This window comes from Coptis chinensis, chromosome 6, assembly GCF_015680905.1.
Source record: "Coptis chinensis isolate HL-2020 chromosome 6, ASM1568090v1, whole genome shotgun sequence".
NCBI classification, from domain to species: domain Eukaryota; kingdom Viridiplantae; phylum Streptophyta; class Magnoliopsida; order Ranunculales; family Ranunculaceae; genus Coptis; species Coptis chinensis.
Window position 1 is genome coordinate 93,811,650 of NC_141461.1, and position 60,948 is coordinate 93,872,597.

General features: G+C 36.4%; 3 protein-coding genes, 1 long non-coding RNA gene and 2 pseudogenes across 5 annotated transcripts; all 6 read right to left on the reverse strand.

Moving 5' to 3' along the window:
* Positions 1-5,184: 5,184 nt before the first annotated feature.
* LOC147495560 (uncharacterized) lies at positions 5,185-6,451 on the reverse strand. Its single transcript, XR_015200425.1, has 3 exons — positions 6,236-6,451; positions 5,541-5,613; positions 5,185-5,455 (listed from the first exon to the last, which is right to left on the reverse strand). It is a non-coding gene; the product is annotated as an uncharacterized LOC147495560 (long non-coding RNA).
* Positions 6,452-7,570: 1,119 nt separating this feature from the next.
* On the reverse strand, positions 7,571-8,784 carry LOC147495561 (expansin-A12-like; the record flags this gene model as incomplete). Its single annotated transcript, XM_086568413.1, is given in 4 exon segments — positions 7,571-7,884; positions 7,886-7,990; positions 8,231-8,540; positions 8,640-8,784. Coding segments are annotated over 4 exon segments (741 nt in total), but the record flags the coding sequence as incomplete, so codon positions are not given.
* A 1,042-nt stretch (positions 8,785-9,826) lies between these two features.
* On the reverse strand, positions 9,827-12,749 carry LOC147495562 (glycerol kinase-like; annotated as a pseudogene). The gene is made up of 4 exons (XR_015197576.1): positions 12,111-12,749; positions 11,812-12,033; positions 10,493-11,460; positions 9,827-10,168 (listed from the first exon to the last, which is right to left on the reverse strand). The product of XR_015197576.1 is annotated as a glycerol kinase-like (transcript).
* Positions 12,750-12,948: 199 nt separating this feature from the next.
* LOC147495563 (uncharacterized) lies at positions 12,949-13,566 on the reverse strand. The gene has a single exon (XM_086568414.1). The coding sequence runs from the start codon at positions 13,564-13,566 to the stop codon at positions 12,949-12,951; it is 618 nt and encodes a 205-aa protein (XP_086424540.1).
* A 25,625-nt stretch (positions 13,567-39,191) lies between these two features.
* Positions 39,192-40,273, reverse strand: LOC147495564 (S-formylglutathione hydrolase pseudogene; annotated as a pseudogene).
* A 4,221-nt stretch (positions 40,274-44,494) lies between these two features.
* Positions 44,495-56,373, reverse strand: LOC147495565 (long chain acyl-CoA synthetase 4-like). The gene is made up of 19 exons (XM_086564191.1): positions 56,017-56,373; positions 53,783-53,846; positions 53,571-53,660; positions 52,792-52,848; positions 52,491-52,539; positions 52,169-52,245; positions 52,034-52,073; positions 51,858-51,952; positions 51,001-51,168; positions 50,655-50,765; positions 50,487-50,574; positions 49,591-49,657; positions 48,763-48,838; positions 48,538-48,655; positions 46,411-46,656; positions 46,197-46,336; positions 45,724-45,906; positions 45,503-45,622; positions 44,495-44,777 (listed from the first exon to the last, which is right to left on the reverse strand). The coding sequence occupies exons 1-19, from the start codon at positions 56,178-56,180 to the stop codon at positions 44,742-44,744; spliced, it is 1,989 nt and encodes a 662-aa protein (XP_086420317.1). The 5' UTR covers positions 56,181-56,373; the 3' UTR covers positions 44,495-44,741.
* Positions 56,374-60,948: the final 4,575 nt, after the last annotated feature.

Sequence of the window (60,948 nt, forward strand, 5' to 3'; positions counted from 1 at the left end):
GACATAAACAAAATACATGCCAATGCACCACAAATATTAAAGGAATAAAGACGGAAATTTCATTGACCATTTATCGACCGAGTCTAACATGAAAATAACAGCATCAACAACTTAATACAATAGACCAACTCAAAGAACAATAGTGCCATATATAAAGTACACTAAAAGTGACTCTAACCCGACTGTATCCTTAGAGAAAGGTCAGCACAATCCCACCATGAGTAGCATACACCAGTGAATTCCATGCACCTGCTTGAGTAGCAGCTTGGTTCTGTTCAAAAACTGCAGTTGACACCAATAGTAATAGCTTGGCTTTTAGTTTAGACATTTAGTCAAAGAGGACAGACCATATGAAACCAAAGATACCCAGTATAGAAAAATATAAGACAACACATGAAATCAATGGTCACCGGTATATATTCCAGGGTCCACAAGCATGTGCAACAGTAGAACAAAAAGATCACAAAGAATCCCATGGTTGATATGCACAAATTGTTGCATTTGATTTGAAAAAATAATAATTAAATAAATTCATGCCTTATAAGAAATAGAGTTGGTAAAGCATACCACATTTGAAAAAACAGAACAAGGGAAATAATTTGGTCTAAACCCTCCCAACAACTAACCGATAAAAGTAACATGGTTTGGTCAGAACCTTCCTAAACAAACATTCTTTAATTGCAAAAACTAGACATTTCTGGACCGTTAGATATTTTTCAAAAATGGACAACAATTTTTATCTAAGTTAGAAGATATCAAACGAGTTGAATTTTTGTTGAGATGTTCTTTATGGTTAGTAGATCATATGTACAAAAAATTAGGTTTTAAATTATTTTGTAGGTGAAGTTGTGGTTGTTTTATATTTGGTCCTTATTTAGTTGGGGGTCATATTCAACACAATACGTAACTATAACATTTTTGACAACCAAAATACCCGACCCTTCTCATTCAATATGAGACAGACCCAAAATACCCAATTTAAAAATCCTAAAAATTTGATAATTCAAACAACCAAACTAAAACTAAAAAACCATAGTACAATAGTAAAACAGATAAATTGTTACTTAATCCTATATTTTAAGGGAGACAATAAGAGAGACAAACCTGTTTTTGTTGTTATTTCCTACCGACCAAAATTCACCGAAAAAGATTGTGCTATTTCAACGAAATACAATACACCAAGAAAGCAAAGGGAAATTAGTATGTAACGTGAGATATAATTGGGAGAGAGAATAAGGAGTTGAGAGAGTGGAGCATACAAATAAAAAACGATGAGATACAGAAATACTAAATTAAAGACCAACGTCTGTGGGTCTTGCTGCAGTGGAAACTGGGAAAAAAGGGGGCAGGATAAATGAGAGGGAAAATTAAGCAGGAATGGGTTGGCCTTGACTTGACATGATCATCGGGAATCGGAATTTCACTATAGTCATTTCATAACATAGAGTAGAGAGATCTTTTGTGGATTCCGTAGATACAATCTGAGAGAAAGGGCAGTTTTGTACTTGCATTGGAATAGTAAAAGTCAGCGAAACCCACTTTGACACTGTGCACGTCCTAAAAGAGATTAAAATCTTCTGACCCGAGTGAACTGGTGGTTTTGGCAATAATAAATAGTCAACATCCAATTATTTAATTTTTTGTACATATAATCATCAATATTGTTATTGCTGTTGTACTATTATTCTTGCTACGGTTAGCATTCCAAATCTGAATTTGTTGAGCGAGGAAATTAATGACGTCAATGTCCTTTCAAACCAAATATGGGAAGAAAATGATTTTATTCTATTTGTCTATTGGTTAGAATTACTGCTATATTCACTTGTTCTATTTCTCTACTCATCTAATTTAAGAGTGTGATTGGCCCCTCTTCTCATTCTAATTTTACATACAATAGTCAATAGGACTATAGGAGTGTCTTATTTGCCTAGAGGCAAAAATTGATGAATCTCTTTTCTTTTCTGTTTTTTGAAAAGATGCTGGGAATAGGCAGATCCTCACCAGTATTACTTTCTAAAATAAGTTAAAGTTACATCCTCCATTAGAATACTCAGATGTTGTTTATACTTGAAGTGTAATCCAAAACTCTTAGGTCAATAGAATCTTCCAGCTCATCTACTAGGATTTCAACATAATGTTTCATATCTCTAATGATCAATTTACTGATGACACTAGTTGAATTAGAGACATTTTTAAATCTTCTTCCATTACGCTCTTTCCAGATATGGCCAATAGTAGCACAAATGAAGACTTTGAAGATCTCAAATTTACTAGAGTTTTCCCAAACCAGATTCATGATGAAACACCATCAAATAAATCTTTTTCTTGTGTTGTGCTCCCTATTGTTTTGGGTTTATGACTGTAATGCTAACCCATAGAACAATAGAACAATCTGTAGACCTATAACGTTGGCTATCCGTTGTATGGCAATTTGCTCCTAATAGTTAACCCTTTTGTCACTATACAGTGGGATCGTGTTATCTTAATGCATGTATGTTTGGAGGTGACCATTATACATCAGGTAACCAGCCACGATGACAAGCTGACTTTCTTTTCTATTTTACCTAACAGGGGGAAAAGAAAAATACATACTCATTGGATATTTGGATTATATATATACAGTCCTTCTCTTAAAAGTAGCTACTTAAGTTAACTTTAAAATAAATACGTAAGTAAAACTCCACCTACAAAATAAATTTAAAACTATTTTTTTGTGGATATGATATACTCAATATTAAGATCATCTCTACAAAATTTCAGCTCATTTGGAAACCTCTAACATTGGCAAAAAACAATTACAAAAATTCAATATTTTTAGACTGTTAGATTTCTTTTTAAAGATGACAACATTTTTTATCTATGTTAAAGGTTTCCAAATTAGCTGAAATTTTGGAAAGATAATCATTATGATGATTACTTCATACCCACAAAAAATTAGGTTTGAATTCATTTTGTAGATGAAGTTTTACGTACATACTTATTTTAAGTTAACTTAAGTAGCTAGTTTTTAGAGAAGGAATGTACACTAGCTACTTAAGTTAACTTAAAATAAGTATGTACGTAAAACTTCATCTACAAAATGAATTCAAACCTAATTTTTTGTGGTTGTGAAACACTTATCATAAAGATCATCCCCACAAAATTTTAGTTCATTTGGAAACCTCTAACATAGATAAAAATTGTTGTCATCTTTAAAAAGAAATCTAACGGTCTAAAAATGTTGAGTTTTTGCAATAATTTTTTGCTAATGTTAGAGGTTTCCAAATTAGCTGAAATTTTATGGATATGATCTTTACAGTGAGTATATCATATCCACAAAACATTGGGGTTGAATTCATTTTATAGGTAAAGTTTACCTACGTACTTATTTTAAGTTAACTTAAGTAGCTAGTTTTTAGAGAATGATTATATATATATATATAGCCCGGCTCCTAAAAGGACCTTAAATAAGTACCAAATCTAAAACACCCACAACTTCACCTACAAAATTATTTAAACTCTAATCTTTTGTGCATATGATCTGCTAACTATAAAGAACATCTCTACAAAAATTCAACTCGTTTGACAATTTTTAACCCATATATATATATATATATACAACCCCGCTCACAGACGGACATCAGTAAAATAGACTTGACGTAAATATTGAAATATCGCGACATATACTCTCAATAAACTTTAGTGCGCGGTCCCTCAAAACCCAAAATCTCTCTCTCTCTCTCTCTCTCTCTCTCTCTCTCTCTCTTCCATATCTTTCGTGAGAATACTCCTCTCTCTCCCCTCTCTTCTCTTTTGAGCTCTTTTTTCTAATTAAAATTCATGCCACTCAATATTTTGTAGATAGAATTTGGAATATGATTCTTCTTTCACTTGTATGACTACCAATATTTATGAAACAAGGCTGCAAATTCGTGTGAAGAAAGAAGAGTCAATCAATTGGGGTACTGCTTATGGTGCTGCTCGTGGGATCTGTATAGCTCGAAATGGGTTTAGCGTAGCAACGGTTTTTGCAATCGGTGCTGGGGTTCTTGTTGATTGAAACATGATCAAAGTGTATACTTTTTCTTAAAGGAAGTAATTCACTTTTCCATTGATATGATACCCAGACAGGGACACTGTATACAATGGGCCATACATATAAGAAAACAATTGGAGTAGATTATCTGAGAAAGGGAACACCTAAACTTCGACACCGTACCACTTGCGTGCATTTGCTGTTTTGTCATTCTTGTTTTGTTTTTGCATTTTTTTCCTTGAAGTTCCTGCATAAGAGAACCTTGCACCCATTGGGTTCAGAACAAAGGCGGGAATCTAGTTCCAAGAGTTGCCACATTCTCTTGCAATGGATGCATCCCAGGGACTCTCAACTTGCAACCAACAAAGTGATTACATGCTGCAAAGTTGGTATGGCCAGACTCTCAACTGGCATCACTAGGAGTTGTTTCTATGGAGACAGTTGGTAGCCCGTTTGCCCCAATGATGTATGAAGCAATTGGCCTGTATGAAAGACGTGTGGTTCGCCCTCTTCTTAGTCATCGATTGGGATCGATAGTTGGTGTAGCGAATGCGTGAGGATTTATCAGAGTTCTGTAAAGGCTTCAAACTTGGTGACAGACTCTTGCAGCCATGAATGGTGAATGTGTCTGCGAAACCAAGTCCAAGACGGGCAAAGTGTATTTGTGATTGGGAGGTGGGAGAGCGTATTTGTTTTTCTACCATATGGTTATTAATTTTATTTGTTTTGTTGAATCTGGATATTGGCACCTCTGTATTAACAAATTAACTTGGTACATTGTTGCAAGGTACATATATTAGTGCATATTTGCTTTTGCAGGTTGATGGTATTAAGACTCTAAGAGAGCCTTCATGTGTACGCTACAAGCAACAATTTTCAGTAATGATGGCTAGAAGTTTCTGTTAAGGTTTGGAAGAAGTATAAGTTTGAAGTTCATATATAACAATAACCCATAAACAAGTTCATAACTTGTGTTTGAAGTTCAAAAACAATAACCTGCTAAGGTTTGGAAGAACATGTTAGAAGTTCAAAATACATCCAGCAATAACCCATTAATCCTGAAAGACCTAGCGCCATATGATAAATGGCATGCACATGCACAACCAATGAATCTGGAACAAGTTTGGAAATTCATAAACAAAATCTCGCACTTCTATAGAAATGTCATTGTTCACCATAAATGTAAGCACCAGATACCAAGTCTGACATAGGAAAAAACTCTCGTCAACTATATATGCTTACAATACCTCTATTTGATCTAACTAGAGCTAACTAATTGTAGGAATTCATAAAAACTTAAGCACTAGATAGTCTAGTACAATTGTAGGAATTCATAAAAACTTAAGCACTAGCTAGCTTGTTTCTTCAAATTGCAGTAACCTTTGAAATGCAACCTTTAGAATCCAATTATGTGGAACTCTCTTTAATCAAGCGACATTCCTACAACAAAAACATATGAATATTCAAAGCTTTGAAAATACAATAAACATACATACAAATAAATAATTAAAAATGCATATTTTACCAGAAGATGGACAAGAATCATCATCTGTTAGGGGACCAAGTGCTCGACCAATCAGATAATATGGTCCACCACCCTAGAAGATACAAAAGGAAAAATCTGGTAAGAAAGGAATCAACGTCTATGCAAGACCCAAAAGAATGACCAGAACACTCAGAGGTGCAAGGAGGAAATTCTATTCATTGTTGTTTCTCCAAGATTCTTTTCCTTATACATTACATAAAAAGGCCTGAAGAGAACATCCACCATCCACCTGTCTCTCCAATGTTTTACTCCTTATACATACAACTCAACAAATCCACGAAAATTTTCTATCAGAGAAGAAAAAAATTAAACATTCTCCTTCAAAACTTTTCTTATTGTGTGTCCAAGTCTTTCGTCCTCAACATACAGACATAAGTCATAGATATCCTCCTTATATTGTTTCTACAGGTGTCTAATTTGTACACAGAAAGTCTTAATCCGTTACAAGTTACAACACAGGGAAGTATACTTTGGTGATTTCTAATTGTGCCTCATTACAACAGAATTTTACATAATTCAGTTACAATACTCCTTTCATACTAACACGAACTTGAGCAATAATAACTTATTCAAAAAAAAAGTGGGCAAACAATAATCAATAAAATGATAAAAGACATACAAAGTGCTAAAGATAATATGGATATTGATGTTAGGAAAAAAAACATTCAACTTACGTGTAATCTAGATTCGCAAAGCTTGTGTAAAGCCAGCAGCGTTTTTTGTTTAGACTTATAAGATGAGAAAGAGAGAAAAGAGAAACCCTTTGATAGAGAAAGAGAGTACCATGAGGGAGAGAGTCGCGGTAATATTGAGAGAGAATAGGCCGGAAAGAGAGTTACGAATGAAGATATGGGAGAGAGAATAGGAGAGAGGGAATATGATTTAGGTTGGGTTTTCTAAAACCCTTCGTGAATATATTTCGTGAAATTTCACTTTTTAGTTAAGTCCGTTTTATGGATGTCCGTTTGTGAGTGGGGCTATAGCCCCGCTCTTAAGCGGACTCAACTTAAAATATCCCAAATACGAAATATACTCACGGAGGGTTTTCTCATGACTCGATCCTTCTCTCTCCAAAGTCCAAACTTACCGTGACTGTCTCCCTCCCTCCTGGTACTCTCTTTCTCTCAAGTGAATGCTCAAGTGATGGTTCTGACCATATGAACCGCTGACCACCAGTATGAAACCTGAAGTGAAGAAGTGTTAATTATTTCCATGTGTTAGGCCACTGTGTATGGTTTCAGTTTTTGAGATTTTCATTGTCGTCAGTGAAAGAGAAAATGTAGTTCAAATTGGAAAAACTCAGGAAAGCTCTTACTTTCTGCAATGATTTACCATGGTTTTTTCACTGTGGCTCTACTCTACTATATATGATGATGATGTTATTGTCGTAGGTTGATATTGTCCATATCTCAAATGCAATCTGTTTCTTTTCGCCGAGTATATCTCAAATAATGCCATCAGTGCCTTGCTTTCTATCACTAAGTTGGTCTTGTACTCAAGTCTCTGAGATGTGGAATCATATATACCAAAATAGATGGAAGTCATGGAACAACAAAACATGATTAATTCTTGAAATTACTACGACGATTTTGGAAGAATAGAGATGAACATGGATCCTTTTTTGGATCAGAAGAACATTTTCTTTTGTAGTTCGTTCTACTTAAACTTTGAAGCCATTTCTTTCTAGTAACACCTTATGCGGTTATGCCTTTTGTTGGGAAAATAGTTCCCGCCCTTCCTATCTAATTTTATCTCTAGTTTTGCACATCTTGGTGCTTCATTTCTCAATGATATCTCAAGTAACTGGATGCACAGAAAATTATTTCTTTTGCTTAAAAAAATTAACAATCTTTCCAAGCATTAACTAAGGCAAAATTGTTTGGCGTATGGTAGTGTAAAAACACAAAAGAGATCCTCCTGACTTTATTTGATCACTAATTAAAATTACATAAAAATTTCTCTGTTTTCTTAAGCTACTGGAACAATTGAATAAATTAAAATAATGAACAAAGAATTGATGCTGAGACTACATGTATGCGTGAGATCACAATCTGTAAATGAACTCTTTACAGTCAAGTAAGTAAAAGACTAAAAGAATGAAATAATGATTCTTCATTTTAATCATCCTATTGTTCTTCCTTCCTAGTAAGTGAACTGATGTTGGGAAGCAAATGTTTGTCCAAACATCCATGTCGAAGGGACGACATTGGGAAAAACTAGCGTTTTTCCATTAACTAAGGTAAGTCTGAAAGACAACTTCTGGTTTCTAGCATCAATGCTACTTTGCCAGTTTGCTCCCCAGTTTCTATGCATGGGTACCCATTGCCTTCACGTCACCACTACCGCCTATATTTGTTATCATTACCATGTTGAAATTTGATTGCCCCTTCAATGTGAATCTTACTCCACCCCTTCTTTTGCATGGCACCCTGCAAATACCAATAATTGCAATCGAAACTGATATGTCAAATGCCCAGTAGGTAGATTAAACTGATTATATCATGTGATATAGATAGGTAGCATCCCGTTGAATTAGTTGAGGAGCTAGGGATGTATAGATTAAAGGAATCGCCTAATACTAGGCCTTGTGATGAATATGCTGTAATTTTTTATCAAGAACATAGAACTACAAATTTGTAATATTGCTGCATGTTATGATAGTCTAATACCTTCTATAGAGAACAGGAATAATGCCTTCATTGCCTTGGCGAGCAATGTGAAAGAAAGTAGGTATGGACATATCAAAATGTTGACGAGGGGAATTACACCATCCACCATTGTTGTTTGGTGGACAAAAGTTGGTGGCTGTGATAGTCACAACCCCACGTCGGAGACACCATTTGGGGTCAAGCCTTGCACTACACCTGAGCTCACAGCATGCACCACAGGCCTCACCACCTCTGAAGAGTGCATTACTTAATGTTGTTGTATTTGTGCCAAATCCAGCTTGAAATGTGTTTTCATAGCCACAAGCACCCCCTGTAGTTGAAGAAAAATAGTTCCAAGCTAGTTATCCTTTCGAAACATGTACGCTACCAAATTAAAATGTAACTCACTGAAAGAAAGAAATGTACGTACCAAGGGTCGTGGGATTTTGAGAGGCACCGTAAAAAGTTGTGTGGCCATCAAACCAACCATGAAGACAAGAAAAAGCACCAAATTGAACTTTTTCCTTGCTTGTAACCAGGGCCGGCTCAACCCAAAGTGTGGCATAAGGCGGATTTCATATATGGAGGCCTTTTTTCTCAAAAATTTAATAAAAAAAATTAGTATATAAGTTGTAAGAAACTAAGAATTGAGGCCTATTTTCGGAAGTTTGCTTTCCCACGTATTCTGTGTGGAGGCCTATTTTTAAGGAAGGGATTTACATGTTTAGAGTCTTAGTTTTAGAAATTTATTTTGGGTTTTATGATATAATCGAAATTAAAATCTATTTTTAAGGTAAACTTTGGGATTTCCCAACAAATCAGGCAATTTACGAGGCCTTTTTCAAAGTGAGGCCTTAGGCGGTTGATTTTTTTCCATAAAAGACAAGCCGGCACTGGACTGAAGCTTCTGCTGACATTCTTTCCATCTTGCCTGTAGCTCCCAAATGATGTCTGAAAAATGCCACTGCTGCCAAAGAATCAGATTCCACCCAAATCTTTAACCAACCTCTCACCATAGCCGCTTCCACTCCTAAAACAATTGCGCACAGGGGTTTTGCTAAGATATGCCACAGGGGATTCAATTCTACGAACTGTAAATTTGGAGGTAGGCTTCGGGGCATTGCAGAAAGTGAAAGCTTGTCAAGTAAAGGACAAAAATTAGATTTCATGGCGCTTATTATACGTAGAGCTCGCAAGCATATATAAATGGAGCTTTCTTAACGAGTCCCGTCCGAGAATTGAACTTGTTGCATGCCTGTGGTATTACTAACATGTTACTTACTACGTTTATGTGAAGGTAACCTGATCGACGAGTTTGAAGGCACATGGAAGGATCAAAATAAATGACGCGTCGATGAATGATCAGAAGAGTTGCACTTACAGAGGATTTTTTTTGAGTAGGCTCTTTGTTAACCCCTATCCAATTCATTTCTCTCTCAATTACCACAAAACAGTCTACACCTTGAATGCTACTGTATCATCCAAGAAATGATTTACAGATTTGAGGAATTATGAAAGAAACATTCTTCATATGCAATCAGCAGTTCATTCTTTTAACAAAACTGAATAACACAAAAAGTATAGTTGACATCTAATAAGAGAGACGAGAGCATAAAATCTACAGAAGCACCAACCTTTTTATTATATGGCGTTGCACGGTTTAGAATGGGAAAATATGTAAAAGACAGCACACAGAAAGTGGGTGGACAACAGTCAAAGGGAAAGATCGGCCAAACCAAATGTCCTTGGAACAACCTTGCACCAAGACTCCACTCTATTCTTCCTCTTTACATCATCTAATTTGGGTAGGAAAGTGGTGTCTCCCTTCAGCTTCCCTTCGCTGGAGAAAATATCCTTTTCTGTCCAGACTCCAACAGCCAGTCCAGCAGCATAAGCTGCACCAAGGGCTGTTGTTTCAATGTCGGCTGGTCTCACGACAGGACTTCCCAACAAATCTGCCTGTAAGAGGAATGTAAAATGGAATCAATTTATGATCAACATTAAGCTACTGATCTGCACATGAGCAACAGCATTGAGAAACTTAACAAACGAAATAGGCACTTGAGTTCAATAATCCCGCAGATGTAATTCATAAAACACTGAACAAGACTAGTATAGGATGTATAAAAATACTATAATCTAAAACAGTAAGAGATTTGTTTGTGCTCGTTCTAGCAAATTGCTTATAAGTTGTAAGATGGTGTGCTAGTAAACACTAACAAGTTCAAAACTATGAAAAGCTGCTACTAAATTGAAAAAATCACTTGTATAAAGAACTCAAACCTGAATCTGCATCAAAAGGTTGTTAACAGTTGCTCCACCATCCACTCTAAGCAAGAACTCTCCCTTCTCATTTTTGACTTCTCCTTTCTCCCCTGCATCCTTGTGCATTGACTTCAACACATCATTCACCTGAAAACATATACTCTCAAGCACAGACCTTGGCTATGTGTGAATTGTTGGTGAACCTAGAAATTCCCATTAACGACCCACGCGCGTCATCACGCCACCACGGTGACAACAGTCCACTGAAAGCTGGAACAAAATACAATCCACCTGTATTGTCTACTTTCTTAGCTAACCCTTCAACATCAGCAGCAGTCTTAATTATGCCAAGGCTGTCCCTAAGCCACTGAACTGCAGCTCCAGCAATAGCTATAGAACCTTCCAAAGCATAATTAGTTGGAGCATTTGGTCCAAGCTTGTAAGCAAGTGTGCTCAGTAGACCATGCGACGAGTTGATCACCTCTTCACCAGTGTTTAGCAATATAAATGCGCCAGTGCCGTATGTGCTCTTTGCTTCTCCTTTTTTACATGCCTGCCCCACCATTGCAGCATGTTGATCACCAAGACATCCTGCAATTGGGATATCAACAAGTGGCCAGTTACTCGTGACTTTACCGATGATTTCTGAATTACTAACGATCTTAGGCAGAATCTCAATAGGAATTCCTAGAGTCTGTAAAGTCGGTAAATCCCAATCCAAGGTCTTGAGATTCATGAGCATTGTCCGAGAGGCATTGGAAACATCAGTTACATGTAACCCACCATCACAACCTCCAGTAAGATTCCAAATCAACCAAGTGTCAATGGTTCCAAACAAAGCATCCCCTGTTTCTACTGCTGACTTGACTTCTGCCACTTTTTCTAACAACCAGAGAAGCTTGAGTGCACTGAAGTAGGTACTAATTGGTAGACCGCAAGTCTCCACAAAATGGGTTCTCCCACCTGGTAATTCACTCTCTAATCTCCTACAACACATTAAGAAAACCAAGTCAAGGATTATAACTTCTCAACTAATCAAAATATAACAAAAACCCACATCTTAAATGAGCTTATTAGATATGCAATGGGGTTTTCCTTCTCCAAATTACCAAATAACAAAACCCAACTCCTAATATGAAACTCCAAGTAATGGGTTGTGTTAATTATAAACAATCATTTAAGCATAAGCAATTCAAGGCATCAAAGCATCAATTCATACAATGAAACCAATTTGTCTATGGTCATCTTAAATCTGTAATTTCTGTAAATAAGAAAAGTTCAAATTCTGATCTAATCTTAAATTCATAAACAAAAAAAGTACAGAAAGAAAATGAGACCTGCAGACAGAAGTAGTTCTACCATCCATCCAAACAATGGCATTGTAGAGAGGAGAACCAGTAGATTTACTCCAAACAACAGTGGTCTCTCTTTGGTTAGTTAGACCAATAGCTTTAATCCCTTTAGCCACCTTATACCCATCTCCAGTTGCCTTCTCAACTGCTCTCTCCATGCACACTCTTACACTCTCCAATATCTCCATTGGATCATGTTCTACCCATCTGATCAAACAAGAAACAACAAATAAAAAAAAAAAAAGAAATAAATAAGTTCTGATGTTATGTTAAACTAAGCTTACCCTGCCTCTGGATAAATTTGAGTGAACTCAACTTGGTAAGTCGCAATAGCCTTAGCCAGTCGATCATAGATTATAAATCGTGTACTAGTTGTACCTTGATCAAGAGACCCAATAAAAACTTCTTCAGTAGACATGTTTACACTTCTCTCTTTCATCTAAAAAATGTCAAACAGAGTATATGGTGTGTTTGTAATGAGAGACTGAGAACAGTGTTTGCTATTTATATGGAAGACAAGAGAACTGGAACGTTGGAGTTGTCAACATGGACTTATCCTCAAAAGTTGACAAATAAATGCACTCATAATCAGGTGGCATCCGTTGAATTTGAGGCTATGCATTTAGCTGTCTTTGTCTGCAACTAGAATCAAATAACGGGCGCATATGGACACCACAATCTTATTCGTGATTTCATATTTTCTAGTCAACCAAAACAGACTACCATTGGTGTAGTGGTGACTTCGGATCGGATCGGATCGACCTTGATATTTTTCCAAATATTTTCGAACCCAATATTCGAGCCTAGTACTGCAACAATAGAAACCTAATCCAAATAGACTACCTTAATCAGACAATCTCTCTGATTAACATAATACATAGCCTCTTTTCTTTTTTGATATTTTTCTTCTTATATTTTCTATCTCTCTGTTTGCTTTTATACCAGTTTTTCTACATCAGATCCTTATGGTGCTCTATACTACCTACACGTGGCTCTTACTAACAACTCTTGGCCACTCCATACCTAATATAAGTAAAATACTAAAGTACCTATAAACTAAAGAGATCTCCAAGTCTGTCCTAATAGGACATGACAATGCCTTCCCCTTTAAAATCCTTGTCCTCAAAGATTGAAATGAGGGTAATGAGCAGTAATGCTCGACCAGTCTTCCCATGTAGAGTCTTCAGGTACTGTGTTAGACCATTGAACAAGCACCTGTGTCACTGCTTTGTTGTTCCGAGGGACAATTCTTCTTGCCAGAATAGCTACTGGTTCCACTAAAAACTGGCCTTCTTGGTCCACCAATGGTAGTTGAGGTACTGGTGTTATTGTAATCCCTAACTTCGGTTTCAGCTGTGAAACATGGAACACTGGATGGATTTTGGAGCCGATTGGTAGTTGTAACTTGTATGCGACCACCCCAATTCGAGCTAGGACTTGAAAAGGACCATAGAACTTGGCGGATAACTTCAAGTTTTTGCGGAGAGCTACGGATGTTTGTCGGTATGGTTGGAGCTTCAAGTATACCCAATCACCAACGACAAATGACCTCTCTGTTCTTTTCTTGTCGGCATAGAATTTCATCCGCTCTTGGGCCTTGTACAGATCATCTTTAATCACTTCAACCATGGCCTGTCTTTCTTTCAAATAATCATCCACTGCTGCTATGGAATGAGTGACATTAGCTGGGATAGCCAAATGGGGTGGAGAGTAGCCATACAAGGCAGTAAATGGAGCCATTTTAAGGCTGGTGTGGTAGTTAGTATTAAACCACCACTCAGCAAGTGGCAACCACTTGACCCAACTCTGAGGTTTGTGTCCTGTCATGCATCTCAAGTAGGTCTCGAGGCAAACATTAGTTCTCTCCGTTTGTCCATCTGTTTGGGGATGATAAGAGGTGCTTAGGTGGAGTTCAGTTCCAAGTGCTTTGAAGAGATTCTGCCAGAAATAGCTGATAAAGATTTTGTCTCAGTCTGATGTAATGGATTGGGGAAGGCCATGCAACTTGTATATGTTGTCCATGAAGACCTTGACAACTGTAGTAGCTGTGTATGGGTGACTAAGGCTAATGAAGTGACTATATTGGGTTCTTTACCTTCAGCTTTGGGTAGTCCTTCTATGAAGTCCATGCTGATGTGTTGCCAGGCATGATGTGGTACAGGTAGTGGTTGCAGTAAACCATGCCAGCTGGAAAAATGTGTTCTCCCTTGCATCTTTGACAAACATCACATGTACTAATAGTGCCTAAGACCTCCTTCTTCATGCCAGGCCAATAGAAATGTGATTTTGCTCTGAGGTAACTATCTTGAATACCTGAGTAACCTCCAACAGAAGAAGAGTGCACCGTAGCTAATAGTCGCTTCCTCAAGTCCTTGTTGTTGCCAATATATAACCTGCCTTTATATCGCACCATCCCAGCCACATATGAATAGTTTTTAATGCTATCTGGTGTCACTAACAACTATGAAATGAGTTGTTGTATGACTTGGTCTTGTTCATAACTGAGAATTACTTCTTTCATCCACTGTGGCTGCACTGTAGATATTATATGGCATGACCCTTGTTCCTCCATTACTCGAGAGAGAGCATCAGCAGCAAAATTTTCCTTTCCTCTTTTGTATTTTATTTCATAATCGAATCCTAGGAGCTTTGTGAGCCATCTTTGTTGTAGTAGAGTAGTTCTCTTCTGCTCCATGAAAAATTTGATGCTATGTTGATCTGTGTGAATGATGAAGTGATGTCCTGTTAGGTAAGCTCTCCATCGGGTTACGGCCATGACAATGGCCAACAACTCTTTCTCATAAGTGGAGAAGCCCAGGGCTTTAGGACTTAATGCTTTGCTGAAAAAAGCAATAGGTTTGCCTTCTTGTATAAGTACTGCCCCAACTCCCCTTGCGCAAGCATCAGTTTCTATAACAAATGGCCTTGTGAAATCAGGTAAGGCAAGAACTGGAGTGGTGGTCATAGCCATTTTAAGTTGCATAAATGCATCTTCTGCCACTTTGGACCATTTGAAGTTGTTCTTCTTCAACATTTCAATGAGAGGTTTGCTAATATTTCCATAACCTTGAACATATCTCTTGTAATAGCCAGTAAGTCCCAAAAAACCTCGTAGACCTTTAATTGTTTTTGGTTTAGGCCAATTGACCATGGCCTCAATCTTAGAAGGATCAGCAGCAACTCCCGTTGGTGTAATGAGGTGGCCTAGATATTCTAATTGAGGCTGAGCAAAGGAGCATTTGGAGAGCTTGGCATATAGGGTGTGTGTTCTAAGAATGTCCAACACCTGTCTTAAGTGTATAAGGTGTTCTTCAAGTGAAGTGCTGTACACGAGAATGTCATCGAAGAAGACTAACACAAATTTCCTGAGGTAAGGGTTGAAGATGCCATTCATTAAAGCTTGAAATGTCACAGGGGCATTAGTAAGTCCAAACGGCATTACCTTAAACTCATAGTGGCCTTGGTGAGTTCGGAAGGCAGTCTTGTATATGTCAGCATCATGTACCCTTATCTGATGGTATCCGGACCTGAGATCAATCTTGGAAAATATTCGAGCCCCATGTAACTCATCGAGAAGTTCATCAATAATTAGCATAGGAAATTTGTCCTTGATGGTCATCTTGTTGAGTTTTCTGTAGTCGACACAAAATCGCCATGAGCCATCTTTCTTTTTAATGAGTAGAACTGGAGAAGCAAACGGACTATGACTGGGTTGGATGAGGCCTGAGTGTAACATTTCCTTCATGAGTGTTTCCAACACAGCCTTTTGAATATATGGGTGTTTATAGGGTCTTTGGTTGGTGGGTTCTGCATTTGGCTTAAGAGGGATATGATGGTCTAAGTTTCTGGAGGGTGGTAAGCTTTTGGGTTCCTTAAAAACATCAGCGAATTCGTGTAACAGTGAAGTGACTGATTCTGGGCTGTCTAGCTGAAGTTCTGTAGCCGTGATTGAAAAGATTTGTCCTACTAAGGCATGTGTATTCTTCCTCAAAAACTTGGTTAAGGCCTTAACAGAAATCATTTTCACAAAAGTGACCTCTTCTCCCCCTTTTAGAGTTATCTTTTCCCCCCCTTTTTTGAATGACAGTTGCAATTTCTGAAGGTTAATTAAAACATCACCACATTGCTTAAGCCAATCCCCGCCAAGCACCATATCACAGCCTCCTAATGGTAAAAGTCTTATATTGTCTTCGAACATGTGACCTTGCATTTCCCATTTTAACTTATTACATATGGCTCTGCACACAGTTCTATCTCCATTGGTGATAAGAGCCCAAAACTGTAGTTTTAACCCCTTAACCATCATACTTTTAGACCAATTATGTGAGTAATAATTAAGAGTTAGTACTGATTACGTGTTTTTATGCATTTCAGGCTTCAAAGTCCATTATGTGCAGAAATGTACCACTTTAGCGAGATAAAAGAGCAAAGGTCGGTTGCTAAGGAGTTCTGTGATTAAAGGCTAAGATTCAAGAAAACAAAGCCTTTCTAAAGCCTGGTCAAAAGCTGAAAAGTCGACGCGGGCAGAAATAGCACACAAAGTCAGCAGAATTTCCAAAGGCCGTATCTTTGGACTCAGACCTTGGAATTGGGCCTACCTTATGTCAAAACGACCGGCTCGGAAAGAGCTTTCCAATGGTCTAAGCCTTGACCCAATCAGAGGAGCAGAAGTAGACGAAAAGTCTGTTGAAGTCAACTGCAGCTAAAGAGGCCTTTTGAATTTCGAAGAATTGGGTTTTGGGCCTGATTCTCTGGCCCAAAACATGGCTCCAAGCCCATGCACGATTTTTGGATCTGAAAGTATAAAAACAAGAGCTTGACTCTTTGTTAATGGTAGCTAGTTAGACCTAAAACAATAGATAATTATAGATCTAGTTTTTATTTAATTAAATTAAGTTTAGTTTATATTCAATTCTTGTTTTAGATTAAACTCTTAGAATCATTGTTCTTAATTAGTTTGATAAATAAAATAGTTATTTGTCAATTTCAATTCTTGTCATTTACAATTGTTAGATCCAATTTCATTTATTACTTGTTATTCAATTCTTAGTTATTAATTAGAATTTAAGTATTGTTTAATTTAGATTAGTAAAATTCAATTCTTTATATTATGTTTAGTTTTAATTTAATCGGAAATGATTGCGTAATGATTCTCGGCTAAACCTCCATTAGAGGGGGCTGAGAAGCCTTGATGAAGGCTTGATTCCGATTATCGTAGAGTCGTTGTAATTTCCTTTCCACTCTAGAAACGATTAGTTCACCATGAGAATGGGTGTAATTGTTCACATGCTAGTTATGAATTGGTAGAAATGCCATGTGTAATTAGGGATTAGGAGTAACCAGATTGTTTTGCGAAGCAGTTCAATTCGGATAACGACGATTCGTCGTTAGTAGGATTAAGTCGAGTTAAGGTGGAATCAATCCCCCTCTAACTCATTATCATAGAATCAACGTAGCATTCCCATAGTGTTTAAATAATCGACTAGTTGCATCTTGTGGGTAGTTGCATCGTAGTCTAGTTGCCATTTCGTAAATCTCTCATTAGACTTTAGAGTTAAGTTTACTTATACGTAGAGAACACAGCATGCGGAAGGACTAGGAGTGGAACGAATTTCCTACTCCACTATATCTTATAGGATTGAGAGTAGAAACTTTGATAAATATAGGCACGTAAGATAGTTTTAGTTTACTTACGTTTTGAGTTCGTCGTTCATTTCGTAGGTAAACTATCAATTTTATGTTTATCAAATGGTGCCGCTGCCGTCTTAGTTTCACTTTCGCATTGTTTTCGTAGTGTAAGTACTTTTCTTAAAGTCCCATTTCACCCACCCACCCTTGTTTGATTCATACTGTGGTTTTCCGATTCGGCGTTGAAAAGTTCCATAAAAAAAAGTACACGAGCGCATTGGCGCTTCAAACGGGCGCACCCGCTTCAAAAGACTATAACACCGAAGCGACCGCCCTAAATCACTGTAACTTGAAGTTACACGGAGCGCGATCAGCCTCTAAGCGAAGCGCACCAGCTCTAAGCTAGATTTTTCCGGATTTCTACAGTTTTGATTCGAACTTTGATTTTTCAAGTTTTTCAGTGTTCTAACTTGTTATATACACCGAACACAGCGTAAACAAGGCGTTATTCATAAAGCGAAGCAAGGAGGGCCTTAATCAGGTATTCCTTTCTTCCACACCTCGTGATCTCTCGTTAGAGGTTTATACTAGTATATCGAATTGTTTGGAGTGTTGGCGTGTTTAGCTAAGTTTGGTCTTAGCCTTGTATGAGATTAAGGTGCGGCCGAACAAAACACCGAGCGTAATTACACAACAACGTCGCACAAACAAGTCTATCTAGTATACCACCCACTACACCTCTAGCTACTATTTCACACACACAACCGATATAATGCACGAAGGCGAAGAGACTCCTCTTTCGACTTCTACAAAGCCTTGGCGATAGCCCCAAATCTTGCATCGTTCTAGCGGACCGATTGGGGGATTTCGAATCCCCAAATATTTTTAATTTGTTACCCATTTTTCATGGATTAGACCATGAAAAACCTTATCGGCTTATCGTAGGATTGAACAAGTCCTAACAACATTCCACCATCCTACGGTTGGTGCGGAACAAATTAAACAAAGGGTATTCCCTTTCACCTTAGCCGATAAGGCGTCTTGGTTAAGCGCCCAAGCGCCTAATTACGTGGACTCGTGGGCTAAACTTGTTCACCTGTTTATGGAACATTTTACCCACCCCTAAAAACGGATGAGATGCTTTCCAAGATTCATTTCTTTTCGACAAAATCCCCATGAATCATTTTCGAGAGGCTTGGAATCGTTTCACCGATCTCTCCTTATAGAGTGTCCACATCATAACTTAGCGAAAGACACGTTAGTTCGTGCCTTTTCAAAGGACTTCTACACCACCATAAAGAAGTCCTAGACATAATGAATGGGGGTAGTTTCTTAAGCAAAGGAGCCTCGGAGGCTTATAAATTTTTAGAGGATCAAACTAAAGCGAAATAACAACCGGGGGTAGTGGCGATATCCACCGCTCGCTAGTTCATCAAATACTGATTAAGGCGCCGGTATGTTTGAAATTAAAACACGATCCCGAGCTTAAAACTCTAATCGAATCACTCACTAAAAAGGTAGAGGCCATTTTACGTTCAACAAAAGCCTATCCCCGTCATGAATGTAAATTCAAATCCATGTAGTTTTCATTTGGAGCCCTAAGCATCGACTTCCTACTATCCTATAGCCTATGAACGGGCTTGTTCCATTAATAGTGAACCTAACGCCCTTTGGAGACAAAATCCCAACCGGTTGAAGAAATAACCAACCGTCACACCTCCGTGGTACAATAATCAATATGTTAGGCCAGCGCCACGGTTTTAACCAAGCTCCACCCACGACAAGGCCGGGTCAGGGTAATTTTAATAATTATAACAACCAAGTGCAACCTCGACAAGGACAAGCACAAGGTCAAGGTAGTTATAATAATTATAATGCTAATAGAGGTATCGTTCGGTAAATAATAATTATCAAAATCCACCCATAAATAATTCACGTGAAATAGTTCCCAGTCACACCACCCGTGACTACTACACCCACACAACCGGATCGTCTTGACACCTTCATACAAGTGAGCCAAAAACTTTTCCAAACCATGGCTCAATCTAACCAACAGCTTCTACAATCCGTTAATAATTTAACCCAACAGTTGGCTCAAGATAAAGCCCAACCCAAAGGTGTGTTTCTAGGTCACGCAATACCTAATCCTAAAACAACAAACCCAGCCTTTGAGGTAACCGATAATACTAGTAATGAATATGAAAATGTAGGTGAGCTAAATGCCATCACCACTCTCCGTTCTGGCAGAATGGTTGATAACAAAGTAACTATGCCTATAGTTACCCCACCCGATAACCCTACTACGCCGCTATTTTACTAGATGCGAAATAGAAACTCTGAAGAGCCTACCAATTGTAGAGGTACCGGTTACAACACAACCTAAGAAACGAAAGCCACGGTTAAACATCCGGGTGATACCATTGCTAAATATAGGCGAAACCACCATTTCCAAAAAATAGCCATGTTAACTAGGGATACAAATTATGAGGAGATTAGGGGCGTTTTCAAGAATCTAACTATAAACCTTCCCTTCCTCGAAGCTATTAAAAAGCTACCACACCATGCTAAGTTTCTTAAGGAGTTGTGTACTACTAGGCGTAAGGCCAATATACCAAAAGCGCTTTTTAGCGGAACAATTCCCAACTTTATCCGAACATAATGGAATTGTTAAGTACAAGGACCATGGTCGCCCCTCGCATACAATGCACATTAAGAGATTCCTATACGACGACCGCGTTATTAGACCTGGGGGCTAGTGTTAACTTACTCCGTTTTATTTGTATAAACAAATAGGTCTAGGCGAGATGCAACCCACTAAAATGACGTTGAAATTAGCTGATCGGTCTATTAAGTATCCTAAGGGTGTGGTCGAAAATGTGCTGATAAAAGTTCAGGATTTCTACTATCCGGCTGATTTTGTAATCCTCGATCTGAAGTCGCTAACGACTCTGTCCGATCATCTTAGAAGGCGTCCTTTTCTTGGCAACCGCCAATGCGGCTCATTAATTGCCGTGATGGTTCAATGTCCATGTCTTTTGGCCATCTTGCTGTTGAAGTAAATGTTTTTAAAACAAAGACACATTTACCCGATTCGTCTATGGATGGAGAGGTTAGCATGATGGAGAGCTTTGCTCGAGATTATTTCAACAACACGTTCCCTGATAATCATATGCCCAAATTTCTTTCCTTTGGAAGTTCAGACTCCAACATTTTCATCCCTACACTAGTCGATACACATATTACGGATGAGGATGACATAGATGACTTTCTCAAAGATATAGAGGACTATCATAGTAACGTGGATATGACCAATCTAGATGAGGAATTCGATGAGTTTCTTAGAGCAGGTGATGATTCACCTTATCAAGAACTACTTTGCACAACATCCACCTCGACTCCCCTCCTTCCACCCTTTCAAAGGAATCTCGAGTTTGCACTCGATCCTTTTGTTTCTCCTATGCTTCATAACTTTTTAAATCCACCTAGTAAACAAATACTTCAGAAGGACAAACCATTTGACACCTTCATTTTCAGACTTGAGACAGTCCCTACCTACACCATGAATGAGTTTTGTGCTAAACCCACATCCTCATTGTTTACATGCTTTCCTTCTACAACTTATCCATATCCACCATATTCTCCACAACCATTCACTTTTCCACACTTATTCACTAGAACACCCTCTCGTTCAAAAATGAAAAAGAAGGTGCATGCTAGGTTACGTTATAGGGTTATCCGATTTTGCTTTCATTTCACTAGGTTGCGTCATAGGAAATCTTGGTGCTTGATTGTGTTTAGATATGTTTTCTGTGATATTTTTTTATGGAATGATCCACAACTATTTCGGTTGTTGATATATGATAAACTGCATGTTCATACATATGTTTAGATAAAGTCTTGAGTATCTGACTATAAATGACTCAATTTTTTTTTTTTTTTCGATTTGTGCATTCCTTTCATTTCCAGATATTGGTGAATGCACCATTAAGGTAACCGGGCCCTCCCTATGGAGTGTGTGGCTATAAGTACCGGATCCTAAGTCCATATTTAACATAATTCACGTTTTCCACTCTTGCATGTTTTATCGGATTTTTTATTCATGTTTCTCTATATGGGGTGAATTATGTTTTTATTGCTTATTGTTTTTCCTTATAAAAAGAGAAAAAAAAAAGAAAAAAGAAAAAATATTTAATAATAAACATAGTAATCTAGGAAGTCTCGGATTCTGACTTTAAAAGACCCACTGTTAAAAAACAAATTTTCTAAACTTTGTTGTAAAAAATTTGTTTGGGGGTGGGGTGTTCGTGTTTCCATCCTAGAATGTTTTATGTCCCATTAGAGTTGCTTAGGCCGTTTAATTGTATTTCGATCCGGGTTGACATAATCTATGAATTTAGAGTTCAGTCGTTCGCATAACGTGCGTCATGCACGCACTTCGAGATGTTTTCCACTATCTTATATGTCATCCACGGTCGGAATAGAGTGTTTTATGGATCATTGGATTGGAAATTCTCTCCTGATCATTTCCATATCTCATTCGCAAAAATCGGACCGGTAACGAAGCGGCAATTTTAGTTTGAAGTTTCGCGAAAAATCGAAAAATTTAAAAATTTCGAATTGGCCTTGGGCCCAACCCGCACGCACCGGCAGCGCACTCGCGTCCTTACCTTTCCCCCAACAGTCGCGTTCATCTTTCCAAATCGCCATTAACGACCACCAAAGCTCCAAACCTAAAAAAAAAAAAAAAAAAAAAAAAAACCAAATTAACCCACGCCAACCATCAAAAATCCAATTCAAATCTCCTCTAAAACCAAACCACCACCAAATCCACCAACTTACATCACCAAAAATCCACGAAAATTTACAAATTCAAGCTGTCGCGCCACCACCACGCCACCACCACTGTTTGCTTCAGTCGGTCGATTCAAATTCCAACACCACATCCCATTTAAACCCCCACTACATTCCAAACACTAAAATGGCTCAACAACGTCGAATTTTGCCGGAGCAAGCTTTTACTGGCGACCACTTCGCGCCGTTTTACGGTGACAAAATGATCAGTAGAGACTGGAATAGCTTGTGGTACTCGACCGAAGCCTTTTACCATGAAGACTTAGTCCGACGGTTTTACAACACGAAGGAGGTGGAGGGGACTAGAATTTTTGTTATGGTGGCGAAGAGGAGGAAGGAAGTAACTCATGGGTTGTTATTGAGATTCTAGGCATTCCGCCTAGAATCCATCCGATGTCACGTTGCGGGAGTCCCAATATAATGGGGTAGAGCCATTGATGAGCGTGGCGATTACCGAAAGGAACTACAATGCGAGATCGCGATTGTGTTCGCCGAGCATCCCTCGAACCAACCCGGTGGCCGCGGCTTTCGATGGATTGGTCGGGCGCCCTGGGGAAGGAGAAGGTCAGCGACATCGGCCTGAACTGCCTCCACATTTTATGGATACTCCAGGAGCAGAAGTACGAGTTCTGTATCTTGGAGTTTTTGCTTAGCATGATTAGGGGAGTAGGGAAGTCCGTTGCACCTCTCCCGTGTTGATAACCAAGATCATCTTTGAAGTTGAGAGAGCGACTCCCGTCGATATGTCTTACATAACCCTACACCGAAATCCTCGCATCTATAAGGAGTGTGTCCAACGAGTTTGGAGGTTGCCTGAGGATAGGGTAGAGGACGAGGAGGATGGTGGAAATGAGAATGCCGAGGAGGATGGGGGAAATGAGAATGCCTCGGAGGATGAGGAGGACTTGACTTGTTTTGATCGCGGATGCCTTGGAGAGGTCTTGGTGGATGGATCGAGCATGGGTGTGATTCATCGTGGCATCGTTAAGCTCAACAACACTATCTGCGAAGACCTCCGGACTCGACAGGCAACTATCCATCATAACTTCGAGATCCGTACCCAGAGAGAGGATGAGAGGTGGGAACAGATGAGGGCCGACCTAGAAGCTCAGCGCCAGTTCCGGGCCGACATGCTTGCACGATTCCCACCTCCTCGGGGATTCTCCTTCCGAGGACACACCATCGAGGCACGGCGCCGTCGCGAAAAGGCGAATGTTGTCGGCCCATCGGGAGCTCGGGGAGCCATCTCCGGCGTGTGCCTCCGCTACCGATGCGGAATGGTTAGGGATAGTATCGTTTGATGTTTCTATTTTTATTTGTAGTTTCATTATTGTTATTTATTTTAATGTAAGTTTTATTTTCGTAATTTGAATTTTGTAGTGAAATGTACTTCGAATGAAAATTTTAATATAATGCGGTTATTTTCATTGTGTGTGGTTGTTTAATATTGATCCCACCTTCCCAAATTGTTTGGGGGTGGTGTTATCTATTCCAGCATGATTTTTATATGACCCTCGTCTTAGAATTTATTGCGGAGTCAAGGTGAAAATATGGCCGTTTAGGCATATCTATGAATAAGTATCATGGTAGGATGAAATCTCGATTAAATAGGTAGATTCTATCATAAATTCAACCTAAAAGATACTAGGTTTGTTTTAGAATCAAGAAAATGAGTTGTTTCCGTTTTCGGGTTTGGAAATTTTGGTATTTCCGGAAACTGCCGTAAAAACTTTTTGGCAACTTCGATCCATTTTAGCAACTTAAAACCTATATAAACTTCATACATTCTACACTCACAACTCACACTACACCTAACCTCCATCATTCACCTTTCACTCCCACGATTCCCACGTTTCGTATCATTTTCCGATTTTCAGCACCTCGGGCTGCTCAGGCGCCTCTCAGAGCACTCGCACCGCACATTTCAGAATTTTTGTTCAGAGCTTTTCAGGCAAGAGAGAGCGACTTCGGCTCAAACACTGGAATCCCAAAATCTTCAGAGCGCACTTGCGCCCTAAGAGAGCGCACTCGCGCCCTGACTTCCGTGGACCAGAAAAATTCCAGTTTTCTGCGGGTTGTTTTCGGATCATTCGCAGCTATTCCAGAGCGTAATTTTGAGATGACATCTCCTACATTGATACCGGAACAGTCTTTCGAAGATTTGTTCCAAAGCACTACTTATGGTGCTTGGTTTCGCGAGGCAATCACATACGTTGGCTGGGAACCGCTCATGGTAAGACCTGATGCACTGTATTCTCCAACACTAGCATCTTATTTTTACGATAACTACATTTTGTTTGAGAGACCAGATGGAGAACAAGTGTTCTCCATCAACATTGATAATGAACCAATGGAAATTACCAGGTTCTTGCTAGCATTTGTTCTTGGACTTGCTATGCCCGCTGAAATACAAGACCCATGGTGCTATTGGGTAGATAATATGTATGTCTACACTTACGAGTTTTTGCATGAGTCGTATGGCGCGGGCATTTTCCGTATCGAGGACCAAGGGGAATATAACGTCGCCTTTGGTAGCATGTCCATGAACATAGGAACTATTATGTTTTGGATCATGCTAAACATTTTAGGGGAATGACATTTTTCTTCTGTGAATGATGCCACTTGCAGCGTCTTCCTTGCTTTAGCCATGGGACGTATGTGTCATGACCTTCCTCGAACCTTGATGTCTAGTTTAGCTCGATCCCATAGCATGAGGCATAAGTACCTTCTTATGCCTGTTCTAATTTCCCGTATTATGCTATGTTTCTTTCCTATTTTTTGTACACGTTTCACGGATTGGATTACGGCCGATTAATCGCATGCGACCCACCAATAGTATTATTCGATTTTTCCATGCAATGACTTGGCAAGGGTGGAGGATACAACCTCATCAGGTTGCACCCTACACCCGGCCGGACTCAAGTGGCTTTAATAAGTTAGCAATAATAGATGATAAATGGCGGGAAGCCCGGCAAATTATCATGGCATGGCAGACGCGAAGGAACCTCACTTCTTTATAGAAGAAGAAGAGGATGAGGAAGATGATGAGTAAAGCGGGAGATAAGGTAAGTTTTAATTCTAGTTAGTGTCTGCTTATGTCCCAAACAATTTCATTCTTGTTAACCCCATAATGGGTAGAACTCGTATAGAGTTGCGTCAGTTTTTATTTCCTATATTAGTACGTTATAACCTTGTTTTGTAGATGTTCCTGAATTTCACGCGCTTCAATGGTATTTTTCCTACCCTCTTTATTTAAATGCTTTGAGGACAAAGCATGCTTCTTGTTGGGGGCATAGAAACACGTGTAATTAAGGCATCTGTAAGGATATAGATAGGTATAATATGCACTTGTTTTTTAGTTAAAATTTCAAAAAAATTCAAAAATATAAATAAATAAGTTCATGCTATACACTTAGGAATAGTGGTATTGTTTTCCTTCTCTATGCTCCTAATAATCTAGAAGTCTCACGTAGCTTTTGCATTCAGAATAATTTTTAGAAACTTAGGTTAATATGTAGGTAATAATCTGTGCATCTATCTATAAATATATTACATGAGTATCTATGATTGTTAGCAGTAAGTTTCTGAAATCTAGGCTAGAGTACTTATTCTACAAATCCTGTGAGAATATAGCCTAAAGCCTTATATGAGCGAAACATTTGAGAAATGACACAAGGGAGAAGTAAAATCGGATAGAGAAATCACACGTCCACTTGCTTGATCACTATGCCATATCCTAAGCGAGAATTTAGGCCCTCTTTGGATCGATATAGCCAGAAACTCAAACCTATGAATTATTTTCCGGTGAGTAAGCCCCTCCGAGCCTTTCTTTTCGCCTTTTTCATAAACCACAAATCCTTTACCCCTGTTACAAAACAAAACAAAAAAAAAAAAAAAAATCAACCTAACCAATTTAGATAAGTCTGAGAATAGAATGAGGAAGAAAGAAGAAGAGAAAAACCTGTGTAAACAAAAGTTAGTTAATTGCTTCAGAAAATAAAGAAAAGAAGTTTACATCCAAAGAAAAGAAAAAAAAAATAGAAATAAATAAAAACTCCAAAAATAGAATAAAAGGGAGTCAAAAGCCAAAAAAAAGAAAAAAAAAAATATGGCTAAGGATGGAAACAAAGTGTAGAAGCAAAAGTAAATAACAAGGTTTTCTCTAGTTACATAATAGGAAGACTCTATTATCTCAGACTTGTCCTTTTTGAATATCTATTTCCTTCCTTCTTAAACCATCTCCTAATCCCCGCAACACCTAATAAAGACCTCTAGCTCAATTAGGAATAGGCTAGTGTGATAGTAAGTGGCAGATGTGTTTGATCGACTCCGGCTTCCTTGTTGTCATTGAGATTGTAAGGTAAAGTGCCCACCGCATTAATCGGAGATAATGAAACTTGAGTAGAAAAAATCGAGTGTTGTATCTTGACTATTATTGTGAGAACCTACTTAAGGACGCTTTATTCGAAGTTTGAAAGCGAAACGCTAGAGACATTTCATAGTATTACTCATTGTATATATGTTTATTGTAGATGATTGATTATTATGCATATATTAGCTTAGGGTTCGACTTGATTACTCTATATGCATTGCTAGTGAGAGGTATAGTTAATTTAGAGCATGAATAAGGAAACAATAGTTTTATTTCTTAGTCGTTGTAGTATAGATGAAGTTTGTGAGTACCTTCACTGGAAAACTCTCATGAGGCTATAACTCGTCCACTAGGGAATTCCTAGTGGTTTAAGGCCTTGTTGCATATGGTAAATGCAATCGCACTCAGCGAAACGAGAGTAGATAGAACTCCATTTTTGGTCACTTATTCTAATTTCTCATATTTGCTTGAGGACAAGCAAAATGCTGTTTAGGGGTGGTTTGATAAGATTCCAAAACTGTAGTTTTAACCCCTTAACCATCATACTTTTAGACCAATTATGTGAGTAATAATTAAGAGTTAGTATTGATTACGTGTTTTTATGCATTTCAGGCTTCAAAGTCCATTATGTGTAGAAATGTACCACTTTAGCGAGATAAAGGAGCAAAGGTCGGTTGCTAAGGAGTTCTGTGATTAAAGGCTAAGATTCAAGAAGACAAAGCCTTTCTAAAGCCTGGTCAAAAGCTGAAAAGTCGACGCGGGCAGAAATAGCACACAAAGTCAGCAGAATTTCCAAAGGCCGTATCTTTGGACTCAAACCTCGGAATTGGGCCTACCTTATGTCAAAACGACCGGCTCGGGAAGAGCTTTCTAATGGTCTAAGCTTTGACCCAATCAGAGGAGCAGAAGTGGATGAAAAGTCTGTTGAAGTCAACTGTAGCTGAATAGGCCTTTTTGGACTGAAAGAATTGGGTTTTGGGCCTGATTCTTTGGCCCAAAACATGGCTCCAAGCCCATGCACGATTTTTGGATCTGAAAGTATAAAAACAAGAGCTTGACTCTTTGTTAATGGTAGCTAGTTAGACCTAAAATAATAGATAATTATAGATTTAGTTTTTATTTAATTAAATTAAGTTTAGTTTATATTCAATTCTTGTTTTAGATTAAACTCTTAGAATCATTGTTCTTAATTAGTTTGATAAATAAAATAGCTATTTGTCAATTTTGATTCTTGTCATTTACAATTGTTAGATCCAATTTCATTTATTACTTGTTATTCAATTCTTAGTTATTAATTAGAATTTAAGTATTGTTTAATTTAGATTAGTAAAATTCAATTCTTTATATTATGTTTAGTTTTAATTTAATCGGAAATGATTGCGTAATGATTCTCGGCTAAACCTCCATTAGAGGGGGCTGAGAAGCCTTGATGAAGGCTTGATTCCGATTATCGTAGAGTCGTCGTAATTTCCTTTCCACTCTAGAAATGATTAGTTCACCATGAGAATGGGTGTAATTGTTCACATGCTAGTTATGAATTGGTAGAAATGCCATGTGTAATTAGGGATTAGGAGTAACCAGATTGTTTTGCGAAGCAGTTCAATTCGGATAACGACGATTCATCGTTAGTAGGATTAAGTCCGAGTTAAGGTGGAATCAATCCCCCTCTAACTCATTATCATAGAATCAACGTAGCATTCCCATAGTGTTTAAATAATCGACTAGTTGCATCTTGTGGGTAGTTGCATAGTAGTCTAGTTGCCATTTCCTAAATCTCTCATTAGACTTTAGAGTTAAGTTTACTTATACGTAGAGAACACAGCATGCGTGGAAGGACTAGGAGTGGAACGAATTTCTTACTCCACTATATCTTATAGGATTGAGAGTAGAAACTTTGATAAATATAGGCACGTAAGATAGTTTTAGTTTACTTACGTTTTGAGTTCATCGTTCATTTCGTAGGTAAACTATCAATTTTATGTTTATTAATTGGCTACTGTCACCAACATATAAGCAGTTGGTTCTATGGGCCAACCCACTTGTTTAGCAACTTCGGGGTCTAGAAAGCTATGTGTACTACCAGTGTCGATCAAAATAGTAATCGGTCACTTCTTGATCATGCCTTGAATTCTAATCGTGTTTTGCCCCACATTCCTTGTCAATGCATGGAGGGATATCTCCATATTAGTTTCTATTTGCTGCAATGATTGCTCGTCCTTGGTTTCCGTATGTTGATCCTCTTCCCCGTCCTTTTCTTCTGTACCCATCAACATGTATAAGGATTGTGTCTTGCATATGTGTCCATGCCTGTATTGTTCTTCACAGTTGTAGCAAAGTCCTTTCTCTCTTCTAATTTTCATTTGAGTTGATGTGAGTCTCTTAATAGGAGGTAAGCAAGGAGTTTGTGTTGTTGGTGTATTGGTGTGAAGTGTAAGCTTTGATGTGGATGGTGACTTGGGTGTGATGGTTGGAGAGGAGATTTGTTTATTTGGGTTGTTATTACTTGAAAAGTATGAAGTGGTACTGGGAAAAGTTTTGACTACTGGTTTGGTTTTCTTGAATTGAGCCTCTAATGCGGACTCCTGCATTCTTGCGAAATACCAAGCGTGGTGTAGATTGGTAGGTTTAAACATCTGAACTGAAGTTCTAATTTCATCCTTTAACCCACTCAAAAAATTGAGTACAAAATACTCTTCGGTTAGCTCTTTATTCTTGCTCACCATGATAGCTTTCAATGTCTCAAAACGTTCATAATACTCCTCTATTGTGTCGGTTTGAACCAGTTTATTAAAATTTCCTACATAGTTATCTTGCCCCACTTCTTCAAATCGTTTGCAGATCTGTTCCGTTAACTCAGTCCATTCAATAATTTCTTTACCCTCTTGATACTCAAGGAACCATGAATCAGCCTTTCCCTCTAAATACAGAGAAGCTACCTTAACCTTTGTACTCTCTTCCATGGGGTGAATGTAGAAAAACTGATTACCCTTGCAAACCCAAGCTCTTGGATTAACTCCATCAAAACGCGGAAAGTCTAACCTTGGGTTTTTTAGAAACTTACCAAAGTCGTCCATGTCGACTGGGGTCCTTTGTCGCAAGCCATTAGTGGAGTGTTCAACATCAGTGGTTGTTGCTATTGGAGTCTGTGACCCAGAAGGCAACCCCATTGCTACTGTACTCTTTCCCTTGTCATTTAACAACTTGAAAAGCTGGTCGAATCTGTTGTCCATCTTCTTCTCTGAGAGCTCAAATCTAGCTTCCATTTTCTTTTCTGAAACTTCCCTTGCTTGGACTTCCCTGATTAATCTGTCATTTATTTGACTAACTAAACTTTGCATCTCAGTGACCTGGTTCTGGGTTCCCTTAGCCAGTTTCTCCACTTCTAACAAAGTTATTTTCCCCAGGAAAGAATGCTTCGATACCAATTGTCCTGTACAAGGACTGCAACAATAGAAGCCTAATCCAAATAGACTACCTTAATCAAACAACCTCTCTGATTAACATAATACAGAGCGTCTTTTCTTTTTTGATATTTTTCTTCTTACATTTTCTATCCCTCTCTTTGCTTTTATACCAGTTTCTCTACATCAGATCCAAAAGATTTATGGTGCTCTATACTACCTACACGTGGCTCTTACTAACAACTCTTGGCCACTCCATACCTAATATAAGTAAAATACTAAAGTACCCATAAACTAAAGAGATCTCCAAGTCTATCCTAATAGGACATGACAGAGCCAATCCGATCCAATTTTTTTTCGGAATCAAAATAAAAATATTTGTCCAAATTCCCAAAACTTTGGAAATTTCGGAATAATTCGAAAATTTTGGAATTCTTAGTAAATTTCACAGATTTCTTTACTTTCCACTATTTTTGGAAAAGAAAATTTGACTAAACTAATTTGGAACTTCAAAAAACCAAAACTTTACATATCAATATCAGAAACTCAAAAAAGAAAGATTATAGGAAATGTTCTTATGAAAAGCTAATCTACTTACCATGGTGAGGGAGAGAAGTGTTTGAGTGGAGTGGGAAAGAGAGGGAGTGAAGTAGCTACTAAGATTTGTTTAGTTGTTTGTTTTGCTTTGCTAGTGTAGAAAACTAGCATATGAATGAATGGTCATGATCTTATCAAATGGACAATGGAGTTTTGTTATATTATAAATACATGGTTTCACAAAAAATGGAAAGAATGTCGGAAATTTCGAATTGGCTACATTTCGAACTTTCGGATCGGATATTGTATCGGATTGGATTTGAGAGTTATATCCGAATCCGATCCGATTATTTTTTCGAATTTTCGGAAATCGGACCGTGAAAAATAGACCCAAAGTTGGACCAATTTCGGGTTGGAATTCGGCAAAATCGGAAATTCGGCAAAAAGAGACACCCCAAATTTGGTGAAAGAGCTGGCCACCCCCTTTATATATATCAATTCTTGATCTCTTAAATTCGGGTATTTTTCTTAATCATAATGTCCCTGAATGAATAATTAAATCAAAACACCCAAATACAATTTACAAGGATAATTTTATCTTTTTCTGCTTTTGTAAATATATGGTACCCATATTGTCCTTAAATGAAACTATTGCTTAGTTATTTAATTAGGAGTAATTGGTCATTTCATGTGTGGGTGAATTAAAAAAACCAAAACCACCCCATCATTTCAATTGTACTCCACCATAAATGCATTTAATTAGCCATTTAATTAAGCAATTTATTAAATGTTGTAGAGGTGTGGATTTGTATATACGACTTGATGTTGATGTTGATAGGGAATGACTGCATTCTTTCTTGGGATAAAAGTTGCCTACGTATCAAGTTTCTTGGATGAACTTGAATCAAGCCTTATGTAGTTCATCTCTCTCTACTTATAGATGTTTAAGCTGACCTTCCTTATTTGCTCAAGGCCGTTATCAAGTGTAGATCCATATTTTGTGTTATCTTGATGATTCGTCATTACTTATGTTGTTAAAAAGTAAATGTCTCCTTCATTGGTGCATTGACTGAGCTTCAGGATCGTGGTAGATCATTTGCTTCCATATATGGTTGTGTTTGATATTTGAGACGACCTGAGTTTGGGACGTCCTGAGTCCTGGTGGCGTGGTACGACCTGATGATGTACGAGCTATAAAGATACAACCTGGTGTGTGGACACGTGTGCTGTAGTGATATGTTTGAGAACGGAGGGTACTTACACAACCCCTTTTATTCTTTATAGGCTGTTTGACTCGTTAAGATGAGACAGTTTGAAAAGAATAAATTTTAAACAGTGAACACGTGTCGCATAGCTGGTGGGCTTTTGAAAATTGAAAATTTTGGAAATTATGCGGGAAAAAGGGATTTTCGATTCAGAGGCCCAAAGTTGGATTTGTGGGTAGGTAAGTTGGTTATGATTGTGTTTTGTTAGGGAATACGAAACGTTTTGGCTTTTTTGAGGTTTGTGCAGTTGAAAGGTTTAGGGTTTAGCGGTCTTTCATTTCTTCATTCAATCAACACAGAGGAAGAAAAAAGCAGAGAAAAAACCAAAAACTTTCCAACTTTTCGTCTTCAGGTGCATCTATTTTGAACTCAAAAATTTGATCTTTTTGTTTTCCTTCTTGCTTTTGTCATGTCGATTATTAGTGATAGTTTGAGTGGGGAAGTTGCCTTGGATCAGTGGAGAGAGAGAACTGTAGTGATGGAGATGGTGATGCTAGGGCGCGTAGTGGAGGTGAGGCGTCATCGTCCTCCTCATTGGAGACGATGGCTGAGGAGGCGGTATCTATGTCGGTTGATAACTCGTAAAAACATGACTAGATTGACCTAACCTTATTCTTACGGTATCAATTATTTATTTCCTACTCTCACATATAGATTTATGCAATATATATAGTACGGAATCGTTCCACTCCTAAACTACCAAGACATAAAGAAATCAATTAATCAACACAAGGGAACAATGGTGAGAGTAATATTTATAGAGGTGAATTTATACTATGAAACTAAATATATGAATTTAACTTATACTAATTTAACTAAGCAATTGAATATGAATTGAATAAAATATAGAGAATAATATGGAGAAGAGATTAGGGGGATTTGATTTCACTTAAATAAATTCATAATATGCTAGTGTAGATTATTACAATTATAACCAATTAAGATTAATTGTGATCCCTAATTATTCATGGCAATCTTACACATTCACCATCTTTCTTCCTATCAGACCAACTACGAACACTGAATCTAGTACTAGTAACACAACTTCAAATAAGCGCTATGCAACGTTAAACAATATATATATACATGATAGTATAAATAAATACAGTACTAGTAGCACTTCAAAAAGATTAGAATTATACGATACTAAATATAGTAGGAATGAAATTACTAGGAAATAACCAACTCAATCGAAAAAGTATTTTTTTGGGGTGGGTTCAAATAAAGATACAACACTACGTGAAGAATTAAATCAATAAACCAGTAGCTAGTTGTTCTAATGTGACAATCTTTTGTTCTTCACGTTTTTCAATATTGAACTATGTATCCAAGCTACTGGAATAACCCATAAAGACCCACTAAAGTGTGAACTTGAAACTGGAGATAGCTATGATGGCATGTGTATCTATAGTCTAAAGAATGAGAAATTAGAATTAGCTTGTAAAAACCATTTGATAGAGAAAGAGAGTACTAGGAGAGAGAGAGAGAGTCGCGATAATACTGAGAGAGAGAGAGAGAGAGAGTGAGAGTCACGATAATATTGAGAGAGAATAGGAGAGAGAGTTAGGAATGAAGATATGTAGAGAAAAAGATGAAGTTTTCTCTATTTAGGCTTGAGTGCACTATGCGCTCCTTTTTGCCTGGACAAGGGCGCAGGTCGCACTCATGTCTTGGTCGAACTCCAGGCTCTTCAGTGCACCCTACGCTCGACTTTGCCTTGCCGAGAGCGCGGGTCGCGCCCCACCGTATTTCAGCACGAATTTGACTTATTTCGGAAGTTTTCTGAAATAGTATAAATATAGGTTTTTTCTGTAAAAACCTAACTTTTTCAAAACCAAGAAAGAGTGAGATTATAAGTGAGCAATTCTTTGTGAGTGAATTGAGAGACTTGTAATCTGTTACTCCGGACATCTACTAAAGCTTGGAACTCGCAGTGTGGACGTAGGCAAATTGTCGAACTACGATATATCTCGTCTTGTGGTTTGTTCTTCTTTTACATTAATTGTTTTACTTTATATGCTTGTTATTTGATATTGAGAAGTGTTGGGATATTGCTTGGAGGGTGTTGAAGTCTTGTCTATTGAGAAGGATCAATCCTTGTGTAGGATTGATCTATTTGTTGTGGGTAACGTTGTTTCTGCTGTTGTCCTATTCACAACAATTGGTATCACAAGGTGGGCATATGCACTGAATATCGAAGATGATGAGCCAGATAGTTTCAAGGAAGCTATTAGAGATGCTCATTACAAAGATTGGTTGGTTGTTATACAAGAAAAGATGGAGTCTCTTGATAAAAATCACACATGGGACCTAGTTTTATTGCCAAAGGGCAAAAGGACTATCGCCAGTAAATGGGTGTTCAGAAAGAAAGAGGTCCTTCCTGAGTCCGACAGTACTGGGTACAAGGCAAGAGTAGTAGCAAAGGGTTTCTCACAAAAGGAAGGAGTCGACTACAATGAGATATTTTCCCCGGTGGTCAAACATACTTCCATTTGTGTGTTATTGAGTTTAGTTGCTCACTTCGACTTGGAGTTAGAGCAACTTGATGTGAAAACTGCTTTCTTGCATGGGGACTTGGAGGAAGAGATCTATATGAGACAACCTGAAGGGTTTGTCGTTGCTGAGAAAGAAAATCACGTATGCAAATTGAATCGGTCACTGTACGGATTAAAGCAATCGCCTAGGCAATAGTACAGGCGCTTTGACATATTCATGTTACAACATGAGTACACCCGAAGTAAGTATGACTGTTGTGTCTACTTTAGAAGGCTTTGTGGTAATGACTTCATCTATCTCCTGCTTTATATAGATGACATGCTTATTGCTTCCAAAAGCATGGTGGAGATAGACAAGTTGAAATCTCAACTTAGCTCTGAGTTTGAGATGAAAGACTTATTAGGTGGAGCCAAGAAGATACTGGGCATGGACATTGACAGAGATAGGAAGAAATGACGGATAGTTGTCTCTCATAAGAAATACATTCATAAAGTAATTTCTCGATTTTGTATGGAGAATGCAAAGTCGGTTTCTACACCTTTAGCTGGGCATTTTAGGCTTTCAGCTAAGTTCTTTCCTAGTTCGATGGAGGAACAAAAGCATATGGCAAATGTTCCTTATGCAAGTGTCGTGGGCAGTTTGATGTATGTTATGGTGTGCACAAGCCCAGACATTTCACAGGCAGTTAGTGTTGCAAGCATGTATATGGCAAATCCTGGGAAGCAGCATTGGGAGGCAGTGAAATGGGTACTAAGGTACTTGAAGGGTACCTTGGATGTGGGATTAGTTTATGGTGGAGGCACTTGTTATGTCAGTGGGTATATGGATTTAGATTATGCAGGTGATCTAGATAGACGACGATCGACTACTAGTTATGTGTTTATGATGCATGGTGCACCGGTTAGTTGGAGGTCTATGTTATAGGCTACAGTTGCTTTATCTACTACTGAGGCAAAGTATATGGCAGTGGTAGAGGCAGTGAAAGAGGCATTATGGCTTCGAGGTCTTCTGGATGATATGGGTATTGAGCAGAACAATGTTGCTTTGTATTGTGATAGTCAGAGTGTTATTCATTTGACGAAGAACCAGGTTCATCATGCTCGGACCAAGCATATTGATGTTCGTTATCACTTTATACGGGATGTCGTTGAAGATGATGATGTAGCACTTGAGAAAGTAGACACCCATGACAATTGCTGATATATTGACAAAGGTTGTCACTGGAGTTAAGTTCCAACACTGTTTGGACTTGCTCCAAATCCTACATGCTTGAATGAGCCCTTTGTGGGCATGGCCCCGGGAGGTTATTCGCGAAGTCTTCCTTCTTTGGATGTGTTCCTCTTTGGATGTGTTCTTGCTTGATGTGTTCGGCTCGGTTTTATGTGTTAAAACCTCACCGAGGTGGAGAATGTAGAGAAAAAGACGAAGTTTTCTCTATTTAGGCTTGAGTGCACCCTGTGCTCCTTTTTGCTTGGACAAGAGCGCAGGTCGCGCTCATGTCTTGGTCGAACTCCAGGCTCTTTAGTGCACCCTACGCTCGACTTTGCCTTGCCGAGAGAGCGGGTCGCGCCCCATCGTATTTCAGCACGAATTTGACTTATTTCGGAAGTTTTCTGAAATAATATAAATATAGGTTTTTTCTGTAGAAACCTAACTTTTCCAAAACCAAGAAAGAGAGAGATTATAAGTGAGCAATTCTTTGTGAGTAGAGTATTCATTCTTTGTGAGTGAATTGAGAGACTTGTAATCTGTTACTCCGAACATCTAGTAAAGCTTGGAACTCGCAATGTGGACGTAGGCAAATTGTCGAACCACGATATATCTCGTCTTGTGGTTTGTTCTTCTTTTACATTAATTGTTTTACTTTATATGCTTGTTATTTGATATTGAGAAGTGTTGGGATATTGCTTGGAGGGTGCTGAAGTCTTGTCTATTGAGAAGGATCGATCCTTGTGTATGATTGATCTATTTGTTGTGGGTAATGTTGTTTCCACATTTGTCCTATTCAAAACAAAAATGTAACTCACTGAAAGAAAGAAATGTACGTACCAAGGGTCATGGGATTTTGAGAGGCACCATAAAAAGTTGCATGGCCATCAAACCAACCATGAATCCCCTTGACAACCAAAGAAAAGAAAAAGCACCAAATTGAACTTTTTCCTTGCTTGTAACACACGTATTCCTTTCTTATACATTCACCATCTTTCTTCCTATCAGACCAACTACGAACACTAAATCTAGTACTAGTAACACAACTTCAAATAAGCGATATGCAACGTTAAACAATATATATTTACCTGATATATAGTATAAATAAATACAGTACTAGTAACACTTCAAAAAGATTAGAATTATACGACACTAAATATAGTAGAAATGAAATTACTAGGGAATAACCAACTCAATCGAAAAAGTATTTTAGGGGGGGGGGGGGGCAAATAAAAGATACAACACTACGTGAAGAATTAAATCAATAAACCAGTAGCTAGTTGTTCTAATGTGACAATCTTTTGTTCTTCACGTTTTTCAATATTAAACTATGTATCCAAGCTACTGGAATAACCCATAAAGACCCACTAAAGTGTGAACTTGAAACTGGAGATAGCTATGCTGGCATATGTATCTATAGTCTAAAGAATGAGAAATTAGAATTAGCCTGTAAAAACCATTTGATAGAGAAAGAGAGTACCAAGAGAGAGAGAGAGAGAGAGAGAGAGAGAGAGAGTCACGATAATACTGAGAGAGAATAGGAGAGAGAGTGAGAGTCGCGATAATATTGAGAGAGAATAGGAGAGAGAGTTAGGAATGAAGATATTGGAGAGACTGAGAGAGAATAGGAGAGAGGGAATATGAGCGAGGTTTGGGGTTTGGGGTTTTCTAAAACCAATATATATTTTGTATTTCGATATTTAGTGTTTAAGTTGAAAAGCTTTTTGACAGTCGATTAAAAGATATATATATATATCGAAATACTATAGTTTACCATACTTTTTATACTATAGTTTATACAATGCCCCACAATTTCACCTACAACACGAATTATAACTTAGTTTTTTGGGGATGTGTTCAACTAACCATAAAAATCACCTCTATAAAATTTCAACTCATTTGATAATGTTTAACTATGTCAAAAGATGATTGCAAAATCGAATAATCTTAGCCGTTAAAAAAAATTCAAAGTTGACAATGATTTTTAACTAGGTTAGAGATTTTCAAATGAGATGAATTTTTGTGTAGATGATATCTATGATTAGTATATCATATCCACAAATTATTAGCCCTTAACTCATTTTGTAGGGGGATGTGGTATAATCTATGACATAGCCATATATATATATTGGAGAGACTGAGAGAGAATAAGAGAGAGGGAATATGAGCAAGGTTTGGGGTTTGGGGTTTTCTAAAACCCTTCGTGAGTATATTTCGTATTTCGATATTTCGGTGTTTAAGTTGAGTCCCTACGGACAAATTCCGATTAAGAGGGGATATATATATATATATATATCAACTCTAAAAGGACCTTAAATAAGGATTTTAAATAAGTATAGTTTATAAAAAACCCACAACTTCACCTACAAAATTATTTAAAACTTAATTTTTGTGCATATGATCTACTAACCATAAAAAACATCTCTACAAAAATTCAACTCATTTGACAATTTTAATATTGGCAAAAGATAATTGCAAAAAAACTAAACATTTCAAAGTTGACAATTTATATATTTTTTCAAAAGTGAAAAACAATTTTATCTAAGTTAGAGGATATCAAAACGAGTTGAATTTTTTTGTAGAGATGTTCGTTATGGTTAGAGAGATCACAGAGAATAAAAAGATTAGATTTTAAATCATTTTTAGATTAAAGTTGTGTTTGTTTTAGATTTGGTACTTATTTAGAGCGGGCTATATATTATATATACATCCGGACTATATATATATATATATATATATATATATCGGCAAGTTCCGTTTACCATACTTTTTATACTATAGTTTATACAATGCCCCACAATTTCACCTACAACACAAATTATAACTTAGTTTTTTGGGGATGTGTTCAACTAACCATAAAAATCACCTCTATAAAATTTCAACTCATTTGACAATGTTTAACTATATCAAAAGATGATTGCAAAATCGAATAATCTTAGCCGTTAAAAAAAATTCAAAGTTGACAATGATTTTTAACTAGGTTAGAGATTTTCAAATGAGATGAATTTTTGTGTAGATGTTATCTATGATTAGTATATCATATCCACAAATTATTAGCCTTTAACTCATTTTGTAGGGGATGTGGTATAATCTATGACGTAGTCATATATATATATATATGGGGCGGATACGTGGACATACTATTCTAACATACTATCTTGATTATCCAGCCAACTGTCAGATCTTGCATAATCTAATGTCCAAAACTCCAAATATACTTCTAAAAAACCAAGCAAATAAAAGAAAATGAGCCACAAAAAACGGGGGTAAATATATAATTTTCTTTTAGAAAAAAGATAAACCCTTACTTCTTCTTGATTCACATTGTTTTTTCACAATAAAACACTCGGTCTTTCTTATTCACGGTTTTCTTTTCTCCACCGAAAACAAGAGAAAGAACGACTAGTGTGAAGGAAACCAATCAATTGTGTTTTTTTTAAGAGAAACAGGTAATGTAGACCTTTGGATCAGTACTTTTGCCATGCAATACACACGCACCCCTTGGTATGAGTGGCCCAGATTTGACAGCACACCATACGACCTGTGCACCATAGATTTAGCCTTTTTTTAAACATGAATGATTCAATAATTTTGCAGACGAATATATAAACAATCTATGTTACTAGCAAGAAGACCAACAGCCACGTCTCATGATTTTTAACATGCCAAACAAAACATCTATAAATACTCCCAAATCATGCAAAAAACTCTATGAAACTTAGTTACAATAAAGGGAGGAAAGACAACTATTAGTCTTTTACGTTCACAATAAACCTAAGAAGTCTCCCCTCTCCAGCTACATATTGGAGGAGAGTTCCAGAGCTTGAGCGTGATGGCGGATATGATCATCGATGAATGTCGCAATGAAGTAGTAGGAATGATCATATCCGGGCTGTACACGCAAGAGGAGAGGCACCCCTGCATTTCGGCATGCCTCCGCAAACTTGTGGGGTAGCAGCTGATTCTTTAAGAAACCATCAGCCTCCCCCTGATCAATCAGGATAGTAGCTGAAAGATTGTTGTACTTGGAAATCAAGCAAGTGGCATCATATTCCTCCCTGTCAGATTCATTGCCACCTAAATAGTTTGAGAAAGCCTTCTGACCACATGGACACTTTATTGGATTAGAAATTGGCGCAAAGGCAGAAACAAACTTATACTTGTCAAGGTTTTTTAGGTAGATTGTCAAAGCTCCATGGCCACCCATTGAATGACCAGAAATAGATGCACGTGATGTATCAAGCTGCACAAAATTCTCAGATAAAACTTTTGGCAATTCCTTAACGACATAGTCATACATGCGCAAGTTCTTCCGCTTCTCTTGTGTAGCATTGAGATAAAATCCAGCACCTACTCCAAAGTCCCAGCTGTCTGACTCTCCTTCCACATTAAGGCTTCTGAGAGATGTATCAGGAGCAACTAGTGCAACACCCTCGCTGGAAGCGACACACTGGGCTCCAGATTTCTGAATGAAATTCTCGTCTGTGCACGTGAGACCTGAGAGCCAATAAAGTACAGGGAACTTGTGGGAAGGAGAAGGGGAAGGAGGGAAGTAACTGGAGAATGTCATGGAGCAACAACCCAAAACAGGACTATAATGTTTATATCTTTTGTTATAACCTTCAAACATCTTTGAACTACTAATCTCATTTGGTTTATGATCCTCCATCTCTTTCTTTAACTGATCTAAAACAAGAGAAACAATGGTTATCGAAAGTAAAAAAGAAGGAAATGGGAAAAATCAAAACGTTTGTTTTCTCATTTTTTTTTAGTAGTAGTGACTACCAGAAAATATCAGTGCCCTCTCGAGTCCTGACGAATATTTTCGGCAGCTATCGCAATGAGTGGCGCTACTTTGTGAAACTGGTTATGAGCAAAAGACGAATATTCAGAAAGCTCCCTTATGAGCCAAAGAAGAATATCATGTGATTTCTTTGTTTGAGGAGTGCCACTAACAACCCAAGCGTTCGCTACAATTAAAGCTTACACTATTGGATTTTGAAACTGGATGACTGTGTCATCCTTAAATATTAACGGGCTTTTGAGAACAGGAAGAAGGTGACAAATGGTGTTTTGGATGAGGCAAGCACACACAATATATTTTTGTACGTTAGTATAATCCATCTTTCATGAAGTTATCATATATTCATATCTTCATCTAGAAATATAATATGGTCATCATATCATGTCAGGATTAAACTTTGCTTGTTATAATCATCGAAAATAAAAAAAATGAATACCAAGCAAAAGTTTTAAAAAAAAAACCCTTAAATTAGGTTCTTTGCACACCAGTTCGAGTGAGAGAGAAGTAGAGAACTAGAGCGAACTCTTTTTGTCTAGCGAACTATTTGTGTCTTGCTCTTGCTCTTGCTCTTGGTGGGAAAAAGGAAAGTGGATGATGAAGAATGTGAAAAGCCACGTAAGTTATTATTTTCAAGAAATTGGGCCTAACACTCAATTTTTTAAAAATGAAGTCTAGAGGACACACTTTTTGGTGAGTAATTCACGGGGACAAATTTTAGAAATTAGTAACTCACAAACCCACGATTTCAAATTTTGTAACCCTCAAAGACAAAATAAGTTGGCCCCGCCATTTTACTTTTTTTGAATGTCAGTTATACCCTTTCGTGAAAATAACCCTCAAGGACAAATGGCCCGGATTTAAAATAAATATTTTCCAATTTTACCATTTCTGTCATTTTACTATGAACAATGAGTGTTCATACCTTCTGCTGGTGTATGAATAATGATTGTTCATATCCAAATAGGTGAATGTACCTTATACAATATATTGATGTATAAACATTGAATGTTCATACCCAAAAGACTATTAACATTGAATGTTCATACCCAATCAATGTTCATACCCAAATAACCAAGGGCTATGAACATTGAATGTTCATATCCAAAATGTTCATACCCAAGAACTATGAACATTGAATGTTCATACCTAAAAAACTATTAACATTGAATGTTCATACCCAATCAATATTCATATCCAAGGACTGTGAACATTGAATGTTCATACTCAAAGGAATATGAACATTGAATGTTCATACCCAATCAATATTCATACCCAAAGACTATGAACATTGAATGTTCATACCCAAAGGACTATAAACATTGAATGTTCATACCCAATCAATGTTCATACCCAAAGACTATGAACATTCAATGTTCATACTAAATACACCAGGTCGTTTCGATGCGGCCCGATTAATTATTTCAAGGCCGCGGGGTATACTTGACATTTCATCTTCCCGATCTGTTTTTTATTTTGCGTCAAGGGTATACTTGACCTTTCATCTACCCGGTCCTTGAGAGTTACAAAAATAAAAAGGTGTCTTTGAGAGTTACTTTTTCTGCATTTTTGTCCTCGAGAGTTACTCCCTGTATTATTTTTGTGAAAAATATGAAATGTCAGTTTTGTCCCTCTTTTTTACTTGTTTGGTTTGTTAATTAGAAACAAAGATCTGGACATTAGATTATGCAAGATCTCACGGTTGGCTGGTATGTCAAGATATATATATATATATATCCCGATTCCTAAAAGGACCTTAAATAAGTACCAAATCTAAAACACCTATAATTTCACCTACAAAATGATTTAAAACATAATCTTTTGTACATATGATCTACTAACCATAAAGAACATTTCTACAAAATTTACTAGTTTTACAATTTTTAACATTGGCAAAAGATGATTGCAAAAATTAGACATTTCTGGGCTATTAGATATTTTTTCAAAAGTGGACAACAATTTTTATCTAAGTTAGAGGATATCAAACAAATTGAAATTTTGTAGAGATGTTCTTTATGGTTAGTAGATCATATGTACAAAAAATTAGGTTTTAAATCATTTTGTAGATAAAGTTATAGGTGTTTTAGATTTGGTACTTATTTTTACCATCCTAGACAAAGAACACCACATCTCCATGTACATCTTCACAAAGTCTGAAACCCATCAATAATGTGTAGGACTGAAGGTCTAGTGGAGAAAGAAAAGTACGAGAACACATAGGTACTATATATTGGTAACGCAGGTCCACGATGAAATGGCCATTACCAACACTTACGCAAGAGGCCTCTTAGTAATCTAAAGGGTTATTTAGGGATTGGTCCTACTTATTTAGGGGTATTTAGGGATATGTCCTAAAATTATCGATTATTAGGCTTTAGTCCTACTTCTATCGATTGACCTTGAGTCAACTCGGTTGACCTTGGTTTACCCATTTTATAATAATATAATTTTTGTTTTTTATGAAAATGGCCAAACTACCCTTCAGCGTGCTTCACATGTGACTTTATATTGGACTTTTGGAACACCAAGTTAAACAATAGACACGTGTCAAAAATCTAAAGCATTGATCCAATGGTCAAAATTAGAAACATTAATCCAAGGTATTTCACGAACTTAAAGTCAAACTCTTTAATGGCAAAAAAGTAGGACTAAAACCTAATTAACTCAAATACAGGAGGGGTTAAATCCTAAAAAACTAATTCTCTCTAATTGAAAGATTTGAAGCTTCCATATACTGCCATTGAAGAATTCAAGCCTTAACCATCTATCTTCCAAATCCACACTCAACTTTACATCATCTATCTTCCATATCTCCTTCAAAGCCGTGGGTTGAACAGCATCATGAGAAATAAGCTTTTGTATACAAGAAAGTCCAATCACACTCAACTTTATAGTATTTACCTCACATGCCATCAGCCCACATCTATTAGAAAAGTTAAAGCCCACTTAACCAAGATCTGAACTGGGTTCTAACCGAATATGATCATCTTCTACCCATATTTTCCACAACCCAATCTAAACATACCAACACCAAATTGACACCTCCAACAACACTTAAACAACAACCAATCACATTGAAACATCAAATCATAACCAAATCGCCATAAATTTTTGTTTTAGAGACCATTCTCTTGTGCGTTGGTTAAGTACCCATATTCCAATATCTTGAAGATCTTGTTGCACAAAAGAAGTAGTAGACAGTTGGAAGAACAAGACGTGTTGTACTATGTATCTTGTCACTGAAGGTGTTTGGAGATTGATCTATTGCTTGGTCATTGGATTAGAGAATGTAAGGGGTTACAATCTTCTGTTTTTATATGGAGGGTAGTTTGGACATTTTCATAAAAAACGAAAATTATATTATTATAAAATAGGTTGACCACGGTCAACTGAGTTGACTCAAGGTCAATCGATAAAAATAGGACTAAAGCCTAATAATCAATAATTTTAGGACCTATCCCTAAATAACCCTAATCAAAAAGTATGTCCAACGGGTGATGCAACGTTGAGGTTTCAAAATTGCAATTCTCAGCTAAGTATTGTCATCTTCCATTGTCCCGAACATAAGACAGGATCAACAACATAATGGACAGAAACAGGCCGAACTCCTGAAGTAGGGGATGCAAGTGGATATCTAAATATTTGCATTCGTATTTTTTTAAAATTGGATTATCCAAAAAAAACTTTTTATGTGATAACTAGTTATACGGATTCGAATATTAGATACAAATTCGAATACTGCCAGCATCCAAACTAACAATTATTATATATAATTAATTTACTAATTACTTAGTGTATAAAATATTATATAAAATTATAAACTAATAATATAAAACTATAATAACAAAACAATATTACTAAATGACAAATATATATATATATATTAGTTTTTATAATGGTAAAATAAATTATTCAAGACAAATAAAATTTTAATTAATATTAATTTTCGGATTATCCGATATCCGAAATCAGATTCAGATAAAAAATTTAATATCTGTCCACTCGAATTCATTATAAATTTTCGGATTTGGATTCAGATTTAGAAACGGGGCATATCCAAATTTGCACCCCTATCCTGAAGCGTAGTGGGTTTAAAGGAAAGATTGAATTTGGGTAGTAATACTATGGTTGCTCTAGATAACAGCATGTTACATAGTTTCCACGCGCCATGGCGATCTTCACTATATACATAAAAGTTATAAATAAACTTGCATGCTAAACATCAATAGATAAATGGTTTATCAGTATATACAAATTACAATCATTAAACAAGGAAAGAAGAATGCAGCTACCAAATCGGATATGATATCGGAAATTCAACTCCATGAGCCAAGTACAATTCAGGACCACATTGCTTACTTAGCAGGTTTGTACATGCCGTCAATGATGCTCTGAGAAAGATTATTAAGTCAGTACTGTGCTTCTGATACATATATTAGATTGTTAAAATCCATGAAATAACTTAGTAGGATTCATGAACAAAGAGGAATTATTGAATATGGCATCCTTCCACGGGAGTCGACTCACAATTTCATACTGAGGATATGATACAACCCCTTCAATTTACAAGAGTTTAATGATATAAAGCAGCACACTCACGTCAAACAAATTTGTTTACAGGCCAGAGTTAAAATACGACATAATCAGTTATCAGTATAAATTCTGGGTTAACTTAAATCACAGAGTGTGACTACTGATGCATCACGCATGTTCATCACCAAATTCTCAGTTTAAAAGACATCACAGAGCAAACTCTTCTCGTAATGTATTCCTGGTGGTGAGCTAAAATGCAGTATGCGTTGGTCCAGTATACTTTCTATACATGAGAAAATTCTGGTGGAGAACTCTATTCCAGCCCATTCATCGAGTCAAATCATGGACGAAATTTATGGCACAAAATCACTGCTAAACATAACTTACTACGTTGACGGTCTAGGGTATTGGACTAAGGTTAGGGGTAGTGTCATCTATTAGAATCAAATTATGACGATTCCAAATGGTAGTAATACATGACTCTTAAAAATACTGAGAGTATAACTCTAAATACATAAAAAGTCACATGCCTGGTGGAAGAACGGCAACTACTAATATCTAACATGAAAATAGGGGAACTAACCTGATAGTATTTTAGTAATTGAGGCCTCTTCTTCTTGAAAGTCGGGGTTAGAAGGTCACGTTCCATGTCAAACGGCACCGGATCAAGGTGGACAGCTCTGACAAACTCAAAACCTTTTAACTGCCACAGAACTAACTAGTCAGGATTGCTTAGATTTTAAGTAACCTGGGAAAATCATTCGCAATAAGTTAAAGCAATGTGCTAGGAGAATAGAAATAAACCTTCTTTTCTTTTGCAATCTTGCTGAGTTCTCCAAGGATGTATTCTTTTGCCTTTGGATTCTCACAGAGGGATGCGAAGTCCCCATTTATTCCATGGTCTTCAGCCCAACGCTTAAGGGCTTGCTCGTTGGGGTTGACAACAGCAATGAGGAAAGACTCAAAGCTGTTCCCATATATCCATACCTGAAACAAACAGTAAGAAATAACCACTCCATTACTACAGTATCCAATTAAACATGTATACAGTTGAACCATTACATGTCGATTGAAACTGTAAATGGGTATTAATAAAGGCAAGAAAACGATAACTTTCATCGTCTTTAATCTGTCTCAACAGAAGTTAAAAAGTCTTGCATAGATGGAGAAGTACCCACAATAGGAAATAGTTCAAATGACCAAACAATTTCTAAACTCATGAACAAAACATGGTTCTCTTGAGAGTGAAAGAGGAAGAGAGACGGAGAGAGAAATACCGAGTCAATATCTGAAACTAGGCCATATATATTCTCCAGGTTCTCGACCGCAACATATTCTCCTTGAGAAAGTTTAAAAATGTTCTTCTTCCGATCAATAATTTTCATGCTTCCATCAGGTTGCCACTCACCAATATCTCCTGCACTTGCAGATATGTAATTGTAGCCAGTAACATAAGACCCGCATGAAGAACATAAACTGAGAGGGACAAACCTGTGTGGAACCATCCATCAACTAAAACTTCTTTGGTGAGGTCTTCTCGCTTATAGTATCCTGAGAACAGGGTATCTCCTCGTATACATATTTCTCCACGTGGAGTAATTGATAGGGCATCATATAACATTTCTGGAACAGACTCCAAGCATACATCTACATTTGGTACTGGAGGGCCCACTGTACCAAGCATTGACAGTTCATTTGGCAGTGAGACAAAAGTCCCCGCACAAGATTCCGTCAGACCTATATCAAAAGAAAAAATAAAGGAAATTGTTCACTTAATCTTATCTGCAAGTACAAGCATTGTAACTAAGTCTTTAACTTATTAAGATTTCAACAATCAGAATATTTAGTATAAAATGCATACATATGTTGATATGTATGTATGCACAAATGTATATTTTTCCGTTCCAGACTGCAAAGATCTTACTAGGATCTATGATACTCATGTTCTTTATAACTATATCTGTGAATAGTCTATTAATTTAAAAAACGATTTAAAAGTTGAAACAACAGTACAATTACTCCATGAACAACCCCTATCTGGAGGAGTACCGGTAGCAGACATGACTAATAATGATTATTACTTTTATTTCCATAGTTATTGTTAATGGTTTTTGTAAATGGTGATGCTAGGAGAGTAGAGACGACATTAAAGAATAGGAAAACCAGTAATAACAAATGAAGAGAGAAACTACAGTATATAGTGGAAAATGGTGGAGGAAAGAGTTGTAGAGAGTTATTTCATCTCTCTACTATACATTTATTTAAAATGCTAAATCCTAGTGTCTGGATACCCATTCTACCAAAAAAGGAAGAAAATAATACCTTACCCACATTTATAGAATATGTGGGATACAATATAAGATCTTTCCTAACACCCAGAATACACGATATAAGATCTTTCCTTAAACCCAAAATACAATATTTTCCTAATACTAATATATTTCTTAACAGTTTTTATAGGTATATAAGATCTTTCCTTCAACCCAAAATACAATATTTTCCTAATACTAATATATTTCTTAACAGTTTTTATAGGTATATTAACTCGTATCTTACTGCAGTAGTTGTGATTACAGTTGTAACTATCGTTTCGGAAAGGTGAAAACAGGCAAAGAAAAACATGGCAAGCTTCTCAAAAATGGTGGAGAAAACTATGTTCCAGACTTTTCTGTGTCTAGCCAAATGTACCCAGGCCCTTGGGTACAACCCACCAAGGCCTGACCAACTCAGACACTGGACACCCTTTTCTACTGTCACAATGCCAACCTTAATCACACATTCTACATGGGATTTTGAAATCTAAGAAAGACTAAATATAAAATCACATTATCTCTTTCAACTTAAATTAGCGGAGCAGTCAGTCTCCATTGTAAACTGCAAATATCATATTGGCATGCCCATTATTAAAATAGTCGAAGAAAAAGAAAGAACTGCTTTTACATGTTACATAAGTCAACGGTATCAGGAAAAAAACATGTCACTGATTTTACTAGGATGATTGACCACTGAGGACGTTTATGACTATGTGAGTTACTTGAAAGAAAACGATGACTAATAGTAATCTAGATAGTAGATATAGATATGTTGATAAATATTTTTGTGTAACAAAATTTGCTGTACTGCATATCCGGATTCTCAAGTCAATCGAACTCCAACATTTGCATGTATAAGAAATAAAATAGTGACATGATGTTACATGAGGCCAGAGAAAAATTATTATTGCATGATTTGCGTAATTGCGTCTATCTTAAACCACAGACATACAATTCTATGGATTTTACAAATGAAGATGAAATTCAGAATCATCTAAATTAAACAAAAAAATTCTGCTCCTATTCCGTTGCAGACGGATTGTATAAATTGTCTTTGGTTTGTATAAATGCTTGTAGCTTCACTCATAAGTCAACATGATTTACTATAGTTAGTAGAGTACAAATGAACAATAATCCCGGTGGCATGCACCTTAAAAAGGAGGGAAACCCAAGTCAAAACAAAACATTTGGAGTCCTGTATTAATTTGCATTCAAGATTTTGAACAAAGCTGAGGACTAGTAGACCAGATAAGCATAAATATTAATATATGATGTACACAACAGAAATCTTATCGGAAGAGCATACCATAGCCTTGTACAACATGAGCACATGTTACCACTCGTAGATAAGCTTCCACATGAGTAGCAAGAGGTGCTGCACCAGATAGAATAAGTCTCACATTTCCACCCAATCCTTCCTTGACCTGAAGTCGTGAAAATCAACATTAGTATGTAAAGAGTAGATCAGTAGCGTGTAAGTGAGCTATTACAATTTGCTTGAGACACCTTGATAATAGTGTACTTCCAGTACCTTATTAAAAACAATCTTGTCACAAATTGGAGATGCCTCTAAATGCTTGTGTCCCTTCCTCATGTTACGCAATTTACTGCAAGATTTACAAACATTAGAATATAACACAACACGGAAAAAGCAATGTTTACCAGACTGGAATTGATGCTGGGAATGCAGAAGACATTTCAAGGGTCAACCAGATACTGGACTCGTATAACCATACAGAATGGTCCAAAACAAACAGGATGTACGATACAAACATTACTGTAAGATATAGTTTAGGCACACCACAATGAGAGCTCAAAGAAGATATAAATAGTGAGTGGAAAGCGTGATTTTGGTTACTATTGTTAAAAAAAAAAATCTCAGAAGATTACAATTCTTTTGAAGAGTTGGGATGGCTCAGTGGGACAGAAAACTACTTCCCAATTTACCAAAACAGAAAATATAAGTAAGGAAAAGCTTTTGACAAGAAACTTTGCATATAGGAACACTGATGTCTGAACAAATTTTTATTAGAAGGAAAGGGGATAGTAGAAGAAACTTTCACAAAGATAAACTGGAATAGGGTAGGAAAGGCCCAACATTCTGGGCCTCCAGTTAAGTCATGGCTTATTCAGAAAAGTTAGGGTAACTACAACAGTTTCTGAAAGTGTAAGAATTACCGAGCTCACAGAGAAACTGTTTATTAAGTGAACTACTGAGCTCACGTGTAACTCAGGAGGTGCTGAATTATGTCCAACATTAAGTTTCTCATCACATAATATACTAGAGGCTGTCTATGGGCGCCTAAGAGAGTGTCCACTTCCAACATTAGAATAGAAACAGAGCGAGTTGAGAACTTACTATGAGTATGCAATATTAAAAATCTTATTCTTTATGAAACCCCCAGAAGAAATCTTTGTTGTCAGACCTGAAAACATTAATAATAATATCAGAACATATAGGAATATAGCATGCAGATTTGTCAACAATATAGAAACAGTAGAGAACAAAAATATGTTTATTTGAATGACTACCCCATAAAAAGGAGATGAATTTACATCCATAAAAAGATGCAAGGCACTAGCACATAAACACCAAAGGCATAGACTGATTCAAGAAGGGAGTAGTGTTTGGCATCCCTGATGTTTGTTGTTGCTTGCTTCATTAACTCGCCTTCTACTAGGATACCTCATCCTATATTTAATCTTTCTTTGGTAATATGAAAAACTCTAATTTTTTACCTACTGGACAAAAAAAAAAGAAAAATCCAGAAGGAAGAATCACCAAAGCCTTGAGGCCAAACATTTCATCTGTACGTTGAATGGACCCACAACGAGTGAGTATAATTTGATACATCAAGACATCAACGAGGCTGATTATCCAATAGCTACCAATCTATATTTCACGAAAGATATGAAAAAATAACAACAAAGGTATGCCCTGAAATAGAAAGTCTAGTATCACGCATTCACACCTGAGTCAATCTTTTCTCTTAGGACATTGTTTGAATTAATCAAAATTCAAAGACCCATCTAATACCAAGTTTAGGAATAGAATAAAGGAGGGGAATGGGAAGAAGGAAGAAAACGTCACACAACGACGATGTCAAAAACCAAACAAAATTATCTGTTGTCATGGATATTTAGTTTTAATTCAGTGCATGGTGGATGTAACACTCTGCTGACGCATGTGATGGGTGCATATGAACTTCTTATCAAAGTTTAAAAGATTCAGACCACGTGTGATCTAATTTATACCTGAATAAACCCTATCCAGTACACGTGGAACAGCACAGAAAATACTTGGTTTAAGCTCCCCGAGGTCTTCAATCAATAATTTGACATCCTGAATATGAAAACAGTAACAGTTACTGATTTGGATTCCACTAGGATAATGGACAAAGTCATATGCCATGATTGACTTACCCCACGCCAAAATCCTATCGCAGCACCATGATTAATAAATAACTCCTCGATCACCCGATCAAATATATGTGCCAGAGGGAGATAAGACATATATACATCGTTTTCATTTAACTGTTACAAAGAACAAAATCATAATTCATAAGAGTAGCATGATTATCAAAAATGCAGCAAAAGACACATTCAGTTTATTAGCTAAATCTACAGAGATCTGTTTTTTTTTCTGTGTATATATAGAGGTTCCTCATACGGAGCACATCAAGTATCACAAGTGTAAAGTTGCTTCCATCCACAAAGTCTGAAAGTCAAAAAACAAGAAAGTTGAACAACAAAAGGTTTACGACTGTACCTCTTCATTAACACTCTCCAGCAGCCGTTTTACACCAGCTATAAGGGTAACAATACTATTATTGGAGATCAATACTCCCTTGGGATCACCAGTTGTTCCGCTAGTGTACATTATTGTGCAGATGTCAGTTTTTGTTGTTACTGGAAAATCAAAATGCTTATTCTTTCCCTGCAATAAACAAATAGGTGCAGAAGTTAAACTCAAATTCTAACAGACAAAAACACCATATGCCTATGACCACAGGTGATACTGACCATCAGGGAAACCTTAGACAAGAAAAAACTTCAGTGGACACACATTACTGTGACTTCAAAACAAGAATTACTATCTAAAGAAAAAATAAATAAATAAATAGCAAATTACAAAGTAAAAAGTAAAAAGTAAAAAAATCGATCATGGTACATAATAAGGAAAACAATACAACTCTAAGGTAGCACTGAGTACAGCTCAAAAAATAAACTCAAATAGTCCTGCCTGGTCAAACTTCAAAATAGACTCAGTATGATTAAAAAAATCATCATCCTCTCCGAAGTTCAAACTTTTTAATTTGATAGAAAACTTTCATGGTTTAATTAACAATGCATCACGTACTTCACCAGGTAAAAACCTAAGATATTAAATCAACTACATGTCATTTCAGGTGAAATATACACAGATCTCCTCTGTGGAACTAAGCCCTTGAACTGTTACCTTTCATTATAAAGAAGAATGCCATTTAAAAATAGAGATCCAATAAACACAGGAAAATACTTAGCCGAAAATGTCAATAAACATATGCAGAATGGCTTCTAAATAATACGATCACGAAGAAGCACATGAGAATAACAATTGTATGATAAAAGTCAGTAATTATGTACCAGTTGCAGGAATTCATCCCAAGAATATATTTCTACCCCACTTTTTTCGACCTCAACTCTTTGTTCAGGTTTAACATTGCCAAAGCTCACAAGTGCTACATTAAATTACAGAATGTCAGTAGTTTATACCACATACGCAGCAGGCACAATTAAGAAATGGAGAAGGTCCAAATTACTTTTCAAGTACTCTGTTGTATTTGGAAGTGTTTTGAGCAGCTGTAAGAAAAAGGTCAACAAAGATTAAAGATGCACCTTTCCAGCATACAAGCCTTTTTCACCAATAGCTAAACAAAAACAGTGAAATGAAATACCTCAGGAATCTTGCTTTCTTCTACAAAAACTATTGAGATCTCTGCATGGCGAATAATAAACTCCACGGCACCAGCACCTATAACCATCAAATATTACATAATTACAATGAGACGAAACTCCTGTTACCATAGTGTGTCGTCATACTCTATGAGTCTAGGCTAAAAACTATGAACTTTAAATGTTTTGGTATAGTAAATCTGCAAAACAAATTCGCAAAGAAATTTCAACATGTTGTTGTCATCATTGTGGACATAGCCTTGCTTGAATAACATTAATAACAATCTACTGGAAGTAACCGAAGGAAAGGCCTGAAGATCATACCCAGAGTATCATATAGAGGAACACAGTGAATCCCATGAGCATTACAGGCCTGCAGAAATTTGTAGCGATACAAAATGAAACATCACAGAGAGATACTGTATTCTACTACAGAAAAATCACAAAAAAGACATAAACTTGCATTAACCAGGAGAAAAGTTCCAACTGAAACAAGAATACAAGGAAAAAAGAATTAAGATGAATACTTGAATAAGAACTAGTTTGAAAGTTCTAGGGACTTCCAAGTCAACCATCATCTGGTATATTCAAAATTTGCATTATGAAAAATAAAAGAAAAAGGTACCTCCATACTCATAATCCACTCTGGACAGTTGACACCATAGATACCACATCTTCCACCCTACAAAGTAAAAATCAAATACATATGTTAATAATTGTTTTCAAAGATTCCAATCACCTCATCATCTATAGCATATAAAAAAATCGTAAACATCGAAAAATATGCTGATTTTTAGGGGCACCTAACCCAAAATTTGTATTATACATCACAATATATTGGAATTTCAGGTTTTCCATTTGTAGACATCTTCTAAGCAATCGGATTTAGCTTCCATTATTGGTTCCATTATTTTGTTCTATTAGTATAACAAATCAAATGGGCAGTGCTAATAGCTTGGAGGATATCGGCATGCAGTATCAATTGAAATGAGTAAAAAGACTAGAGGAGAAAAACAGTAACTACTCCACATAATATTATGAAAACCAGAAGAGTGTGGAAGCTCATCATTTTAACCCAGTTACTGTTACCTGAAATTTCAGTTAAGGTATAAAGGAAACTTGGGTAGCAATTCTTCTCTTGTAGGTTTTAAATCTTTTATTTTTTTCGTTTTGCGACTGTTAGTAAGCCTTCTTCCTATTTGCACATATACTAATCTAGTTGTCATTTGTTTAATGTACAAATAAATAACAGAAACCTGTAAGTAGAAGACTGGAATTTCCATTTCTTATGCAATCTCCCTAGAATTAATCTTACAGCTGACTTAACTACTTTACCTTAATCAATGCTACTGCCCATTTCAAGCACATGGTAGACAAAAACCAGGGAACGAACATGGAACTTACCTTTTCAAGACCACAACTGCGAATGGAGAGACCAACTTTGATGACTATGTCATATACTTCCTTATAAGTTAGCCACACATATTTACCGGGCTGCATGAACATACACAAAATAAATTATGATCGTTTTTCCAGAAAATGTTAGGAAATGTGTACGAAAATAAACTATGGAAAATATTAGCAGTTAGCAATCACTAATGAAAGGACAGAAGCACCTTCCCATCCGCAATTTCACGTCGACCAAGCATTCGGTTTCCAGGATACTTCTCAACGGAAATTCTGAAAAGAGAAAGAAATGGTCATAGTTATACAATACTAATATACTATCACCAACTTGAAGCATGAAACATAAACACACACATGTGCCCACATGCATATATAAAAAAATTCAGTTTACATGTAAGCATTACATACTTTATGATTTTACTCATAACAGCTAGTCATCAATTTTCTAAAACTCCCGACCAAAACTATTGGGATTTCATGAACTGGGTCATTCATTTATGCCCCATAAATATGCATATCGCTACACCACCTACTTCCTCTTCACTAGAACCTAACAGTGACGTAGCAACAAGTTGAATGAAAATTGGCTTCACAGAATGTGGACCCATAGTCACGGAAACTGAGATACAAACAAGCTTTGTTACCATCCAGCACTCATGAATCGGAACTACCCTTCGTGTGACCAGTCAAAACATTAGATGATTTTAAGTGATGAAAAGATGGGGTATGACTGAAAGTTCAAGGAAACATGCAGTTCACAATGAGAGAGCGAGCAAAACAAAACTTACTCTTTGGTGACTAGTGTGAATTTGAAAAGATGTAAAGGCAGAAGCTCATAGTCTTGGTTGACCCACAGAACTATGTAAACTAGACTGGTAAAATAACTAACTTCGAAAATGATAAGACCACTATTGCTTCATACTCGGATCACCCGAACTATTTCTAGTTAAGTGGTGTGGTCCAGCACAAACTTTGGCATTCTCAACATTCATCTTCTCAAATTGCAACAGTATAGAGAGAATCAAAGGGCACGATATTTCCAGTAGATTATTTAGTCAATCCAGGAGAAAATTTTTGTTTCACTAACTGAAATTACAAGTAAATCATTCATGTGTTGTCTTTTGTAGGTGAACTTACACATACACACATATACATGTTTCAATCATCAAAACACCCTACCGCCATAAGAACCCAAAGTCAAATCGCATCTATATGGTTTCATGAAATAATATTGCTAGATAACTTGTTGGGGCCTTGGGTCAATTTTCTAGAGGTGTTAAACGTGAATGTCTCTAGTATAGACCTTCTTACTTTACATACTACACATTTATTAAATTTGGGCATCCAACTCGAACGAATTGGTTTTGATACCATCTAAATATAAAGCATTAAATATATATTAAGGCTACTCAGACGTTTCAAACGCAATACTTGATTTATTAAGGTTTAAACTATAACAATCGTTCTAGACAAAATTATTTTGAAGTTCCCTCTCCATTGAAGAATAACAACTGAACTTTCCGTCTGTTGAATATTATTTAGAAATCACTTGAAAAAAGGTTAATGCTCAAGCAGCGCATGCATTGTCAAGTTCCCCTTCCCTTCATTAAGAAATTTGACTTTTTTTGGTAATACGGAAATTTTCTTAACTATTTGATCAACAATTTATCTTCTAAAAATCAAAAATAAACAATAAATAAACACCTCATTTACTCCCTAACTTAATGAGTTAGAAATGGTCAAACAACAACGTTCTTGACCAATCCTGTCCCAGGGAAAAAAATCAAAAGACAAACTATTCAGCATCGACTTTTCCTCTACATTATATAGTCAAACATGCTGTTTTTTTTTTCTGGAATCGACCATTTAAATACAATTCCAAAGAAAACGAGATCAAAAGTAAGTTCCTTACGTGTCACTACTTGACTAAATATTGAAGAAGAAAAAAAAAATTACAAAATTAATACAACCCTGTCACACAGAATTACTAAGTTACTGTCACCTGGATAACTAAACGTGTAAGAGACAAACAGAACCAAAAAAAAAAAAAACAGTATAGTTCCAAGTAATCAACAATAGAAAGAAAGACAGCCCTTTTGAGTGATTTTCCAAAACACAATCTCCAAATCCTCACATTTCCAATTCCAGACACTTGTATTCAAATCAATGATATATACTCACAGTGTTCCAAAACTATCAAATCTTCGTATGTAAGACTACTTCAACTCAAAAAAGTCAAAGTTATGATCTTTACCAAAACAAATACAACTTAACAAAAACGTCCAAATCCAAACCGTTTCTTGGATTCAAAGTGTTCCAAAACTATTTCTCTAATGCATAAAAGTTCAAATATTAAAACTATGTATACATGCATTAAACACTAGTAAAGTTCACTTTACAAACTTGATCAAAACTTTTACATAAAAGAAAAGAACAAGCTCACCTAAAAACATCAAAACAGTTTTCCAGTCCTGGAACAGGTGGAGGAAAGCCATCTTTAGCAAAAACACTACGATACACTGGACCCATTGATGGCTTTCCATGTTTTGACTCCTTTGCTTTCTCTACTTCGAACACAAACTTCTTCTTCTGCTCTACTTGCGCCATGTCTCTTTCTCTCTGTGTGCGCGTGTGTGTGTGTGTGTGTGCGTGTTTAAAGTGTTGGATCTCTTTAGAACCGCAGAATATATAAGCAAAGTAGTCAGCCAAGTAAGGAGAATAGATCAGGCTTTTGGTGGGCAGATTTTGCAAGTAGAGAAGACTTTTTTTGGTTTTTTTTTTTTTTGAAGCTGATTTGGCGAGCGATGTTTTTGACTTTTAGCAGAAAATACAAGTAGACCTGGATTTTACTTATTTTTTGGAATTGGTCCTTTGTGATTTTGGATATTTTTTAGTCACTCCCCCCGTTCTTGACTGTGGTCAAGTTTAATTATTGATTGAAATTTGAAAGAAGTAGAAATAGTTCACCATTATATAGCGAAATAAATAGTCAATGCTTGTGATATTGATATGTATCCAAAAACGTCAAATTAATTTTCTAACCAAATCAACTGTGTGTGTTATAGTTTTGGATAAGTAGCAACTTTAATTTTGGACAACAAATGTCTAATTGTCTGGGTAAATATATGAATAGAAGGATGGACTATGGAACACCACCAATGCCATTAGAATAGAAAGAAAAAGAACTGGACGATTGTTTGATTTGGTGCACTTGTTCAAACTGTGCATTAGAAGTTTAGAACCTGTTACAATCTTATTGAGTTGATTTTGGGTATGGGTCAAGGGTATTTGTTCAGACAGACTGTGTGTTAGAAGGTGACGGTTGACCTAATTGGCCCACTTCCTCTTTAAATTGTTTCTTTTATGGTCGAAACTAGATGTAGTGGCTTGTGGGTGATTATTATTATGGTCTTATATTTAGAAGGTTGCATATAATGTTCGACAATGATTTTACATTATTACAGATTTACATCGGCATCACATCAAAAGTTCAAAACAACCACTATTGTATTCAAGTGTCGTTGCTCTGCAACTGCAAATTTGAACAGTGTGCATGGGCGTATACAGAAAGAGCATTTTGGTTTGATCAGACAGGAATGGGTGGCTGCTCGCTAACCTTTGGAGTATGGCCGTGTGGGGTTTGTTCGAACCCCAAGTTGCAACACTCTTATTTAAATCCCAACTCGATTGTTGAGACTTGAGAGCTAAGGTTGCTTAGGGCATCTCCAATAAAAGTGTAAAATTACCTCTCTCCATAGGCTCTACCTAAATGTCATTAGGATTTTACAATTCCAATTGCATACTATTGTATAATATATACATATTTACTCTCTATATATAGTTCCTAATGGAGAAGTATAAAAAAAAGTTAGATTTTAAACTCATATGACACTTAAAATTAAATTATTTTTTTTTGGTTTTTTTTAATTTAAAATAACATTGAATGGGATGTCAAACTTAAATTCCAATATTTAAGCAAGTGTTACTACAATATTTCCAACACCATTTTAAAAATTACAAATTGTAACTTTAGATGGAATACCAAATCAACATGGACAATTCTAAATTTCGAATTTTAAAACCAAACATCCCATTAAATTAAATTTAGATCGATTCATATGCAAAATGGTTAAATTAACTTTATGTACCAATGCAAAAATAGATAAATTGTGGTTTCTATTTCTAGACGGCAAAACTTGTCCCATCCAGACAAAAAATAATTATTTAAACTTGTCGCGTTTCTAAAATTCTATTTAAACTCGGTGTGACACATTATCAATGGACCATCATTTTGTTTTGGGCCGGGACAACTTGTCCCCACATAAAACTCATTTAAAGGTAATATTTTTCACAAATTTAGTATTTTGGTTTGGAATTTGACAATTGTTAAAATAAAAATTGTGTTTTGGCAGCGCGTTGGGGGTCAAAATTGCCAAATTTATTTTCATCTATCACATTATAAATGAGATTTGGCAATGCGTTGATGATGTTCTTAGAACTAAATAGAGACATTGGTTAAAGTGTCACCCTTTAGCAACTAATATCCAGATGGGAAATTCCACACTCTCTCTATTAACTTTTTTTTTGTATACAAATAAAATATATTTGATAGAACTAATAGAAGTAAGAGAAGAATGTTACAGAGTGTAGAAAAGCTCCCTTTACAACATTAGAATCTTCAAGTAAACCTAAAGTAAGTTCTATGCATGAGGACATTCTGTAACTCTTACAAACTCAAGCCTACTACAATACTACTATGTACTCCATAGTGACATATCTTTGGGCAAGTGTGATCCCTCTTTTGTTGTTGCATCATCTGCAATAAAATTCGTTTCGAAGAGTCAGCTTCTATCCATATTTCCATCCATCTGTGTCATACTACAACTTTAACGGCAAATAAAATAGTCATACTCTCTGCTTTGAATTGAATCTAATAAGCTCCCTTTACAACATTAGAATCTTCAAGTAAACCCTAAAATAGGAGTTCTATGCAGGTTACTACTATATCAACTCCAAACCCTTGAGCAAGCACTCCTACAATTTAACTCACGCTATTTCTACTGACCACACTAGCCCCTCCCTCCATATCCAGGATTCCCTATAGAAGCACTTCCTCTATTAATGGTTAGACTATTACCTATGGTTTACTTTCCATTGGAAAGAGTTTTTTTGACAATGGAAGTTTACATTTTACACTGTTCACACTCCCATAGGAGATGCCCTTACAAAATACAAATAAACAAAGAAAACAATGATTTTCATTTTATTTAGTATTGTTTGTCATTGTGTGTGTATGTTGCCTTGTGTGGAAATTGAAAAATGAGTCATTTAATGGGATTATTTCTAAAATTTGAAGTCAGTCAGGTTTGTCCCTAAATAAGGGGTGATAAAAAATATCATAAAAATGTAGGGACAATTTTCAATACAACTCAATGTACGTGAAGGTACCTTGAATTCCTATTTAATGCAGCCTAAAGAAGTTTAATTGACGGTAGTTAGATAGAAGTTGATCAACGAACTATATGGGTCTTTGATTTGATACTTTCGTTGAAAACGACAGACTGGTACGGTACAGTAAAAAGTAGAGAATATGGCAAGGACAATTCTGTATTCCTGCTAGTAAGTAGCTAAGTTACTTTCCGATTGGATCACAGTGCTGTGGGAGTAATGAAAAGGTGAAAAAACTTGGAAGCAATTTCATTTGTTAATTTTATTTTTAGAAATTTGATTCAATTAAAAGATGACAGGTTTACATGAAGATTATAGGGCAGTTTGTTTCTTAGGAGAACATACAAACAACAGTATTTCCTAGGGTACTAATTTTTTTAAACGAAGATTTTGTTGATGGAGTTTCGATCAGTCTTGTAATTAGAAGATTAACACTATAATAAAAGAGATTGTGAAAGCGACAAACACAACTGAAATGTGATCAGGGATTCAGGACCACAGATTCCAAGTCTGAAGTCTGAACGTCAGAGAAAATGCAATCATCCATCCAATAGGATGAAATATCCAACAAAATGACAAACTGCCTCCACTAGCGCATTATTTTACGGACTAGAAATTAGAAATGTGTTATTGAAGTCGCTCGAAAAGACCAAAACTAAACCTGTCAAACTATCAATTTTATGTTTCTTTGTTTGTACTTCGTAAAAGATGAAATCTGATCTATCTACCACTCTACCAGTTATATGCATAAAAGAAACAAATGTAGAGCTCTGGTTAGCTGATAGCCCTTCCGATTGAGGGAAAAAACTAATTCTATCATTTCATTTCCAAAGATGATATATGATTAAGAAAATTCTTTTGGTATGATGATTAATGTTGAGTTCTTCAAGTAGTTGTAGATCCCATCTTAAAATATACAGCTCACACCATGTGCCTAGACCATATCATCAGATGGGCTGTATGCCTTAATCTCTTTAATTATTAGTATAGCATGTCAAATACTCAAATGAAAAACTTGTATAATTGCTTACACATAACTTTTTGGCAGCATGACAATGTCACGATCATAATAGTTTTTTAAAAAATATTAATTAAATCTTAAATCTGTTCAATTCCAATTATGTAGATAAATAAATAAGCTCCGGATCTATATCTGTTCCACTTATAATACATCTAGGGTGCAAATAGATAGGTCCGAATTTGAATTCGAAAATTTATTCCGATATCTGAATCCGACAGATATTAAAAAATTTATCCGAATCCGATTTTGGATATCCGAATCAGATAATATCCGATCAAAAAATTAATATTAATTAAAATTTTATTTGCTTTGAATAAGGGTGATTTTGGACACACCCATAAAAACACTCTTCTCCCAACTTTAAAATAAATAAATACAATTATTTAAACACATTTATGTTTATAAATTATCATTTTTTTATTAGGCGTACTCAAGAAAAAACAATTCATTTATTATAATATATTAAGGACCCAATACTTAATAGTAGATATTCTAAGTTTTTCACATGTAACTGAAAAAGAACAAGGAATGATATGTTATTCTTTTTCTATTAAAAAAATGATATTGATTTCTTCTCTAATAATTTCTTTTTTAGCAACATTTCTCACACTAATAAACATGCAAAATATCTACTATTTATTTGAATCAACCATACCAAAATAATAGGATGAATACCAACCTAATGAGGATGAAAGAAAAAAATATAGAAATTAAATTATGACGAATGGGAAAAGAAAAAGATTACTAAAAAAAAGAGCTGTTTGCCCCTATTGAAAATACTCCAAATTAATATGGGAAATATTATTAGATTGAGACGGCTATTGGGGTACGACAAATACTTTAGTTAGTTATGGGGTACGAGAGTGTTTTTATGGGTGTCTTCGAGATCATATTTGAATAATTCAT

Bases quoted from the DNA above. Each gene is read 5' to 3' on its own strand.
- LOC147495565 (XM_086564191.1), bottom strand. From the start codon at position 56,180: ATGGCGCAAGTAGAGCAGAAGAAGAAGTTTGTGTTCGAAGTAGAGAAA. The intron at 50,575-50,654 runs GTAAGTCAATCA...TTTCATATTCAG, and splicing joins CGATAGGATTTTGGCGTGGG to GATGTCAAATTATTGATTGA. The intron at 48,839-49,590 runs GTAAGTTCTCAA...TAAATCTTGCAG, and splicing joins TTTAATATTGCATACTCATA to TAAATTGCGTAACATGAGGA.
- LOC147495563 (XM_086568414.1), bottom strand. From the start codon at position 13,566: ATGGCTCCATTTACTGCCTTGTATGGCTACTCTCCACCCCATTTGGCT.